We start from the raw sequence: 72,089 nt of genomic DNA, 5'->3' as shown, positions 1-72,089 counted from the left end.
TCAAGTCCATTGTACCCTGAAGGTGACAACACAGGTCGATAGAGTGGTCAAGAAGGCATACGGCATGCTTTCATTCATCGGACGGGGTATTGAGTACAAGAGTTGGCAAGTCATGTTGCAGTTGTATAGGACTTTGGTTCGACCACATTTGGCATATTACGTACAGTTCTGGTCGCCACATTACCAAAAGGATGTGGATGCTTTGGAGAGGGTGCAGAGGAGGTTCACCAGGATGTTGCCGTACATGGAGGACGCTAGCTATGAAGAGAGGTTGAGTAGATTAGGATTATTTACATTAGAAAGACGGAGGTTGAGGGGTGACCTGATTGAGGTCTACAAAATCATGAGAGGTATAGACAGGGTGGATAGCAAGAAGCTTTTTCCCAGAGTGGGGGACTCAATTACTAGGGGTCACAATTTCAAGGTGAGAGGGGAAAAGTTTAAGGGAGATATGCGTGGAAAGTTCTTCATGTAGAAGGTGGTGGGTGCCTGGAACGCGTTGCCAGCGGAGGTGGTAGAGGTGGGCACGATAGCGTCATTTAAGATGTATCTAGACAGATACATGAACGGGCAGGGAGCAGAGGGATACAGATCCCTGGAAAATAGGCGACAGGTTTAGACAAAGGATCTGGATCGGCGCAGGCTTGGAGGGCCGAAGGGCCTATTCCTGTGCTGTAATTTTCTTTGTTCTTTGTAAGACACGAAAAACCTGAACGGCCTTTGCTGCCTCAGTCAAGATTGAAAATATTCTGCCAGGATGGAGTCTCATACATGGAACGATACCAGTCTGCAGGTATTCCAGCACGTTTCTGTTAGAGTCAGCAGCAATTCTCTTAGCTGGGTCATGTGATCCAAATGGATGAAAGCTACATTCTCGAAGACATGCTGTATAGGGAGCTTAGTATCAGCACAAGACCAACCGATCCTACATGTCAGTGATACAAGGATACCTGTAAGCAAGGTCTCAAGTTGACCAGTATTGGAACTAATGCTAAGTGCTTGCTGCTATCCGGAGTGCCTGAAGACAAGAGAAACAGCAGCTATAATGAACAGCAGGGGGAAAGACTGCTCTCTCTCTACTATCAGACAGGATATGGAGATTTAAGAACACTGGAAGATTTACCCTGAACCAGCAAGAACAACTTACTGGAGAGGGCATCACTGCTGGAAGTCTGTTTAGGGATTCAATGAGGGTTGGGAAGAACATTTTGATGATTATTGAATTTAGACTCGGTGAAATGGGGAGAACTGAGCCTGTTGGACGGGGTCAGTAACTTTGGACTAGTCCTCTAAAATATGAATTCTGTGCAGAATACAGTATAATGTATTGGAGAGTGTCTTAGGTCATGTTAGGAAGTCAAAGTGGGCAGAGATATTTTTTCTGTCGCTTACTGTATTAGTTGCTGACTGAATGATGTTTAAACAATATTGAATTAGTGTCTTCTTTACAATCAGAGTACAAAATTTCGACAAAGCTTGGCAGTTAACTGTCAATCATCTAATTACTACGTTCCCTGTGGCAATGCCTCCACTATCAGAGTCCACTCGCCACCAATCAACACGGTCTTCTCATACAACATAAATGTTTTCCCTTTACTTTGGTACTTTTTACATAATCAGTTAAAAAGTTCATTCAGAATGTTACAAGCTTGGCGGATTATAAGGCAATGAACCAGTAGATGTAATATACTCGTACTTTCAAAAGGTATTTGATAAGGCATCACCTAAAGGATAATTGCATGGGACAGGAGCTCATTGAGTCAGTAAAAAAAAATCATGGTTTTCTTGTATGTGAATCTCAAAACTTTAGCATGCAAATGCAGCAAATAATAATGAATGCAAATGGAATCTTCAAAGTAATGGAGTACAAAAATAGGCAAGTCTTGCTCCAATTGTACAGGGCTTGGCTAAGACCACATCTGGAGTACTGTGTATAGATTGGTCTCGTTGTTTAAGAACAGATTATATTGGATACTGGAATCAGTACAAAGCAGGTTCTCTAGGCTGCTCTGTGGAGTGATGGACTTGACTTATAAAGAAAAGATGAGAAGTTTAGAAGAATAAGAGATTTTATTGAAACATTAAATTCTGAGAGGGCTGGGCAGGTGAAATGAGGAAATTGTGAATACTTTGAACAAGTACTTAATCCTTTTTTCACAGTAAAAGACCCAAAAGCACCGCAAAAATATTATAATATCAAGAGGCCAGAGGGATCAGTGAACTCAAAACAATCACAAGAGAAAAAATACTGGGAAAACTAATGGGACTAAAGACTGACAGTACTCTGTACTTCATGACTTGTAATTCCTGTGCCTTAACAGAATTACTGCAGAGATAACTGTTGAGTGAGTTGCAATTGTCTAAAATTGCAAAGATTCAGGATACATTGCAGCATACTAGAATAGAACAAACGCAACACCTTCATCCAATAGATCAGAGGGGAGAAGAGGAGGAGGACAGACGAAAATCACAAGACCCGCTGGGAACTATTGTTAAGATAACAGGAGTACATTTAGAAATCATAAAATATTCATGCAGAGTCAACCTGCTTCTATTGAACAGAAAAGGCATTTAACACATTGATCAGAATCTTTGACAATGGAAAAAGCAGGGTGGATAAGGGACAACCAATAGATATGGCGTATTTGGATTTCTAAAATGCATTTGATGACATGCCACACAAAAGGTTGCAAAACAAAACAAGAATGCATGGTTCTAGGGTTAATATGTTACTTGAGCAATCCTTCACCTACACTAATAAATGGATTGTTTTCAGGTTAGCAAACTGAAACCGATGTAGCACACAACGATCAGTGCTGGGGTCTTAACTATTTACAATCTATGTTATTTACTGAAACAAACAGGAAGTGCTGGAGAAACTCAGCAGGTCAGCATCAGCATCAACAGAGATAGAAGCCGAGTTAAGGTTTCAAATCCAATGATCCTTCAGCAGAACTGCAATGTGCCCAAATTTGCTGATGGTACAAAGGGGAGGCAATGGCCTAGTGGTATTAACGCTAGACTACTAATCTAGAAACTCAGCTAATGTTCTGGGGACTCAGATTCAAATCTTGCCACAGCAGATGGTGGAATTTGAATTCAATAAAACAAAATCTCCAATTAAGAATCTACTGATGACCATGAAACCATCGTCAATTGTCAGGAAAGGCCCATCTGGCCCACTACTGTCCTTCAGGGAAGGAAATCTGCCTTCCTGGTCTGGCCTACATGTGACTCCAGACACCATAATGTAGCTGACTCTTAAACTGCCCTAGCAAGTCATTCAGATCGAAAGGACAGCTAGGGATGGGCAATAATTGCTGACTAGCTAGCAACGCCAACATCCCACGACTGAATTTTTTTAAAAAAAGCTAGTTGAAATGTAAGTTGAGAGGATATGGTAAGTGTGTGTGCACAAAACTAACAGATTTCTTTTTAATTTTGTTCACATTATGTGGCTATGGCTGGCTAAGGCACCAGTTATTGTTCAGAGGGTGGTTAAGAGGCAACCACATTGCTGTGGGTCTGGAATCCCATTAGGCCAGACCAGGTAAGCAGTTTCCTTCCCGAAATGGGCATTAGACAACCAGAGGAGTTTTTAAGAATGATCTACAGTGGTTATACTGACACAATCAGAGCAGCTCTTTATTCCAAAATTGTAACGAAATCTGTCATGGTGGGATTGAAATCCACGCATTCAGACTGAGGTTCTGAATTGCCAGCCAGTTGCATTACCACCGCCACCTGCCCCAACATATCATAATGTGGGAAGTGAGAGGTTATTTACTTTGGGATGGGTGAGATAAGGACATGGGACAAAATAGTTTTACTTTCCTTTCACAGGATGCAAGTGACACTGACTGGGTCAGCCCTGTTTACTGCCCATCCCTAAATGTCCAGAAGGTGGTGGAGAGCTGTCTTCTTGAACCACTGCAGTACAGACAGGAATTCCAAGACTTTGACCCAGTGACGGGTTTCTAAATCAGCACAATGTGTAAAGGTGCTGGTGTTCTCACATATCTGTTGCCCTTATCCTCCTAGATGGAAGTAGTCACGGGTTTGGAAGATGCTAATCATGGATCTTCGGTGAATTATCTGCAGTGCATCTTGCAGATGGGTCACACTGCTGCTACTGAGTGTCAGTGAAGGAGTAAACATTGAAGGTTGCAAACTGGGTGCCAGTCAGTCAGACAGCCTGGTAATTCCTAGGTAGTGTCAGATTTGACTGTTGTTGGGACTGCATTTAGCCAGGCAAGTGGGGAGTATTCCATCAAACTCCTGGCATGTGCCTTATATATGACAGGTGAACACCCCACTTCTGACCTTATAATGGAGAAATACTGATGAAGCAACTCAAAATAGTTCAGCTCAGACAACTACCTGGTCACTTTCAGGCAGTTTTCATCTGACTATATACCACTGTATCACCACCTCTGCTGGTGGGACAGAACATGCCGAAGGATGATGATAGTGGTGTTTGGACAAGGTCTGCAAAGAAACAGTATGAATAAATAGGTCTTTTTCTCAATGGCAGGCTGTGATTAGTGGGGTGCCACAGAGGCCACTGCTAGCATCTCTTGCTATTCACAACATATATTGATTTGGATGTGGGAAATAAATGTAAAATTCCAAAATTTGGTATGGGGGGGGGTCCAGAATCAGGGGTCACAGTTTAAGGATACAGGGTAAACTATCTGGGTCTGAAATTTGGTGAAATTTTATTGCCCAGAGAATAGCAAGCAGGTTAAATTCTCCACCACAGAAAGCAGTCAAAGCCAAAATATTGTATGGTTTCAAGGAAGAAGTAACACTTGGGACAAAAGGGATCAGGGGACATGGGGAAAAATTAGAAACAGGCTGCTGAATGGATGATCACCCATGACCATAATAAATGGTTAGAGTAGGTTCAAAGGGCAGAAGAGTCTACTCCGGTTTTGTATATGACTGTATGATCAATTAACCACATTCCTGTAGGTCTGGAGTCACAAACAGACAAGACCAGGTCAAGTCAGCAGCTTTCCCTCACTCAAAACCACTAGTGAACCCGATGAGTTTTTACAAAATCGAGAAATGGTTTCAGGGGCAGCATGAGCTTCGAATTCCAGAATTTTTATTGAATTGAAATGTCAGCATCTTCCATGGGCAGGAATCGAACCTTTGCCTCCAGAACAGAAGCTGGTGCCTCCGTGATAGGAGCAGGACACCAGCGCCCTCCCGGTGGTGGCTCGCGGGAGGCTGGGCCCTGGGAGGAGGCGGCGGCGGCCGCCGGTGAGAGGCCGAGGCCCGGTCCCGGTTTCCCAGTGACCCTCCCCCGCCTCCCGGGGCCAACACTAAGCCCCCACCTTCCCCCAGTATCGGAGTGATTCGGGCCCCCGGGATTAAGGCCCAGTCACCGGCCTGGCCTAGCACACGCATCCCCCCCACGGCCCCGGTACCTCGACATCACGGCCCTTGTTTTTGAAGTTCCGGATGCGGTGGTTCTCCAGCCGCTCCGGCTCCGACATGGCGCCGCTTCCCTGGCGCTGAGCGGAATGCGGGCGCGGCCCCGCGGCTGCCACTACCCCGGGGCGCGCGCACGGCCCCGCCCCACCCTCAGCGGGAGCGCGCCAGCCAGTGGGCGGGGCCGTGACCTTTGGGGGCGGGGCTGTGGTTAGGAAGAGCAGGAAGAAGCCAGGCAGCATGTTGCGGGTGGGAATGTTCCAGCTATTACCCTTCTTCAGGACTAGGTGCTGGGTCATTGATAGGGAGAGGCCTATCGATGCAGAGGGGGCTTTGAATTACAATGCCACGTTCAGTTCTTGTCGCCCTGCTTAAGGAAAGATGTTGCGAAACTTGAAAAGGTTCAGAAAAGATTTACGAGGATGTTGCCAGGCTTGGAGGGTTTGAGCTATAGGCTGGGGCTATTTTCCCTGGAGCATCAGAGGCTGAGGGGGTGACCTTATTAGAGGTTTATAAAGTCATTAGGGGCATGGATAGGGTGAATAACCAATGTCTTTTTCCCAAGGTAGGGGTATCCAAAACTAGAAGGGCATAGATTTAAGGTGAGAGGGAAAGATTTAAAAGGGTTGAGGGGTAACCTTATTGAGGTTCATAAAATCATGAGGGGCGTAGATAAGGTGAATAGCAAAGGTCTTTTCCCTAAAGTGGTGAGTTCAAAGCTAGGGGGCATATTTTTAAAGTGAGAGAAGAAAGTTTTAAAAGGAACCTGAGGGGCAACTTTTTCACACAGAGGGCCATTTGTGTGTGGAATAAACTGCCAGAGGAAGTGGTAGATGCAGGTACAATTACAACATTTGAAAGACATTTGGATATGTACATGAATAGGAAAGGTTTAGAGGGATATGGTCCAAACACCGGTGTTATGGACCAGACCAAACCCTTTTAAAATATATTAAGAATATAGCCTAGATATTAACTTTTTCTTATTGTAAAGGTAAGTATAAAGCATTGTGTTCAAAATGCAATTTGATTGGTCAAACTACTCGACTTTAAGTAAAACATGCTTTATTTTTACACGAGTTAAAATATAGACAAAATACAAACAAAAGAATATGCTGAACTGTAACTCTATCGAAGTGCTTAACAAAATAATATATGTATTAACCACTACTAATGAACTGTTCTAATATCATAACATCCCATAAACACACCCTTAGCAAAGGCAAATTCAGTAAAATAGATTGTCTCATGTGCAATTCTAGCAGCAGGAAGAGAACCCCAGCTTTTAGCTGTAACAGAAAGGAATAAGAGCTTCCACATCCAGCTTCAAGATCCTAGCAACTGCTGAAAGCTAAAACTAAAAATCCTGCTTCTGTGGGAGCTAGACTCCACCCATTCAGGCTGCTTCTATTGTTCCAACTTTTAAAAAACGCAAGGCCTCACAAGCTGTTTTCTCTGTTGGCTTTGAGCAGACTGCTTGACATCTCTGTCTCAATCTCTCTTCATGAAAAAAAAGGACAAAATACACCTCTTAAAGTTGCAGTATCATTACCTAGCCCCTTAAAAATGAACTATCTATATATGGAGATAGTAGGAACTGCCGATGCCAGAGAATCTGAGATAACAAGGTGTAGAGCTGGATGAACACAGCAGGCGAAGCAGCATCAGAAGAGCAGGAAGACTGACGTTTTGGGTCTGGACCCTTCTTCAGAAATTTTCTCAAGAAGGGTCCAGACCCGAAATGTTAGCTTTCCTGCTCCTCTGATGCTGCTTGGCCTGCTGTGTGCATCCAGCCCTACACCTTGTTATCTATATACAAAGATTGCTTCATTTTGAAAATCCTTTAGTCTTACAGTATTAGTATACTACAATACATGTACATTACATTGACACTAAGCATGCAAACATTCACTACTACAGTCCATTTCACTCCAGTTTTCCCCACCACCTCTTCCTTTATCAAAATCACCACAACACATCAGCAATTACATTCTCTCATCCTGCCACGTGTATAATTCAGAAATTAAATAGCTGCAACAATAAGCTCCATCTAAACAGTCTGGAATTTTTATCATTAATTTCTTTTCCAAAAATATTAATAGGTTATGATCAGCATATATAATTGTCTCAGACACATTACTGGCAATATAAATGCTGAAATGTTGCAATGCCAGCTCCAAACTTGAGGTCTTCTTCTCAATTAGGGAGTATTTCTGTTGATAATTATTTAATTTTCTGGGAAAAAACACCCAATAGTAGGGTGGAGATAGTAGGAACTGCAATGCTGGAGAATCTGAGATAACAAGGTGTAGAGCTGGATGAACACAGCAGGCCAAGCAGCATCATAGGAGCAGGAAGGCTGACATTTCGGGCCTCACCCCCATCCCAGGCCCCAAGAAGACTTTCCACATCAAGCAGATGTTCACCTGCACATCTGCTAATGTGGTATACTGTATCCGCTGTTCCCGTTGTGGCCTCCTCTACATCGGGGAAACCAAGCGGAGGCTTGGGGACTGTTTTGCAGAACACCTACGCTCGGTTCGCACTAAACAACTACACCTCCCAGTCACGAACTATTTCAACTCCCCTCCCGTTCCTCAGACGACATGTCCATCCTGGGCCTCCTGCAGTGCCACAACGATGCCACCCGAAGGTTGCAGGAACAACAACTCATATTCCGCTTGGGAACCCTGCAGCCCAATGGTATCAATGTGGATTTCACAAGCTTCAAAATCTCCCCTCCCCCTACCGCATCCCAAAACCAGCCCAGTTTGTCCCCGCCTCCCTAACCTGTCCTTCCTCCCATCTATCCCCTCCTCCCACCTCAAGCCCCACCCCCATCTCCTGCCTACTAACCTCATCCCGCCCCCTTGACCTGTCCGTCCTCCCTGCACTGACCTATCTCCTCCCTACCTCCCCACCTACACTCACCTTTACTGGCTCCATCCCCGCCTCTTCGACCTGTCTGTTTCCTCTCCACCTATCTTTTCCTCTATCCATCTTCTATCCGCCTCCCCCTCTTTCCCTATTTATTTCAGAACGCCCTTCCCCTCCCCCATTTCTGAAGAAGGGTCTAGGCCCGAAATGTCAGCCTTCCTGCTCCTATGATGCTGCTTGGCCTGCTGTGTTCATCCAGCTCTACACTGTGTTATCCCAATAGGTCTTTCTATCTTATTGTCCCCTTGCGAGAGTACAGCATGGACACCCACATCACTCCTATTGATAGCCACCTTGAATGGCTTTGTGTAATTAGGTGTGGCTAACACTAGCACAGTAATTACCACAGCTTTCAGGCTGTCAAATGCCTTCTTACATTCCTCTGTCCACTTCTTCAACAAGTCTGTCAATGGAGCAACCACACTGTTAACATTCAGAACAAACTTCCAATAAAAACCACACAATCCCAGGAATCATAATACTTCCCTCTTCATTGATGGTAATGGGAATCTCTCTAATAACTTTTGTTTTCACATCCCATGGGGCCATCTGTCCATGTTCAATAACTTGGGCTTTTGTAAACTCACTCTTAGCCAGGATTATCACCAAGCCAGCCCCGCAAAGTCCATCAAACAATTCTGATAAATGCTCCAAATGTTTCTTCCACGTGTAACTAAAAATTACCAGATTGTCGATGTACCCCACACAATTAGGTAATCCTGAAATGATTTTATTGGTTAGTCTTTCAAATGTGGCTGGTGCATTTTTCTACCAAATGGCATGAACTTAAACTGGTACAGTCCATACAGCTTCATGAAAGCCAAAATTCCCTTGACTCTTTCAGATAAACGTACCTAGCAGTATCCTCTGAGTAAATCTAACTTAGAAATATAAGTTGCTTGTCCCACCTTCTCAATGCAGTCTTCCAAACAAATAGACTTTTTAACTACATTGACTTTTGTGATAATCCACACATAATTGTTGGGTACCATCTGGTTTTTTCACCATTACCGTGGGTGAGCTCCATTCACTGCAACTCATTTCAATTACATTATCTTTAAGCATGCGTTCAATCTCTTTTGAACCTGTGCCAACTTTAGAGGGTTAATACTATAAGGATGTTGCTTAATGGAACAGATTTCCTATATCTACATCATGCATTATCAGATTAGTACATCCAAGCTTATTCCCACACATCTCCCTGTATGATTGTAATAATTCTTGCAGGTCATTTTGATATTCTTCTGGAAGGAAACTCAATAATTTATTCCAATTTTTGAAACTTCCTTATTGTCCAATTTAATTTGAGGAACTTGGTTCTTCACTCTGTGTTGTAACAGTCTCCTTTTGCTTTCCTTCCCTATCAAAATGTCTTTTGAACATATTCACAGGATACACTGTGAGAGTTCTTTCTACCTGGCATTCTTATCAAATAATTCATCTCACTCAATTTCCTTTTGATTGAATAATGCCCACTAAACCTTGTTTTTAAAAGTTCACCTATCACTGGGAATAGCACTAACACTTTATCTCCATGAGCAAAATTGCGAATTTTTGATTTCTTCTCTGCTTCCTGTTTCATCACATGCTGTGTTACTTTTAAATGCTGTCTAGCCAACTCACCCGCTCCATTTAATCCTTCCCTAAAATTTGACACATAGTCCAAATATGCAGTCTCTGAACTCTTACTCACCGATTTCTCCTTAATTAATTCCAGTGGTCCTCTCACCTCATGCCCAAAACCTAATTCAAATGGACTGAATTTAGTTGATTGATCAAGTGCATTCCCAATTGCAAAATGTACAAATGGATTCCTTTATTCCAATCCTCTGGATAATCTTGACTATAAACCCTCAACATGTTTGATGCCACTATTCTAATGCTCCCTGTAATTCTGGATGGTACACAGTAGATTTGAATTGTTTTATTCTTAAGCTATCCATTAACTTTCTTGAGTAATTTTGATGTTAAATTTGACCCTTCTGTGGGTAGTCCATATCTAGTTAAAAAAATGAGTAACTCTTCAAGAAAAGATAGTAGGAACTGCCGATGCTAGAGAATCTGAGATAACAAGGTGTAGAGCTGGATGAACACAGCAGGCCAAGCAGCATCAGAGGAGCAGGAAAGCTGACATTTTGGGTCTGGACCCTTCTTCAGAAATGCTTTTTTGAAGCATGTTTCTTGTCGAATTTGGCCTCATCTGAACATATGCGACAGAGACAGAGGAACTGAGAGAATGGGATGGAGTCTTTACAGGAAGTGGGGTGTGAGGATGTATAGTCCAGGTAGCTGTGGGAGTCAGTGGGTTTATAGTGGATATTAGCGGCCAGTCTATCCCCAGAAATGGAAACAGAAATATCGAGGAAGGAAAGGGGGAGTCAGAGATGGACGAGGTGAAAGTGAGGGCAGGGTGGAAATTGGAGGCGAAATTGATGAAGTTTTCCAATTCCAGATGAGAGAGAGAAGCAGCACCAATGATACCATCGATATATCGGAGAAAGAGTTGTGGGTGGGGGCCGGAATAGGACTGGAACAAGGAATGTTCCACGTACCCCACGAAGAGACAGGCATAACTAGGGCCCATGCGGGTACCCATGGCAACCCCTCTTACCTGAAGAAAATGAGAGGAGTCTGCATATAAACTGACGTTTTCCCAGCCACTATCAGTTCTGAGGAAGGTCACCGGACCCGAACCGTTAACTCTGTTTTTTCCTTCACAGATGCTGCCAGACCTGCTGAACTTTACCAGCAACTTTGGTTTTGTTTAACTCCAACCTCAACTTGTTTTCCAATTCTGAAAGCTTTGCCTTGCTCACTTTCTATAAAACACCTGAAGTGACATCTTCCACCTCCAGGAAACTCTTAGTGACTGAAACAGCCATTACTACACAAAGCACATCCTGTTTAAACCAATCAAATGCAAAACACCACTCACTGCCTTTGAGTCTAATAATCCTAAACCTAACCTGGAACTAGAGATTTTAATCCAGACAAGAGCCCCAATTTGTTATGAACCAGACCAAACTCCCTCAAAATATGTTAAGAGGATAGTCTAGACCCTAATTTTTTCTTATTGTAAAGGTAAGTGTAAGGCATTGCATTCCAGTTGCAATTCAATTGGTCAAACTATTTGACTTTAAACAAAACACACTTTATTGTTACACTATATTTGTAATACAGACAAAATACAAATAAAAGAATTGTCTTAATTGTAATGCAATCAAAATACTTAACATATATATTGACTGCTACTAATTAATTGTTGAAATATAGTAGCCCATAAACACACCTTTGGCAAAGGCAAATTCAGTAAAATAGATTGCCTCATGTGCAATTCTAGCAGCAAGAAGAGAACCCCAGCTTTTAGTTGTCTCAACCTTTCTTCATTACAAAACCAGGACAAATACATCTCTTAAAGTCATTGTATCATCATATAGGCAATTGGGTCTAGTTTAGTTTGGGAAACTTGGTCGGCATTGGCGATTTGGACCAAGGGGTCTGTTTCCGTGCTGTATGACTCTATAAGTACAGGAGCAGGAATGTCTTGCTGCAATTGCACCTGGAGTATTGTGTGCAGTTCTGGTCTCCTTATCTGAGGAAAGATATTCTAGCTAATGAGGGAATGTAGCGAAGATTTACCAGACTAATTCCTGTGATGGCAGACTGATGGATGAAGGCAGACTGGATCGGTTAGGATTATATTCACTGGAGTTTAGAAGAATGAGGAGGGGATCTCACAGGACTAAACAGGGTAAACACAGGAAAGATGTTACCAATGACCAGACAGTCTAGAACCAAAGGTCATAATCCAAGGATAAGGGGGAGGCAATTTAGGACTTAGATGAGGTGAAATTTCTTCACCCAGAGAGTGGTGAACATGTGGAATTCTCTGTCATAGAAAGCAGTTGAGGCCAAAACATTGAACGGTTTCAAGGAGTTAGATACAGTTGTTAGGGCTAAAGAGGTCAAAGGGTATGGGGAAAAAGCAAGAACAGGGTCCTGAGTTGGATGATCAGCCATGACCATATTGAATGGTAAGGCAAGCTTGATAGGCCAGATGGCCTATCCCACTCATATATACTGTTTCTATGACTCTTTCTCTCATGAATGTGATTGTTTCAAGTTCCTGAAGTTTCTACTACTATTGAAGTCATAGAAACATAGACACAGGATATGAGTAGACCATTTTGGCCCTTCAAGCCTGATCCATTGTTCAGTAAGATCATGGCTGATCGAGTTCTGGTCTCAGCTCCATTTTCCTCTCTGCCACCATAATCTTCAAAACCCATATCCATCTGGAATCTAATTCAGCCCTGAATAAGTTTGCTGCCCCAATAAATTTGTTCACCGGGGAAAAAATTCCCATAAAGTAACAGCACTTCAAGAAAAAAAATCTTCCTCTTCTAAACTGTTATCTTAACTGTTCCCCACAAGAGGAAACATCCTCCTAGTATCCACCCTGTCAATACCCTCAAGATCTTGTATGTTTCCAAAAAATTACATTTCATTCAATACTGGTACATATCAGCTATACCTGTGCAATTTTTCTTCATAAGATAATTCCCTTCTTCCCAGGAGTGAGTTGTGTGAATATCCTCTGAACTGTTTCTAACGTAGTTGCATTATTTTTAAAATAACTAAACTGAAACTGCACAGTTTTCCAAGTGGGACCTCACTGATATTGCAGTAAAGTTTCCTGACCTATTCCCTTGAGATTTCATTTACCAGGACACACAGATTCCTCTTTTTTCTCGACTCTCTCTGCCGAAGATGACAAGTTCACACTTTCCCACAGTGTGCCAGAAGTTTGCCAGCTCACTTAAACCTACCCATATCCTTTTATGGACTCAGTTCCTCTTGACAACTAATTTTCATACCTATCTTGGTGTTATCAGCAAGATGAGTTAGAATACATTTGTTTCCTTTATCAACACATTGCCATAAAAAGTAAATAGTTGGGGCCTCAGGACTGACTCCTGTGGCCTTCCAATTGTTTCAGTTTGTCAATTCAAAAATGATGACTCATTTATCCCCATGCTCTGCTTCCTGTTAGTTAGCCAATCTTTTCTCTTTGCTGATATATCGCTCTCTATACCATTCAGTGTGGCAACTTATCAAATGCCTCCATCCAGATGTACATCTTTATTCAGCTTGATTGTTACTGCATTAAAATAATTCTCATGAATTAGTCAAATATGATTTTTCTTCATAAATCTACAAATACACTTCCTGATCACATTATGATTTTCTAAATATCCTGCTATAACCTCCTTAATGGATTCCAGCAAATTCCATGGTACAGCTGTTAGATTAATGAGCCTATATTTTCCTACATTCTGTCTCCCTCCTTTCTGAATAAAGATTGTTATATTGGCTATTTACCAATCCCCTGGGACCCTATCAGAATCGAAGAGGTTTGGCAAAATTATAACCAATACCTCTCTTAACTCAGTAGCCACTTCCTTTAGAACCCTGAGATGCAGACCATCTGGTCCTGGGGCTTTGGCAACTTTTAAGTATTTTCCCAGTATCTTTTCCCCACTGCTGGTTATTGTTTCCAGATTTTAATTTTCTTCTTTGGGAAGTTTCCTAATTCTTCTACCATGAAGACAAACAAAAAATTATTGTTCAACACTTCTGGCAGTCTTGCTCTCTAAAAGACCAGAAAGTGTGCTCAAAACTCAGGGGAGGCAATGACATGGTGGTATTGTCACTGATCTAGTAATCAAGAGATCCAAGTAGGGTTTTGGGAGCCTAGGTTCAAATCCCACTGTGGCACCATGAAATAATTAATGTTAAAAACCCAGCTGGCTCTCTAATGCATTTAGGGAAAGAAAACTGCCATCTTTACCTGATCTGGCCAACATATGACTCCAGACCTACAGTGAAATGGTTGACTTGTAACTCTCTTTGAAATGACCTAAAAGTGCTGTCAGTTCAAGGGCATCTAGACATAAGCAACAAATGCTGCCACAACCAGTCATACCCACATCCCATGAATAAATAGAAGAAGCCCACAAGAATGTATCCAGAGGTGGGGAATTCCAATGGAAGGTGTCATCAACAATGCTATCAAGCAACATCTGCTCAGTGATGCCCAGTTTGGGTTCCTGTAGGGCCATTTGGTTCCAGACCTCATTACAGTTTTGGTTCAAACATGTGGTGAGAGGTCAGGTGAGAATTGACAGCCCTTGACATCAAGGCTACATTTGACCAAGTATGGCATCAAGAAGCCCAAGCAAAATAGGAATCGGGGAAAACTCTCTGCAGATTGGAGTCATACCTGGCACATAGGAAGATGGTTTTCATTTGTTGGATGTCTGCAATCTCAGCTCTGGGACATGTCTGCAGGAGTTCCTCAGGGTAGTGTCCTAGGCACAACAACCTTCAGCTGCTTTATTAATGATCTTTCCTCCATCATAGGCTCAGAAGTGTGGATGTTCTGCTTTGTTCACAATTCCTCAGATACTGAAGCAGTCCATGTCCAAAACCAACAAGATCTGGGCAATATCCAGACTTTAGCTGAAAAGTAGGAAGTAACACTTGCACCACACAAATGCCAGGCTATGAACATCTCCAATAAGAGGCAATCTAACCATCACCCCATGACAATCAATGGCATTACCATCACTGAATCCCCCATTATCAATATCCCTGGGATTACCATTGACAAGAAACTCAACTGGACCAGCTATATAAATACAGTGGCTAAAGGAGCAGGTCAGAGGCTAGGAATACTGTGGTGAGTAACACACCTCCTGACTCCCCAAAGCCTGTCCACCATCTACAAGGCACAAGTCAGGAGTGTGATGGAATACACCCCACTTGCCTGGATGAGTGCAGCTACAATGACACTCAAGAAACTTGAAACCATTCAGGACGAAGCAACCAACTTGACTGACACCACATCCACAAATATTCACGCTCTCCATCATTGATGCTAAGTACCAGCAGTGTGTACTATCTACAAGATGCACTGCAGAAATTCACCAAGTTCCTCAGACAGTGCCTTCCAAAACCACAACCACATCCATCTAGATGGACAAGGGTAGCAGTTACAAGAGGACACCCCAACCTGAAGCCACGCACCATCCCGACTTGGAAATATTTCGCTGTTCATTCACTGAAGCTGGGTCAAAATTATGAAATTCCCTCTCTATATTATGGGTTAACCTACAGCACATGGACTGCAGCAGTTCAAGAAGGCAGCTCACAACCAGCTTCTCAAGGTCAACTAGGGACAGGCAATAAATACTGCCCATGTCCAACGAATGAATAAATAAAAAGACCAATTGAGGGCACAGTTTTAGGGTGAAAGGCAGGAGGTTTAAAGAGGATTTGAGGAAATACTTTTTCACCCAGAGGGCAGTAGGAACCTGGAAGGCATCGCCTGCAAGGGCAGTTAAGTTGGGAAATGTCACAACTTATAAAATGTACTTGGATGAGCATTTGAAATATCGGAACATTCAAGGCTATGGGCCAAGTGCTGACAAATAGTTTTTTTTAATCAGTGTACACTCGAAAGGCTGAAGGGCCTCTAGAGTACCGTATGATGTTAGAACAGCCTTTTTTTAAAAGAAGAGAAAGGAACAGAGAGGCCAAAATGAATGCAGACCCTTTAGCAAATGGGGCTGGGGAAATAATATTGGGGAATCAGGAAATGGCAGAGGAGTTGAGTAAATACTTTGCATCAGTCTTCATGGTAGAAGACACTAATAGCATTCCACAATTACAAAATATTCAAGCAGTAAAAGGAGGAGAGGAAGTAAATGCATAACCATCACGAGAGAAAAAGTACTAGAGAAACTCATGGGTCTAAAGACCGAGATGTCCCCCAGACCTGATGGGATGTATCAAAGAAGAACAAAGAACAAAGAAAATTACAGTACAGGAACAGGCCCTTTGGCCCTCCAAGCCTGCGCTGATCCAGATCCTCTATCTAAACCTGTTGCCTATTTTCCAAGGATCTGTATCCCTCTGCTCCCTGCCCGTTCATGTATCTGTCTAGATACATCTTAAATGACGCTATCGTGCCCACCTCTACCACCTCCGCTGGCAACGTGTTCCAGGCACCCTCCACCCTCTGCGTAAAGAACTTTCCACGCATATCTCCCTTAAACTTTTCCCGTCTCACCTTGAAATTGTGACCCCTAGTCCCCCACTCTGGGAAAAAGGTTCTTGCTATCCACCTTGTCTATACCTCTCATGATTTTGTAGACCTCAATCAGGTCCCCCCTCAACCTCCGTCTTTCTAATGTAAATAATCCTCATCTACTCAACCTCTCTTCATAGCTAGCGTCCTCCATACCAGGCAACATCCTGGTGAATCTCCCCTGCACCCTCTCCAAAGTATCCACATGTGGCAACCAGAACTGTTCACAGTATTCCAAATGTGGTTGAACCAAAGTCCTATACAACTACAACATGACCTGCCAACTCTTGTACTGAATACCCCGTCCGATGAATGAAAGCATGCCGTATGCCTTCTTGACCACTCTATCCACCTGCGTTGCCACCTTCAGGGTACAATGGACCTGAACACCCACATTCTCTCTGTGCATCAATTTTCCCCAAGGTTTTTCCATTTACCGAATAGTTCACTCTTGAATTGGATCTTCCAAAATGCATCACCTCGCGTTTGCCTGGATTGAATTCCATCTGCCATTTCTCCACCCAACTCTCCAATTTATCTATATTCTACTGCATTCTCCGACAGTCCCCTTCACTATCTGCTACTCCACCAATCTTAGTGTCATCTGCAAACTTGCTAATCAGACCATCTATACCTTCCTCCAGATCCTTTATGTATATCACAAACAATAGTGGTCCCAATACGGATCCCTGTGGAACACCACTGGTCACAGTTCTCAATTTTGAGAAACTCCCTTCCACTACAACTCTCTGTCTCCTGTTGCCCAGCCAGTTCTCTATCCATCTAGCTAGTACACCCTGGACCCCATGCGACTTCACTTTCTCCATCAGCCTACCATGGGGAACCTTATCAAACGCCTTACTGAAGTCCATGTATATGACATCTACAGCCCTTCCCTCGTCTATCAACTTTGTCACTTCCTCAAAGAATTCTATTAAGTTGGTAAGACATCACTTCCTCAAAGAATTCTTAGGATGTTAAAGAATGTAATGACAGAGATAGTGGATGCACTCATTGCAACCTTTGAGGGATCCTTAGATTCTGGAAAAGTTCCAGAGGTTTGGAAAATTGTCAATGGTTGCTTACTAAGAGCCCATGGTGTTGAGGGTAGTATATTATGATGCATGGAGGAATGGCTAACTCATTGAAGGCAAAGTTGGGATATGGGGGACATTTTCAGCATGGCAACCTGTAATAAGTGAAGTGTTAGAGAGATCAGTGCTGGGGCCACAATTATTTATTTGCAGTATTATACAATTCTACACAAAGTAGCTATGCCCCAACACAGATGAAGGATGACGCTGCCAAATCGAGATCCCCAGTGATTAACCAGAAGCATACAGGTACAAAAAAACAGAAAAATGTTTCAAAAACAAATGCGACATTAGAAAGGATTTCAGAGATAGTAAGAACTGCAGATGCTGCAGAATCTGAGATAACAAGGTGTAGAGGTGTAGACCTTCTTGGTCTAGGCCCGAAACATCAGCCTTCCTGCTCCTCTGATGCTGCTTGGCCTGCTGTGTTCATCCAGCTCTACACCTTGTTATGCCACATTAGAAAGCTTAGTACGAATACAGGACAAAGTGAAAAAAGGGAGAAATTAGAAAAATAAACAGAATACAAAACAACATTGACTGGTAAAATCAATACATAGTAAAGTACCATAGTCCCAACAGAGCACAAGGCTACTCTCTCATCAGAGAGAGACAATTGGTGGTTGTTTAATCTGAGGGTCACCATGCCTCGGGCAAGGAGAGGTTGAGAAGGCAACCTCAGCCAGGTTGGGAATTGAACCCACATTGTGGGCATCAACTCTGCATTACAAACCCACCACCTAGCCAACGGAGCTAACCAACTCCCTATCAGTACATTAAGACCAGGAGAATGACTAAGGGTCGGGCCTATCATTGATGCACAATGTAACTTGTGCTTGGTGCAGATGTGAGCAGGGATTTTATTGTGTATTTTGTCTGTCTTCACACAGCATAGGGATGAAGATGACATTCTAGTTAAAGGAGGGTGAAATATTAAAAATATGCGTTTGGGAAGGAAAGTACTGGAGGATCTGACCTTCCAGAAGGGGGATAAATCATCAGGGCCAGATTCATTGTATCTTAGGCTATTAACACCAACAGAAGCTCAGAAGAAAATAGCAGATGCTCTGAGGATCATTTTCCAATTTGCACAAGATACAGGTGAGGTACCAAAGGACTGGAGATCGACAAATATTGTTTCATTATTCACAAAGGCTGTGAGGTATAAGCCAAATAATTACAAGCCAGTCAGTCTGAACCATGGTGAAGTATGAATGTGGTGTTCCAATTCTGAGGAAGGGTCACTCAACCTGAAATGTTAACTCTAATTTCTCTACCCAGATGCTGCCAGACCTGCTGAGCTTTTCCAGCAACTTCCGATCTTGTTTACAGATTCATCAATGATTGCCAGCATGGTTTTAGGGGAAAGTTGAATCAAGTTTAATTGAATTTCTAAGGAATTAAAAGGATGATCGATGATGATTGTAGAGCAGGTTTATCTCTATGGATTTCAGTAAGGCATTCAACAAGGTCCCACTTAGCAGATAGGTCAGAAAAATTAAACAAAATGAGATACAGGGCGATATAGTGAGTTGGATCCAAAACTGGTTCAGTGACAGGAAACAAAGGGTGATGTGGAAAGGTTGTTTCACCTTATGGGAAAGTCTAGGATGAGAGGGCATAATCTCAGAATAAGAGGTCACCTATTTAAGCTGAAGGAAGAATTTCTTATAAGGAACCGAACCTGTGGAATTCTTTATCACAGAGGGCTATGGAGGCTGAATCATTAAGTGTATTCAAGGCCGAGATGGACAGATTTTTAATCAGTAAAGGAATTAAGTGTTATGTGGAAAAGGCAGGAAAGTGGAGTCAAGGAACGATCTCACAGCAGACTCGATGAACTGAATGGCTTACTTTTTTTGTGGGTCAGCCTGCTCCCCCATCTCATGGGCGATAGTTGACAAATGTTTTCTGTGAATGGAATGGGACTTCCAGTTGTGTTCCAAAGGCATGATTAGAAAGTTCACAGATGACACAAAATTGGCCAGGAAGTCAATAGTGAAGAAGTTGCTGCCCACTGCAGGATGATATCAAAGGTTAGGTTGAGTGGATGGAAAAGTGGTAAATAGGATTCAATCCAGAGAAGTGGGAGGTCGTGCATTTGGGGGGAGGCAAACAGAACAAAGGAACAATCTTGAGGAGAAAGCAGAGCTAACATCGAGTCTGAACTCAAAACATTAACTCTGCTTTCTCCCCACAAATGCTACCAGACCTGCTGAGTTTTGCCAGCAATTTCTGTTATTGTTTCAGATCTCCAGCAACCGCAGTTCTTTGTTTTATATTATTATAATAATAAATGGATGTTGAGAGGGGTAGAGAAAGTGAGAGACCTTGGAGTGAATTTCCACAGGTCCCTGAAGGCGGCAGGATGATAGAGAAGGTGGTTAAAAATGGGTTCTATTCCAGAATCCATTTGTAAGTCAGAATACAATGCAGGACAACATAAAGTAGTCGTTCATAAGTGACAGGAAATGTTTATATGTCGGAGAATTGAAATTACACTCTTGTACGAGATCGCATTTGTAAGTACATATTTGTAAGTTGAATATTCGTAAGTTGGGGACTCTCTGGGAGAACACAATTGCTCTAGGGACAGTAAAAAGGGAATTTATAAGAATATCGTCAGAGCTTGAACATTGCAGTGATCAGGAAAGATTGGATAGGTTAACATTATTATCCATAGAACAGAGCGGCTAAGGGATAACTCAATTGAGATATACAAAATAATGAGGGCCTTGGGGTAGAAAAGGCAGTGAAGACCTGTTTCCTCTGGTGGGGACACAGATTTAGGGTGATTGGTAGAAGGATTAGAGCAGACATGAGGAAGATATTTCACCCGGGGGTGATGACCAAGCTGCCTGGTTACATGTAGTTGCTCGTACCATCTTTTTTTTTGAAAGGTTCATTGGATGAGGGCATCGCTGGTTGGGCCAACATTTATGGTCCATCCCTAATTGCCCAGAGGACAGTTAAGAGTCAACCACATTGCTGTGGGTCCGGAGTCACATTGAGGCCAGTTTCCTTCCCTAAAGGACATTAGTGAGCCAGATGGGGTTTTACAACAATTGACAATAGATTCACGATCATCATTTAGATTTTTATTGAATTCAAATTCCACTAACTGCTGTGGCAGGATTTGAATCCAGATCCTCAGAATATTACCCAAGTTTCTGGATTTACAATCCACTGATAATACCACTAGGCTGTTGGATGTTGCCAACATCGTATACAGTTTTGACTTGTTTCCAGAGGATTTGCGAAGAAGAAATAAAACTAATGGGAACATTGGATGATGGGTGCCTGGAATTCACTGCTCAGTTTGGTGGGCAAGGCAGAAACTGCCATCACACTTAAAAGGATGTACCTGACATGCTGTAACCTGCAAAGCTAGGGACAACATTCTGAAAAACAGGATTAGAATGCGTGGCTAGTCTATTACAGCTTGCTTGAATGCCCTCTTTCTGTGATTTGTCTTTTTCTATGGCGTGTCTTTTCTTTCAACTTGATACAATCCTTAACTTCCTTAGTTACAGATTGATGACGCATCACAGCGTCTCTATCAATGGAGCATATCTTTGTGAGAATTACGAAATATCTTCTTACCGCTTCCCTAATCTCTTACCTTGTAGCTTGTTTGTTCAGTCCACCTGAGCCAATGTTTAATAAGGTAAAGTTTTGGTACCAATTCAGAAGGGAAATACAGACAGGATTACTCTCAGCTCATTGCTGAACAACAAACAGAACTTCATGTTGAAACATGGGCACCAACTGTAGTAAACTAGAGGTGCAAGAGTGCTACTGGAAATACTGACATGGGGGAAAGAGGGGGAAGGAAAAGGTACTTTATTCTTATCCCCGAGGTACTATTCAGCTCTCCTACGGCTAGGAAATGTTGGTCCATCAGACGTACCTCTCTTGGTCTTACTGTCCAGTGAGGGGCAATACCCCAATCCTATACATCACACAGCTCTGTCCAGTAGAATTTTAATTGGGGGACCACCATTAGTCCCCGATTTCTGTGCCACTACCTTGATAGCTCCTTCAGCTGTAATGAATTTTCAGAGAGTGGAAGAATCTCTTTGATAGCATCCCTTTGACAGAAAGACCAGCTCCAGTATCAGGAGTTAAGTCATAGGATATTGTAAACAATCATTATTCAAGCCACCATGGTGGAAACATTTGGTTTATCATGATTACTGCTATTTCAGGTTCTCTTACTGTTTCTCACTAATCATATGAAGTTTGCCAAAGCTTGCCAAATATTTTTTCAAGCAAACTTAATTCAAGCAATAACTGCAGAATGAAATGGATATACCAAAAGGTGATGATAGATTGGAACTTTATGTTTTACAGTACAAAAATAAAATACTTAAGCACATTCATGATGGGCCCTTAAATATCTAATTCACTGACAGTAACAAATACACAGCCCTAGAGATTATCTTCTAGACTGAATGTCTTCAGCTGATTTCAACCATCGCAATCCGACAGTCCATCGAAGTGTCACGCACCTCATGCCTTGTACTTCTCTCTTCCCTTTTCACTGATTACACAAATATGCTGAAAGAGAAAATAAGTCATGTCAATGCAGCAAGGAGTAAATGCTGAGCCTGTTCCAGTGTCCCGTTTATATCCACAACCTGAATTCAGATGTAAATGTAGTCAAGTGGAACAAACTTCTACAGGAGTAAAAGCATACAGGCTCCACAAATGGAAACATAAAGCAAGCAGCTATTAGAGTCAGAGATAACAACGTGTAGAGCTGGATGAACACAGCAGGCCAAGCAGCATCAGAGGAGCAGGAAAGCTGATGTTTCGGGCCTAGACCCTTCTTCATTTCTGAAGTTCATCCAGCTCTACACCTTGTTATCTCAGATTCTCCAGCATCTGCAGTTCCTACTATCTCTGAAACAGCTATCAGAGTCAGCATGGGTTTATGAAGGGTAAATTGTTTTTGACTAATTTGTTAGAGATTTCTTTGAAGATGTAGCAAGCAAAGTGGATAATGGGGGTACCATAGATATTGTATGTCTGGACTTCCAGAAAGCATTTGATAAAGAGCAGCACAAAAGATTAATTTTCTTTTTCTTTATTCATTCATGGCATGAGGGTGTATCTGGCTAGGCAGCATTTATGGCCCATCCCTATTTGCTCAGAGGACAGTTGAGAGTCAACCACATTGCTGTGGGTCTGGAGTCTCATGTAGGCCAGACCAGGTAAAGATGGCTGTTTCCTTCCCTAAAGGACATTAGTGAACCAGATGGGTTTTTCCGACAATCAACAATGGATTCACAGTCATCATTAGATTCTTAAGTCCACTATCTGCTGTGGCAGGATTTGAACCCGGGTCCCCAGAACATTAGTTGGGACTCTGGATTAACAGTCCAGCGATAATACCACTAGGCCATTGCCTCCCCTGTGAGGTGAGGCGAGGTGAGGCAAGGCAAGGCAAGGCAACACAAGGCAAGATGACATGGGGTTTGGGGGGTGATTTATTAGCATGGATAGAGGATTGGATAACCAACAGAAAGTGGAAGGTTCGGATGAACAGGTCTTTTTCTGGTTGACAAGATGCAGCTAGTGGGGGTGCCACAGGGTTTGCCCACTGCCCCAACTACTTGCAATCAATGTTAATTACTTGAGTGCAGGGTTAGAAATATGACAGCCAAATTTGCAGATGACACTCAACTGGGAAGGGAGTCGGGTGAAGTACGTTGCAATGAAAAATATAGAAATTTACAAATAGATATGCATAGGTTAGGTGAATAGGCCAAAATTTAGCAAATGAAATTTAATGTGAATAAATGTGAAGTTATCCATTTTGGTTGGAGGAAGAGAAGGCGACTTATTATCTAAATGGAGAGAAACTCCAAAGTGCTTCCCTGCAGAGGGATCTGGGTGTTCTCATGCATGAATCACAGAAAATTAGTATAGAGGTACAGCAGGTAATAAGCAAGACAATTGGAATTTTGGTATTTATTGCTAAAAGATCACAGTATACAACTGTGTTGCTGCAATTTTACAAGACTGTAGAAACCACACCCAGAGTACTGTGCACAGTTTTGGTCCCTTTACTTAAGAGATGTAGTTGTATTAGGTGCAGTTCAGAGGACGTTAAATCCTTCATCTCTGGAAGTAATCTATCTTATGAAGAGAGATTGAACAGTTTAGGCCTTTATTTACTAGAAGAATGAAAGGAATTCTAATTAAGGTAAATAAGATGATAAAGGGGATTGGTAAGGTAGGTGTAGAGAGAACGGTTCCTTTTGTGGGACAATCTAGAATAACAGGCGATTGTTTTAGCATAAGTGGTAACAGATTTAAAACAGAGATAAAGGAGAAATTACTTCTTTCAAAGGGTCACAAACCTGTGGAATTCACTTCCCCATAGTGCAGTGGATGCTGGGATATTGAGCAAATTTAAAAGGAGGATATATGCAGATTTTTAATTAGTAATGGGTTGCAGGTTTGCAGACTTGAGGTCGCCACAAGATCACCCATGACAGTATTAGGTGACAGAACAGGTTCGAGGGGCTGAGTGGCCTACTCCCGCTTCTAGTATTTTAACTGCACAGTCAGCATAATGCAATACAAGCCTGAGAAAGCTTTGATCAAACTGTACAGGGTTTCACTCACACCCACCTTGAGTACAAGGTCCCGTCCTGGTCACTGAAATGTGGGGGAGATTACAAAGCTAAAACAGAGCAGTGAGGAGCTACATGGCTGGTTCCTTATATCAGAGTCTGAGTTACGAATAACATTTAAAAGGCATCTGAACGGGTAATTGAATAGGAAGGGTTTAGATGGATATGGGCTAGATGCTGGCAAACGGGGCTAGGTCAGACTGTAATGTCTGGTTGGTGTGGACGAGTTGGACTGAAGGATCTGTTTCCCTGCTGTACGAATATGATTAGAAAAAGTTTCTTCACAAAGACAGGGGAGAACACTTGGTATTCCAAAATTCCAGGAAGGCAAATACAAATCCAGGATTCTTTTAAACAATTCATTATGATACAATGGGGGTAAGCAGGGATCCCTGGAAGGATGGATAAAGACAGGTCGAATGGTCATACTCAGCACTGACTAATTTAGGATTTGTGAGATGAATTAATGGAGATTTCCTTCTGTAAGTAGGAAAAGGTCAGAAGATGGTAATTCTGATCTCAATGGAGTGCAGCTAAATCAGGTTTAGAATCGCTGATATGTTCCCAAACAGGTGAAAACCAGAAAGAAACAGAAGCTACCTGGATTAGCCCAGTATACTGCAACAAAGGTATAGCCTTGAATATTCTTCACCGAAGAACATTAGCACAAGGAGACACTCAGCCAAAGACATCTCAGGACAGAGTAGAGTACCAGCTTCCGTCAAACTGATTCCTGAATGAGTCACTCGAAAGAGGTTGGATTAGTGCAGGACAACCAGCACCCTGTTCCTCACCCAGAGATTAAGCCAACTAGCAACATGTCTGGGTCGCTGCTTAGGACACAATGCAAGAATTTAGCAATGGTAATTGGTGGGTGGTGGATGGGACATATGCAATATTCAAATACAAACTTCAGTTTGAAAACCAATATTTAGTCAGACAAGAAAAAATGATTAGAATTAGGTGCACAAGGTCACAATTTCAAAATTAGCAGATTATATAACGTGGAGCACTGTGAGGTTGATAATAATAGACTACAGGAAGATCCAGATTATCCAGCAGAATGGACAGAGGAAACATGGTTGATGATATTCAATGCAGAGAAACGTGAAGTGATTCATTTCAGTAGGAGGAACAAGGAAAGGCAATATCAAACAAAGGGGATTCAAAAGGGGATACAGAAGCAGAAGGACCTAGTGGTGCACAGGAACACGAGAGTAAGCCATTCAGCCCATCGAGCTTGCTCCACCATTCAATGCAATCATGGCTGATCATCCACTTCTGTGCTTTTCCCCTTGCACAATTCCCATATCTCTTTACACCACTGGCATTTAGAAATCTGTGAATCTCTAAACATGCTCACAGCCCAAATTCACCGACAGCAGGACAGGTAGAGAAAGTGGTTAAAGTATGAAGCCTTATAAACAGAGACATAGGATGCTAAAGCAAGAACATGATGATAAACCTGGATAAGGTTCAGCCTCACTGGAATAATTTGTTCAGATCTGGAAAGACATGAAGGAATTAGAGACTATGTTAAAAAAAAATCACAAGAATATTTCGTGGGATGAGGGATTCTTGTCGCATGGATGGACTACAGCAGCTGGGTTTGTCCTCCTTGAGAAAGCACAGGTTAGGGAGAGATCTAGGATCAGATTTTCCAAGGATTGGCAATCTCACATAGACTCTCCTTTCATAACAAAAGGACAGAGCCCTGCATTTCTGACAGAAGATATTTCTCTCAGAAATATGAAGCTGTACTTCCACTCTGACAGTTCTGTTGTAAACAGGAGCTGTGAGGGGAAGGTGAACCAAGCCCCCTTTTCATGGCAGTTATCTGCTATATTCTGCAAGTTAAAGGTCCAGAATCACAGACAGCCACATTGATGCAAGGTTAGGGTGCAGGGAAAGTAGTGTGATTGGGGGTAGGGTGCCAGTTGGGTAAAGGGTAGAGTGCCAAGGAGTCAAGTGAGTGATGCAGTGTTTGAGGTGGATGGAGAAAAAAGGGTCTGGCAAAAGGGGTTGGGCAGGCAAAAGCAGATCTGCTCAAGAGGGAGGGAGGATGGGGATGAGCTCCTGGGGTTTGAAGGGGCTGTTGGTGTTGGTGCAGAGGGAGGAGATCGGGGGGCAGAATGGGGCAAGATCAGGTCCACAGGGAGTGTTCAGTCAGGGTCTGGGAAGAGCAAGGGGTCAGAGAGAGGTGTAGTTGGCTGTGTGCTAGGTTTGTACATGGTCAGTTGAATAGCTACTCAGAAGTTAGACCATATATTTAACAGACTAATTTTTTGGGACATTCTGAATTAAATGGAGACTTCTTGAGGGCTCCAAGCCCAGGAAAATTGTCCAGTGGAGTTGTCAATTTTCCTGGCAATTCCTTCACAGAGTGCTGCAATGGCGATTCCCCATGCACAGCCCCCATCTATGCTGGCATAGTGACTGGCTGGCCAATGGAAAATCCAGATCTTGCTGTTTGAGGGCACCCAAGTGTTCTGTCTCATAAGTCATTAAAAAGCTAATAAGCAAGTGCTGCAAGCAATTAGCAAGGCAGATGGTATGTTGGCCTTTACTGCAACAGGATTTGAGAACAGGCTGCACAGAGCTTTGGGAAGATCACACCTGGAATACTGCCTACAGTTTTGGTCTTCTCACCCAACGAAGAATATACTTGCAATAGATGGAGTGCCTCAGAAGTTCACGAGACTGATCCCTGGGATGGCATGATTGTCTTATGAAGAGAGATGGAGGGCAGTGGGCCTGTATTCTCTGATATGAGTTCCTTCACTCAGGATAATGAATCTTTTCAATTCTCTACTCCAACAGAAATGGAGGCTCAGTTGTTAAGGTTCAAGTCAGAAATGGATAGATTTCTAAATACTAGAGGTATTAGCAGATCTGGGGATAGAGAGGAAAAGGTACATTGAGGTAGAAAACCAGCCATGAACAATGGAAAATGCTCAAGGAGCTAAATAGCCTAGACCTCCTTCTACTTTTATAGTTCATATGGCAGATATATTCAAAATGCTAAAGGGTCAGACAGAGTAGATAGGGAGAAACAGTCTCCAGTGGCAGTTGAAAACCAGAGGCCACAGATTTAAAGTGACTTGCACAGTAGTAAGTGACATGGGGAAAAACTAACTGTTGCATGCAGTAAGTGGTCAGGATCTAGAAAACACTGGCTGAGAGTGTAGTAGAGGCAAATTCAGATGTAGTTTTCAATTAGCATTTGAAGGGAAAAATATTGCAGATTCAACAGCTCAAAAGGCCTCTCTCTGGACCATAGCAATTCTGAGTATATATACATTGAAACACGGACGCAGAGTAGACCATTCAGCCCTTTGAGCCTGGTCTGTCTTTCATTATGGCCATACAGTTCCAAATTATAAATTGTGAAACACTTACATTTAAGTCTCTAAAGTATTCGTTATAATCAAGTGCGTATCCAACCACAAACTTGTCAGGAACTTCAAAACCAACGACTGTAAGTAAAGTTCATCAAGATGAGTAAAATATTTGCAAAATAACAATTGATGCAAAGTTTAACCTGACAGTGTTGAACAACCAGCACAGCTTGGACCCTGTATTATGGGTGCCGATTCCCCAGTACCAATCTTTAACCACATTCACTGTCAACAATGTAGTATTTGAACAATCAGGAATAATTTCTTAATGCTTCATATTCAATCTAAGATTCAAGTAAGTACACAGAACAAAACTGACTCAAATGTTAAACTCCTGAGTCTTGGCTCTTTTGTAAACTAACCCAGGTTTGAACTGAAGTACAGTTTATTGAAGGAAATTCACCAATAGCTTAGAAAGTAGGATGTTAAAAAGGTCTGGAGCATGGCAGAGAGTTGGATATTAAAGGCTACAGGTGGTGAACAGGAAAGTGGATTTAGAAGTTAGGTATTACAGGGTACGAGGAGTTGGGCCAGTAGGTCTCTAATTAAGAGACATCAGAATTTTTGCCCTATTTTGTGGCCCTTTTCTACAGAAAGAGGATTTATTTAATGGATTTTACTTGAAACTGGAGCAATGATCAGTGATTGGATGAATTAATGCCAGCGCTTGGAGCTTAATTCAGGAAGGTATTTGGATAAATGGGCTGTGTTCTGAGCAACACTGCCTCTACAGTCATACAGCTCGGAAACAAACCCTTCAGTCCGACCAGTCCATGCTGACCATAATTCCCAATGAAACTAGTCCCATCTGCCAGCTCTGGGCCCATATCCCTCCAAACCTTTCCTATTCATATATCCATCCAAATATCTTTTAAATGTTGTAATTGTACCCGCATCCACCACTTCATCAGGAAGTTCATTCCACACGTGAACCACCCACTGCGTAAAAAATTTGCCTCATGTCTTTTTTAAATCTCTCTCCTCTCACCTTAAAAATGTGCCCCCTAGTCTTGAAATTCCCCATCTTAGGGAAAAGATAACTGCCACCACGTCCATCTATACCTCTCATCATTTTATAAACTTCTATCAGGTTATTTTATAATCTTCTAATTTGTTATTTGAAGTACACGAGCAACATATTTAAGTGTGTGACCCCTTTCTCACTCAGTAACCTAATGGGACTGATGTATCAGTGGTCTGTGTGGGGACTTTTGGCTTACTGCATTGCTTAGAGGTAATAATGATTCTGAGGCAATTACAGATTAACAGACGTCCTAATTCCAAATGCAATACTTACAATCTGGCCGATAGCCCACACTTCGAGGAGTTCGTTTAACCAGCAGACTATTAAGAAAGATGAGAGCATTTAGTGAAATGAAATGACAATTTCAGACACTTGACTGACCAGTAGAATCACAGAGTCAAGCAGAAGAATTTAAAAATAAGAACAATGGTAAATAAGAGTTCAATGGTTCCAACTTGCATGTAACTCTGAACCATTTGAGAAACACACAAGATTAGTCATTTCAGATTATATTAAATCCTGTTTCTCCAAATTCAACCCCCCCCCCCCCCCGATAGAGTATTAACAAAGGAAAATAATTAATAAATTAAACAAATTACTGGAAACATCCACACAAGGAAGTGTGATTTTGGGTATAAATGTGAGAGAAAAATAAGATTTGATGCAAATAGCTGAAGTAGAATTATATTTCTGTGACAGCAGGAGCAGTCCCCCTGAAGGTTTGGTGCCCCAAGCATTGGGACATGATCAGTTCAGCTCCAGGTTCAAGGCAGCTGTGGTGTCAGGGTTCATGGGATGTGAACTGAAATTAACAACAACACATGTAGTTTTGGAGATTCTGGAGCTGACAATAACACAAGGACATATGGTATTTAGGCAATGTACTACCCACTGTTTAAAATCAATCACTGGATAGGTTTCACACGATGCTTACCTCACCACTTTCACCATGTTGGGTTTGTAATCTTGCAACATGCTCAGCAGAGTCTGCATTGTTTTACCCGTATCGATTATATCCTGTGAAAAAGGGAGTAAGTTGACTCACAGAAAGCTGTGAGCCCAATACAATAATGCTCCCCAGACACATCCCCACTATATGTATATCAGTGCTACCCACTCCCCAGTGGCACCGTTTCCCCACCAGCCGACTGAACCCCTACAAGTGCCAGCATTGTCTCCCGCATACCCATTTGTCAGCATCAGTGCTCACCCCATGGCCCACCCCCATCCTTCTGTTAAACCTTTATTATCTACAGACTCAACTATTCCAACACGCGCTGAGACCACCGCCCATATTCCACGCCCCATAAATTTGAGCCGAACCAAAATCTTGTTGCAATTCCATAACTTGCAACAAGTACCATTCGCCTACATGTTACATTAGCTCCCTATAGCTCAAATTTAAGATTGGCATTCTCATGTTTCAATTTCTTTGTGAAATCACACTCCCTAATTATGTAACCTCCTCCAGCCATAGAGAACCCTGGTGCTCAGAATGACCCCTCACACAACCACCACCCTTCTCCATCAACAGTAGTCACGCCATCAGCAGCCTTTAGCTTAGTTGGTGGATGGCTGGTTTGCAATGCAGAGTGATGTCAATATTGTGGGTTCAATTCCTATTCTGGCTGAGGTTACCAGGAAGGATTCTTAAGTTCTGCCTTCTCCTGAGGCATTGTGATCCTCAGGTTAAAACGCTGACAATCATCTTTCTCTAATGAGAAACTGGTCCTATGGTCCTCTGGGGTCATGGCAACTTCATCTTTAATCCCTGGAATTTCTTTGGGAAAACTCTCCACCTCTTTCTCCAATGAAAAGATGCTCCTTAAAACTAACTCTTTGACTAAGCTTTTGGCCATCTGTCTTAATATATCATGTGGTTTAGCATCTATGATTGCTTTACTACATTTCAAGGTGACATACTTTGAGAGGACACGACAAGCTGGTGATGAAAGTATGTTTCTCCTTGTGGGAGACAGAATGAAAGGAGATAGTTTAAAACTAAGGGGTCTTAAACTTAAGACGATGAGGAGAATTCTTTCCTTCCAGAGGTTGAGTCATATTTTTAAGATAGAGGTTGGTAGAATTTTGACCAAGAGTCCAAGATTTGGGGACAGGCAGAATTGTGGAGTTTAGGCCTCAAATCAAATCAGCCATGGTCTCACTTTAAAAGTGTGAGGTGATTCATTTTGGAAGGACAAACTTGAAAGCAGAATACAGGGTTAACGGAAAGATTCTTGGCAGTGTGGAGGAGCAGAGGGATCTTGGGGTTCATGTTCACAGCTCCCTGAAAGCTGCCACCCAGGTGGATAGAGTTGTTAAGAAGGCGTATGGTGTGTTAGCTTTCATTAATGGAGGGAGCGAGTTCAAGAGCCGTGAAGTTATGCTCCAGCTATACAAAAGCCTGGTTCAGCCACATCTGGAGTATTGTGTCCAGTTCTGGTCGCCTCATTACAGGAAAGATGTGGAAGCGTTGGAAAAGGTGCAGAGGAGATTTACCAGGATGTTGCCTGGAACGAAGGGAAGGTCTTACGAGGAAAGGTTGAGAGAGCTACGGCTTTTCTCTTTAGAACGACGAAGGATGAGAGGTGACTTGATAGAGGTGTATAAAATGATCAGAGGTATAGATAGAGTGGACAGCCAGAGACTTTTTCCTAGGGTGGGGGTTGCTTTTACGAGGGGACTCAGAGTGGTAGGGGCATGGAATGCATTGCCGGAGAGGGTAGTGGAGTCGGCCTCATTAGGGGCATTTAAGCGGCTATTAGATAGGCATATGGATGATAGTATAAGGTAGCGGTGGAGGTTAGATAGACCTAAGGTTTTGGGTAAAAGTTCGGCACAACATTGTGGGCCGAAGGGCCTGTACGGTGCTGTACTGTTCTATATTCTATGTTCTATGAATGAAGGAGAAGGCTCAAGCAGCCATGGGGTGTACTCCTGTCCCTACTTCACATAGACACCCATATACAAATTGGGTTTTTTTGAAGGGCGCTGTATTTTGATCAAGGTTTTGCTGTTGAACCACTATCTAAACATTATATTTTAAAACGTCTGGTAGGACTCAGCATCAGGAATTGCTGTCCAAGCTTGCTCCACCATTCAATAAGATTGTGCTGATTTGATTATGGTTTCAGCTCCACCACTTAATACTTGACTGTCTTATAAAATACAGAACTGAACATCAAGGATAACACTAACACTTCTTTGAAACAGTGCAATGGGATCTTATACAACCTCCTGAAACAGCAGATCTCATTTAATGCCTCATGTAAAAGACAGCACCCCCAGTAGTGAAGCACTCCCACAGTACTGCACTGGAGCAACAGCAAAGATTATTCTGCTCATGTCTCTAGAGTAAGACGTGAACTACAACCTCCTGACTCAAAGGTTAGAGCATGGCCTACTGTGCACAGCAGAGAAAAATCTGTCAATTCAGAGATAAATCTGATCTTACCCTCCTCTCCTCCACTGTAAGTAGCCCCTACATTTTAGACTTTTCCCTCAATTCTTATATCATCCCTGGAATCATTCTGGTAAATCTCCAGTATATGCTCTCCATGGTTTTAATGTACATGTGGTAATGCAGCTTAATTCAGGAAACTATAGCTCACTATCACATATCTGTACAGTTACTCTGATCAAATTTTGGAAAACAGCTTTCTGCGAGAGGAGAAAAGAAAAGCCAAATACCACAAGGGAGATTCCAAGGTCAGACTATTTTGTCTCATTATCTTGAAAAGCAGAGTGGGACAGAATTCGAAAAATGAATGGTGTAAAAGCAGAAGTCAGCTCCCTGGAGAAGGGATTAAAAAATAGGCAGAAATGCCAGACCAGGTGGAGTTGTTAACACAAAGTAATCAGCAGTGCAATGCATAACATTAACACAAGCTTAAAATAAAAATACTGACCTCAACAATTAAAACATTCTGTCTCCCAGGGTTCCAAGATGGGAAAGAGAAAAAGAATTGTTAAACATTTTATTGTATCACAGATAAAACACCAACAATCCTCCACTACAAAACAAGCAAAAGCTTTTCTTGCTAAGTGCACATTATTACACTTTAAATTCTAATTTTTTTATGACATGGCAACATTCTGCGTACAAGTTTAACAAGTTGCTTTCTATTAAAAGAAAGTTTAATTCATGCAGGCTCTTTGGATTTCTTCATCAAGCTGTGAACTGAATGAATGTCATCTGATGGTTAAAAAGACTATTGGACTCTGAACACAAACACACACACACACACACACACACACAGAGTACATTCCACCCCACCTTGCCCCCTCCCTTGGCAACATACACATCCACAGCACTGACCATCAACCCCACTCTACCCTTGCCTGCACTCTGCTTGCTCGCTCCCTCTCTGGCTTAACAATATAACTGCATCCTTTCCCCTTGCGTCATTGCTTTCTGTGCAATTAGTGTTATTGATACAGTTGTACCTTTCCCGTTAGGGTTGAGAGGTTGTCTCCACCGATCACCTTTATCTCTCCAGTTGACTGATCATTCTGCGATTTAAAAACAAAACTGATTTACCTTACTTTACATTCAGAATGTGCAGTTTAATACAAATATTAAAGGCCAGTATTTATCATCTATCCTTGTTTCAAAGTTTTTTTGCAGAGGACAACTAAGAATCAAACACATTGCTGCAGGCTTAAAGTCACATGTAGGGCAGACCAGGCAAGGACAACAAATTTTCTTCCTTAAAGAGCATCGGTGAACTAGGCAGGGTTTTACAACAGTGTATTAGTTCAACAGCAACACAACATAACTTAGAAAAGGAACCAAGGTAGAGCAAGTTCAGCCATGTTGTGCCTAAAGGGATTAAGGTAAGGCTGAATAGCCTCTACTTTAAGGCCAAGTGTATTAGAGGTAAGACAGGCGGGTTAAGGGTGTAGATTGTAACATGTAACTGCAATGTTGTTAATCGCAGACATGCGTTCCAGGGCTTAGGATATTCAGGCATGACAGGGAAATATGCGAAAGTGGAGGTTGTGTCGATTATTAGTTAGGGAGTCAGTTACTGTACTAAGGAGGGATGATATCTTGGAAGAGTCATCAAATGAGGCTTTGTGAGTAGAATTTAGGAACAAAATGGGGCAGTCACACTGTTAGGAGTGTATTATAGGCCCCCAAGCAGTCAGCAGGCAATACAGGTGCAGATATTTAGTCAATTTGCTATGTAATTCTCTAAGGCGTGTAAAAACAATAATAGGATAAGTGCATTAGGGGATTTCAACCCCCTCAATATTAATTGGAATAATCATCACATAAAAGGTCTAGAGGGGGCAGATTTCAGAAATATACACAAGACACCTTTCTATATCAACATGTAGATGGTCTTACAAGGGTTGATGCAGTGTTGGGCTTAACTCTCAGGAATGAAGCTGGACAGGTGTTTGAGGTGACAGTGGGGAGTAATTTACTGATAGTGATACAACACTACGCATTTTAAATTTGTTATGGAAGAGGAAAAAGATGAGGGAGGGCAGATTTTATTAAACGGTGGCAGGATCTGGGAACAGCTTATTGAGCATGAATCGACAGAACGGTGGGAGGCTATCAGACAGTACTACACAGAGTATAAGCCTAACATGTTCTCTTCAGGATCAAATTTAGGAGCAATAAACCCACAGAGCCCTGGATGCCTAGGCATATTTAGGGCTGAATAAAAAGGAAAAGAGGTCTAACAGGTACAAGGGAGCAAATCAACAGAGGCCCTAGTGGAGTAGTGTGTGTGGGTGCAACACAAGAAAGCAATTAGGACAGCAATGAGGGGGCATGACAATACACTGGCTAGCAAGATAAGGGAGAATCCCAAGATATTCTGTAGGTATACCTGGAGAAGAGAATAGCCAGGGAGAGGAGAAAGCCTATTTGGGACCAAGGGGGAATTCTGCGCATAAAACCAGAGGACACTGGGAGAGTATTAAATGAGTTCTTCAAATCTCTCTTTACTCAGAAAGAGGATACAAGGATAGAATTTGAGAAGATGGATTGTGAAGTTCTTGAGCAGACTGATATAACAAGCGAGGAGGTACTGGAGGATCTAAAAGTGGACAAATCCCCAGGGTCTGGATGAGTTGTATCCCAAGCTGCTGTGGGAGGAAAGGGTGCAAATTACAAAGGCCTTGACCCAAATTGTTACTGGCCCTAGGAGAGGTACCAGAGGACTGGAGAACATTTAATGTGGTTCAACTTTACAAGAAGGGTGGCAGAGATAGATAGTGAACTACAAACCAGCAAGTGTCACATCAGTGGTAGAGAAACTAGTGAGAAAATAGGGAAGGAGAAAGTTAATCTCCACTTAGTAAGGCATGGTTAGATCAGGGATAGGCAGCAGGAGGCTTTGTCAGAAGGTGGTCATGGCTAACAAATCTGGTGGAATTTTTTTGAGGAGGTGACCAGGTGTATGGATGAGGGTAGTGCAGTTAATGTAGTTTATATGGATTTCAGTGAAGCCTTTTGACAAGGCTTCTTTGACAAGAAACTGATAAGATGATCTAGAGTAGAGATAGTAAGACTGCCAATGCTGGAGTCAGAGATAACACAGTAGGCCAAGCAGCATCAGAGGAGCAGGAAAGTTGACGTTTCATGTCAGAACCCTTCCTCAGAAAAAAAGTTCCTTTCTGCTGTGTTCCTCCTGCTCCACATTGTGTTATCTAGGATCTACAGTAACTTGGGAAGATAGACCGAAAAACAGCTTAGTGACAGCAGACAGAAGGTGGTGGTAGAAGGCTGCCTGACTGGAGCCCAGTGTGCAATCGCATACCACTGGGATCTGTGCTGGGCTCCTTATTGTTTCCGATATGCATAAATGATGTCAACAAGAATGTGGGAGGGATCATAAGTTTGCTGATAACAGCATAAGACCATAAAATGCAGGAGCAAATTTGGCCATTCGGCCCATCAAGTCTGCTCTACCATTCAATCATGGCTGAAATGTCAACACCATTCTCCCACCTTCTCCCTGTAACCTCTCATCCCGTTATTAAATCGAGAACCTATCTATTTCTGTATTTAAATATGCTCAATGACTAAACCCCCACAGCCTTCTGCAATGAGTTCCACAGATTCACCACCCTCCAAATGAAGAAATTCCCCCCATCTCAGTTCTGAAGGCTCGTCCCTTCACTCTAAAGCTGTGCCCTTGGGTCCAAGTCTCTCCTACTAATGGAAACATCTTCTCCACATCCACTCTATCCAGGCCTCTCAGTATCCTGCAAGTTTCAACCAGATCCCCCCCATCCTCGTCTTTCTAAATTTCATGAAGTACAGACCCAGAATCCTCAACTGCTCCTCATATGACAAGGCCCTCATCCCCAGGATCATTCTTGTAAACCCCCTCTGGAGCCCCCTCCAACACCAACACATCCTTCTTTAGATACGAGACCCGAAACCACTCAAAATATTCCAAATGTAGTCTGACCAGAGCCTTATACAGCCTCTGCAGTACATCTCTGCTCTTGTTTTCTAGCCCTCTCAAAATGAATGCTAACATTGCAAATGCCTTCCTAACTACTAACTGAACCTGCCTGTTAAGGTTAACAGAATCTTTTCCCCCTTTAGAAAATTGTCTATATCTGCATTCTTTCTACCAAAGTGCATAACCTCTCAATTATCCATATTTTATTCCATCTACCACTTCTCTGCCCACTTTCTTAGCCCAAGTCCTTCTGCAGCCTCCCTTCTTCCTCAACACCACCTGTCCCTCCATTTTCTTGGTGTCATCTGCAAACTTAGTAAAGCCTTCAGTTCCTTTATCCACGTATAACAAGAATAGTTGTGCTGCCAAAGATTGGCTGGGTGGTTGACAATGAGGAGGAATGCCTTAGGTTAGAGGAGGATATAAACGGATTGGTCAGATGGCATTCAACCTTGAGAAATATGAGGTGATGCACTTTGGAAGAAGGAACAAGGCAAAGGAATACTCAATGTATGGCAAAACACAAGGAAGCTCACAAGAACAGAGGGATCTTGGGATGATGTCTACAGGACAGGTTAATGGGGTAAGTAAGGCAACGTATGAGACATTTGCTTTTATCAGTTGTGGCATAGATCGTGTGATCTGGGAGGTCATGGTGGAGCTGTACAGCTAGAGTACTGTCTGCAGTTTTGGTCACAATGCTATGGGAAGGATGTGATTCAGTGGAGTGGGTGCAGCAGAGATTCACCAGGATGCTGCTTGGGATGCAGTATTTCAGCTATGAGGAGAGGCTGGATAAGCTCAGGTTGTTTTCTTTGGAGCAGAGAAGGTTCATGGGGGTACCTGTTGAAGATGTATAAGATTATGAGGGGGATGCACAGGTGAATAGAAAGCAGCTGTTCCCCTTAGCTGAAGGGTCAACAACAAGGGGGCATCATTTTAAAATGAAAGGCAGGTAGTTTAGAGGGGATTTGAGGAAAACCATTTTCACACAGAGGGTGGTTGGGGTCTGAAATGCATTGCCTGGGAGTTCTGGACTGAATAGTTCTGAAGGAGGACTGGAAGCAACAGGTTGGCTTTCTCTCCACAGATGCTGCTAGATCGATTTTGAGTGTTTTCAGCAAGTTCCGCCTTTGTTCTGATGTCTATCTTAATGTCAGGTCTGTCTGCAGTACTTCACAGCCAATTGAGTGCAGTCACTTCTGTAATGCAAGAAACATGGTGGCCAGACTGTACAACACCAGGTGTGAATTGTAGAAATTAAAACTTAGTGGGGAGCAGTCATTGGATAACAATGTGAGCATATGTAAACAGACACCTGTGTTCCAATTTTTGTTTCAGTTACTGACTGACAGCCTACAAACACCAGTTAATTATTGACATTTTAGTTTATTCAAAAGAATAAATAGAGGCACTTACGCCTCTGCTACCAACATTCCTCCTTCCATTTATAACATGCTTATAAAAACCATGCCACAGCAACTCCGAGTGAACTACAAAAAGTCATTTATTGACATTGACAGTTGGATTGTAGGGTGGATTGTGTTAGGAGTTATACATTTGAGAATAATTCTCAAACCGAGTACAGTTTGACTTCTAGTCTGACACCAACTGGCTGTCAGACAAGGTTCCATAAACACCAAATGAGAATTCAGAAATTAGGTGAAGTTATACTAAAATTATAATTCTTTAAAATGATTACCAAGATTTCCTTTACAAGTCAAATAATTGGAACTATCAGGCTGCCTGGGAGGTTCCATGATTCAATTCTGTGTTTTTTTTTAAATTCATTCATGGGATGAGCATGTCACTGGCTAAGCCAGCATTTATTACCCATCCCTAATTACCCATAGGGCAGTTAAGAGTTGACCACATTGCTTTGGGTCAGGAGTCACATGTAGGCCAGATCAAGTAAGGATGGCAGTTTCCTGCCCTGAAGGGCATTAGTGAACATGACAGGTTTTTCCAACAATTGACAATGGATTCACAGTCATCATGTGACTCTAATTTAAGGACTTTTCTTAAAACTGAATTTAAATTCCACCACCTGTGTGGCAGGATTCGGAACCCAGGTTCCCAGAATATTATCTGGTTCTTAGGATTAACAGCTCAGCGATAATACCACGAGGCATCATCACCCTTTTCGGCACCAGAAAGACTGTGCCTGTCCCATTTTCTTGCAGATCCATTCAACATTGAGGCCAAATGGGATCAGAGTGATTTTAGACAGTTTGATACGAATTAAACTATATTGGACGTTCAAAGTGTAATCTAGCAGCACCTACAGTTCTGCTAATCAACAGCAGTGGAAGTATCAATCAAGATAAGGCTAGGAGATTATTCCTTCCATTTATAACACGCTCATAAAAACCATGCCACAGCAGCTCCAAGTGAACTACAAAAAGACATTTATTGACACTGATGGTTGGATTGTAGGGTGGATAGTGTTAGGAGTTGTACATTTGTGAATAATTACAGCAGAACGATGACTGGGAATGTCATTTCCTGGACACGTTTGTAGTGTTAAATTTACATTAGGTATCAGGTACCATTTCAGACAGAGCTCCAAACATAGCCTCACCAATAAATGTAGTCTCAAAACTCTTCCCAAAAAACCTGTGACGTACAGACTTAGGGTTTCCATTCAACTTTACAAAACTGAACTGGAAACACTAGACTTGGAGTCATTGATAGGTGAAAGCTCATTAACTTTCATACAGTGCGCGCCCCAAGGCCCAATGCACACTGCGTGACCTATCACATACCCAAGTGCACGCTGCCTTAGCTATAAAACAATACAAACCCAAGACAAACAGAGCGCAATGTGACTCCCTCCCCCACCCCCCCAAGACAGTCACAGGGTGCAATGTGACCACCACCGCTTCCCCCCCTGCCCCAAGACAGACCCAGGGTGCAGTGTACTGTTTAAAAGCCAAAAATAATGAGGGAGTAAACAAACTGAGAATAAACTATCAAGTAATATAAAAATGGCATGGTGGCTCAGTGGTTAGCACTGCTGCCTCACATTGCCAGGGACCCACGTTTGAGTCCAGCCTCGGGTGACTTTGTGGATTTTGCACATTCTCCCAGCGTCTGTGTGGGTTTCCTTTGGGACCTTTGGTTTCCTCCCATGGTCCAAAGATGTGCAAGATTGGCCATGCTAAATGCAGTGTTTTGGGGATAGGGCGAGGGCTGGGTCTGGGTGGAATGGTCTTTGTAGCATCAGTGCAGTTTCATTGAACCAAATGGCCTTCTTCTGCACATAAGGAATTCTATGATTCTACTCTAAAACAGCAAGAGCTTCTGAACGTAAGCGCCTTCGCGAATGATGCTGGGAAAGTAATACTGGGGAAGTTGAAGTGGGAGAGCAGGAATCCAGTTGGCTTTGTTCACATTGGTACCAATGCATTCATAGGACTAGAGACAAGATTTTGCTGGAAGATTTTGAACAGTTAGGAGCTAAACTGAAAAGCCGAACCTCCAAGGTAAGATTTTTGGGATTACTAAATGAGCCATGAGCAAACTAGCTCAAGGTAAATAAAGTCAGAGTTTATTGCATGGCTCAAAGAACAGTGTGTGGGGAGTGCATTTCTTGGGGCACTGGCACTGGTACTGGGGTAGAAATGTTCTGGTTCTACAGGTTTCATAAGGTCCCACGAGGGAGATTGATAGCAAAGCTAAGAGTTCATAGATCCAAGGAAATTTAGTTAACCAGATCAAGAACTGGCTGAGTGGTAGGAAGCAAACGGTGATGGTCAAGAGTGTTTCTGTGACTGGAAGACTGTCTCCTGTGGGGCTCCGCACGGATCAGTGTTGGAACCTTGTTGCTTATGGTATATGTAAACAACTTAGACTTGAATGTAGGAGGGTTACCATTAAGTTTGCAGATGATATGAAAATTGATGGGTTGGTAAATAGTGTGGAGGACAGCCTTAGATTATAGGAAGGATAAAGACATGTTGATCAGATGGGCAGAACAGTGGCAAATGGAATTCAATACGGATAAGCATGAAATGATGCACTTGGAGAAAATAAACAAGGCAAGAAAATACATGATGAACAGTAGGGACCTTGGGAAGCACCGAGGAAGCAAGGAGGACTTTCCAGGGTCAACAAGTTTGGGTGTGTTGTACCGGTGCCTAGGTCATCCTACTTCACTCCATTCTTTGGATTTTTTTACTGGTTTTGATTCAATGGTGTGGCCTTTACAGAGGTTAAATAAGAATCAACCACATTACTGTGGGCTTGGAATCACCTGTAGGCCAGACTAGGGAAGAATGACAGATTTCCTTCGTTAAAGGATTTTAGTGAAACAGATGGCACTTGTTTTTAAAACAATTGACAATAGTTACATGGTCATCATTCAACTCATTTATGATTCCAAATTTTTTAAAGAAAGCAACGATCACCATCTGCTCTGGTGGAATTTGAAACCATGTCCCCAGAACATTAGCCAAGGATTCTGCATCACTAGTCCTGTCACATCACTACTATACCACCATTTCCCTTTCCTTGGTGTACTGCCCATGGCAACGTTTTGACCCCGAGTTGACTTGCTAAGCAAGTACAACCCTTCTTTCGTTCAGTGTTGCTCACTCTGAAGTTCGGTGTTCTTGCAGATCTCCTGATGAGTGCAAGATGAAAAGCTTTGAAAGCATTCATGTTTTTACAGCATCACTCAGGTCGGCACTATCAAGCAAGAATTCAAAATTTGGTTAAAAATCCTTACACAGTAACTCTTCAAGCGGATGAAGTCTACCGTCATTGGAATTGATTGGTCACTGTTCCGATTCAATGCTTTGATGTAGTCTAAAAGGTCAGCAAAAAATTTATAGCCACCCTTGAGTACACAAAGGGCAACAATATGGTGATTTCCCATGGCTTTCATTATATCCCTTGCCAAACGTTCAGTCCTGTGGATAAAGAAAGAGATTTGTGCTCACACCTCTTTGAAATGGTCTAAAATGGAGAAATCAGCACAAAAATATTGAAATATTTAAAACTGTACGACACAGGAATGGACCCTTCGCCCCACAATCTGATTTGCATCCTTGAACCAAATTCTTCCAAAGAGTCAGTTGAATTTTACTTACAAATGATTCCTCTCCTCACAATCAAAACCAACACCTCCAAACTAATTCAGGCACAAAACTAAAGTCTATGTAAAATTAACTCCTACTTCAAGGGGCAAATAGAGCACGAGTCCCCTGTGGTCATTCCTCTCTCAAGCAGGTATACTGTTTTGGGTACTATTGGGGGCAAGGTCTGTCAGAGGAAAGCAAAGCAGCAGCCAGATCAGTGGCATCACGACTGGCACTGTTGTACAGCAGGGAGGGTCAAAGTGTAGGCATGTGGTAGTGATCAGGGACTCTATAGTCAGGGGCACAGATAGGAGTTTCTGTGGTCATGAACAAGACTCTAGGATGGTATACTGCCTCTCTGATGCCAGGGTCAAGAATGATTCTGTGAAAGCACAGGATATTCTGAAGGGGGAGGGTGAGCAGCCAGAGGTTGTGGTCCATGTTAGTACTAACAACCTAGGCAGGAAGAATGAAGCCCTGCCTAAGGGAACTTCAGGAGTTAGAAAGTTGAAAAGCAGGGCCTCTAGGGTTGTAGTCTTGGGATTATTTCCTGCGACATGTGCTAGGGAAGCCAGAAATAGGAAGATAGGGGGAGGCGATGGCCTAGCGGTATTAAAGCTGGACTGTTAATCCGGAGACCCAGATAATGATTTCTGAAGAAGGGTCTAGGCCCGAAACGTCAGCATTCCTGCTCCTATGATGCTGCTTGGCCTGCTGTGTTCATCCAGCTCTACACCGTGTTATCTGTAATGATTTGGGGACCTGGGTTTGAATCCTGCCACGGCAGATGGTGAAATCTGAATCCAATAAATATCTGGAATTAGCAGTCTAACGATGACCATGAATCCATTGTCGATTGTTAGAACATAGAACATTACAGCACAGTACAGGCCCTTCGGCCCTCGATGTTGCGCCGACCTGTGAAACCAATCTGAAGCCCATCTAACCTAAACTATTCCATTATCATCCATACGTTTATCCAATGACCATTTAAATGCCCTTAAAGTTGGCGAGTCTACTACTTTTGCAGGCAGGGCATTCCACGCCCTTACTACTCTGAGTAAAGAACCTACCTCTGACATCTGTCCTATATCTATCACCCCTCAATTTAAAGCTATGTCCCCTCGTGCTAGCCATCACCATCCGAGGAAAAAGGCTCCCACTGTCCACCCACCTGGTTCACTAATGTCCTTCAGGGAAGGAAACTGCCATCCTTACCTGGTCTGGCCTACATGTGACACCAGACCCACAGCAATGTGGTTAACTCTGAACTGCCCTCTGGGCAATTAGGGATGGGCAATAAATGCTGCCTAGCCAGCTATGTCCCTCATCCAGTGAATGAATAAAGGAAGAAAAATATTACAGTTGAATGTGTAGCTGAAAAGTTAGTGTGGAAGGGAGGGCTTCAGATATCTGGATCATTGGGATCTCTTCCAGTGCAGGAGGGATCTTTTCAAGAAGGATGGGTTACACTTAAACTGTAAGGGCACCAATATGCTTGCACATGGGACTTGCTAGTGCCAAATTAGTGTTGTGGGGATGGAAACAAAAGCAGTAAGTCAGCATTTGGAGTGACTGAGAAGATGACAGACGTCAAGTCAAGTTAGTCGAACAGGAAGAACAGGCAGGACCAAGCAAATTAGCACGACTCTAGTGGTCTGAAATGTATTTATTTTAATGCAAGAAGGTTAACAGATAAGGCAGAAGAACTTAGAGCCTGGATTGGCACATGGAACTATAATGTTGCAACCACTATAGAAACTTGGTTGATACAAGGACTGGACTGACAGCTCAATGTTCCAGGTGAGATAGAGAGGGATGTAAAAGGGATGGGGGAGTTGCATTACTGATTAAGGAGAATGTCATAGCTGTACTAAGAGAGGACATCTTGGAGGGCTCATCCAGAGAGGCCATATGGGTACAACTCACAAATTGGAAAGGTGCACTCACTATGATGGTGTTACACTATAGATAGCAGTTGGGAGCTAGAGGAACAGATATGTAAGCTGATAATGGAAAAATGCACCAACAACAGGGTTATTCGTAGTGGGTGATTTTAACTTCCCCAACATTGATTGGCAGACATAAAACAGGGACTTGGATGGGGCAGAATTTATTTGGTGCATCCAAGAGAGTTTCTTGAAATAATATGTAGATTGTCCAATGAGGGAAGGGGCCATACTACACCTTGTATTGGGAAATGAGCCTGGCCAAGTGATCGAAGTTTTAGTGGGGGACCATTTTGGGAACAGTGATCATAATTCCATAAGTTTTAAGATAGTTATGGATAAGGATAAGACTGGTCCTTGAGTGAAAATGCTAAATTGGGGGAAGGTTAATTATACCAGTATCAGGCAGGAACTGGAGAAATTAGACTGGGGGCTGCTTTGAGGATAAATCCACGTCTGACATGTGGGAGTCTTTTAAAGGTCAGTTAGTTAGAGTTCAGGACCAACATGTTCACATGACAATGAAAGTAAAGGATGACAAGATTCAGGAACTCTGGATGTCAAGAGATATTGAAAGTTTAGTCAAAAAAAAGGAAAAGGAAGCGTGTGTAAGGTTTAGGAAACTGAAAAATCAGACAATGCTCCTGAGGAGAATAAAGGAAGCAGGAAAATATTTAAACAAGGAATTAGGAGGGCTAAAAGCAGTCATGAAATGTCATTGGCAAGTAGGATGAAGTAGAAACCCAATGAATGTTATACATATATTAGGAGCAAGAGGCGAGCTAGGGAAAGGGTAGATCCACTCAAGGGCAAAGGAACCAATTTGTGTGGAGCCAGAGAAAGTCGGGGTGAGGTCCTTAATGAGTACTTGGCATGAGTGCTCACCAAGGAGGAGGACATGGATGATGGTAAGATTAAGGAAGGGTATGTTGATAGGACACGATGGGATCTGACGCAGGATACTAAGGGAAGCAGGGGAGGAGATTGCTGGGGCTTTGACAGAGTTCTTTGTATCCTCTTTAGCTACAGGCAAGGTCCAGCAGACTGGAGAATAGGTAAAATTGTTCCTTTGTTAAGAAGGGCAACAGGGAAAATCCAAGAAACTATAGGCTGGTGAGCAGTGCATTAGTGGTAGGGAAATTAGTGAAGATTCTTTGGGACAGATTTACTCACATTTGGAAAAAAATGGATTTATTAGGGATACTCCCTAATTAGGCTGCCCCCATTAGTTGAAGGGTCAATAATGACAGTAATATTTCAAACTTGTGCTCTCTCCTGCTTTTTGAAATCCCTGAAGTTCTTCCACTGTCACCAGTTTAAGTTGTTATATTGTTCATTATTAAATTGGGGTGAAGGGACTTCAAATACGAAGATAGATTAGAGAAAGTGGGTTTGCCCTTAGAAAAGGACAAACCCACTTCGGGCCAAAGGGCCTATACTGTGCTGTGCTGTTCTAGAAGAGAAGGGTGAGAGAAACATTAAAATAAAATAAAGAACTGCAGATGGTGGAAATCAGAAACAAGAACAGAAATTGTTGGAGAAGCTTAGCATATCAGGCAATATCTGTAGGGAGTGAGGCTCCTTGTAGAAGCTGGCAACATCAGAATAGATGTGACAGAGACAGAAAAACTGGGAGAATGGAATAGGGTTGTTACAGGAAGCAAGGCGTCCTCAAATGGAAATGTCCACCTTCTTCCTCAACCAAGGATTCCCCATCGCTGTGGTCGACAGGGCCCTCAGTAATGTCTGACCTATCTTCAGCCCGCTCTTCGCTCCCACGACAACGAGGGGGTCCCCCGGTGGTCCTCACTTACCACCTCACCCGCATCCACATCCACATCCACATCCAAGGGATCATTTCTGCCACTTCCAACAAGATGCCACCACCTGACACACATTCCCTTTCCCTCTTTTATCAGCATTCCGCAGGGACTATTCCATCCGGGACAGCCTGGTCCACTCCTCCTCCACTCTCAACACTTCCCCACACCCCCATGGCACCTTCCCATGCAATTGCAGATGGTGTAACACTTGACTGTTTACACCCCTCCTCAGTATCCAAGGCCTCATGACACACCTTCCAGGAGAAGTACACTTCACCTGCACTTTAGTTAATCTAGTCTACTGCATTTGCTGCTCACAACATGATCTCCTCTACACTGGGGAGACAAAATGCAAACTGGGCAAAAGCTTTGCAGAACACCTACGTTCTGTCCATAAAAAAGACCCCGAACTTCCAGTTGCCTGCGACTTCGACACACTACCATGTTCCTCAGGCTTGCTGCAATGGTCCAGTAAAGCTCAGTGCAAGCTGGAAGAACTGCACCTCATTTTCCACTTGGGAACTCTGCAGCCTTCAGGTCTCAATATCAAGTTCAATAATTTTAGGGCCTTAGCACCCTCTCCCTTGTCCCTAAGCAACCCCACACACCAGACCTTGTCATCACATGGACTGTTACCACAAGCAACCCATTGTCAGCTAATCACTCTCATTCCTTTGTCTGCCCAATTGCTTCTCTCTCTCTGGGCTCCATCTCCACCTAACCAATTACTCCTCCCCCATTTCCCCACCTCTCCATCGTAAATACTATCTTTCTCCTAGCTACAATCAGGTTCTGACCTGATCACTGGACCCAAAACGCTAACTCCGTTTTCTCCCCACAGATGCTCCCAGAACGGCTGAATTTTTCCAATTTCTACAGGAAATACTTTCACATAAGACAGGAGTTCACAATACTGGGGACAATCATGAATTCAGGATTGATTAATATAAAGAAGACAGAATAAGGATTAACTCATTTTTTCAGGTTGTAAAGATGTATCTAGTGCAGTTCCATAAGGATCAGTCTGAGGAAATGATGGAAACAGTGAGGTCTTACACTTTGATTGGAAAAGATTTAGAAAAAAAAGAGCTTTAAGTGGAGAGAGATTCCAAAAAAAAAAGTACAGCCCAGAAGGATCTGTGCATAAAACACAAAACGTTAAACATGTGGGTGCAACAATTAATTCAGGCAACCTGAATTTTGGCCTTTATTGCCAGAGGTTTGGAGTTTAAAAATAGGAAGTCTTGTTACACTGTTGGTGAGGCAGTACCTGGAATTGTGTGTTCAGTTTTGGACCAAAACAGAAATTGCTCGAAAAATTCAACATGTCTATGCAGAGAAAGCAAAGTCAATGTTTCGGGTCCAGTGACTCTTAGATCTCCAGCAACCATAGTTCTTTGTTTTATTTTAGTGTTTAATGTACTTCCACATCTCTTTCAAGTATTCCCACCTTGAAGAAGTTCCGTGCATCTCTACGGCAAGATTTCTGTTCTAACCTTTCTTCTTGTTCTCCATCTTTACTTTTGTTTTCTCTCCTTGTATGTGAAGCCTATTATCAAATTATATGGGCTCCATTCAGCGCAGCTCACCCATTCGTTCCTACTCTTACTTCAACATTTATTCAGCTTTTCTTTTGTCTAGGCCTGCTATCCATCATCACCTTGTTTACCCATCCCTTTCATAGCTCTCTCTCTCTCTGGGCTATATCTCCACCTGTGAGCTCACATCCAAACAACTCCACCCACACCATTCACTCCCCACACCCTGCAAGCTTTGTCTTCAGCATGAATATCATCTTTTTCTACTTGCTAACTGTTCTGATGAAGAGTCATCAGATACAAAACGTTAACTCTGCTTTCTTCCCACAAATGCTACCAGCCCTGCTGAGTTTCTCCAGCAATTTCGGTTTTTTATTTCACTTAACTGACTCTTGGAAAGGAGGTGTTACAATGAAAGATTGAACAGGCTATGTTCACTGGGGTTTAGAAGAATGAGAGGTGATCTTATCGAGACATGTAAGATCCTAAAGGGGCTGGATAGAGTGGATCCTGAAAACTGCTTTCTGTAGCGGGAACAGACTAGAATTTAGGGACAAAGTTAAGAAGTTCTAAATATGAAGTGAGAGAGATTTGACAGGACAATGTAATTAAGAAACTCAAGAGGGCAACAGAGCCACAATTCAAAATAATCAAAGAAAGCTGACAAGGCTTGTTTATTTTCTTGGAGCCAAGTTCTCATGCTGATGTCATTTGTAAGTTTCTTTCAAAAGGTAGGTTATTAGAAGGAATAGGCAGTGAATATAGAGATCAACATATGAGAGCCGAGCATAGGTACTGGTTCACGTAGTGTGATGTAGTCTCCTTAAAGACCCTATACTATTCTGGGTCACGTGTCTGCACTCTAACACCTAAAGCAGGAGACAAATTAGGAAAATAAACTAGTCACAACAGCTAGCACAGACATTTATTCCTGTATTCAACATCAGCCTAAATCTAAAAACAAAAATAGAAATTTGTGGAGGGAAAGCAGAGTTAATGTGTTCTGAAGGGGGCTGACTGGATCCGAAATGTTCACTCTGCTTTCTCTCCACAGATTTCTATTTTTGCCAGATCTGCTGAGTTTTTTCCCAAGCAATTTCCATTTCTGATTAACAGCATCTGTAGTTTGTTGGTTTTCCAGCCTAAAAGAGCTGAGAGACCCCAGATGGTTTGTATACAGTTTTTGAAGAAAATGCAGTCAGTGTTAAGCAAAGAAAGCAATGAAGCTGATCAGAAAGCAATTCTGGAACAGCTAAGTGTTAATGACTGACTTCCCCAAAGCTTTCTGTCAAAGGTGTTTGACAGTTCCAAAGATACACGGTCAGGTATCAGCGTATCAGAAACCACTAACCTATCCATGATTAAACCATGAGGAATATATACTCTCTCCAGATCATTTGAGTAATGCTTTGGGATGCAAAACAGATCGAGGTCATAGCCTTGTTCATCATCAGTGATCTGCAAAATACAATCATGCAAAATTATTTCATTCTTCTTCTGAACACATTCATTGGATTTACATTAAAAACTTTAAATTCTTCTGAAGCAGTTTGGTGGTAGAGATCAGCACTTGAAGTTTCTACGTATTAGCTTTAGGAGCTGAACAGATTCCGCCAATCCAGCATCACTGGCTGGAGTTAGGACTTCTTTTAAAAATTCAATCATCACAGGATGAGGCCAGTATTTATTGCCTATCCTTAAGTGTCCAGGGGGCAGTTAAGAGTCAAACACATTGGCCTACATGTGACTGCAGACCAACAGCAGACGAGGTAAGGATGGCAGTTTCCTTCTCTAAAAGACATTAGCGAACCAGATGGGATTTCCACCAATCGGCAATGGATTCATGGTTACCATTAAACTCTTCATTCCAGATTTTTATTGAATTCAAATTCCACCAGCTTTGGTGGTCTTCAGAACCGGGTCCCCAGAACAAGACGTGGGCCTCTGGATTAACATTGCCTCCTCTAATGGCTTCTGCCCAATCTAACAACACTGGCTTGAGAGACAAACGGACTTTTTCCCGATTCAGTGCCATAGATTCAAGAGAACCGAAATGAATTTTTAAAAAATATTACCTGGGGTATGTGGGCTACAGGGGCTGGGGTAGCATTTGCTGCCCAGCTGTAATTGCCCTTGATGGTGGTGGGCCACTCTCGATCGGATGCTGTCCGTGTAGGTAGACCTACATCGCTGCTAAGGAAGGGGTTCCAGCATCACTGAAGAAAGGTCACATACTCCAAGTCAGAATGGCATGGAAAATAGGAGAGTTGGGCCTTTCAGCCTATCAAGCCCACTCCACCATTCAACATGATCTGCTGAAGCCAGAGCATGCTAAATCTGTGAAACTTGACCACCACAACCCTCTGTGGCAGTGAAGTCATTGAGTGTCTTGAAGACAGATACATATAGGGTTGCGGCAGCATCTGTGAAGAAAAAAACATCAGAGTTAACGTTTCAGGTCCGGTAACCCTTCCTCAGACCCGAGAGTTAACTCTGATATTTTCTTCACAGTTGCTGCCAGACCTGCTGAGTTTTTCCAGCAACTTTGTTTTTGTTCCTGATTTACAGCATCCGCAGTCCTTTCAGTTTTTAGATAGGGGTGTTCTTGATTAGTAAAGGAATCAAAGGTTACAGGGTGAAGGCAGCAGAATGGGGTTGAGAAACATATCAGCCATGACTGAATGGCTCAATAGGCTAATGGCCTAATTCTACACCTACATCTTATGATTGTGACTTATCCTTTATCTCAACACCATGTTCCTGCTTTCTTCCAAGGAACTTTAACACCTTCAGCTTCTAGAAATCTATTTCTTTCTTGAATATATTCAGTGACCTCACCTCATCTCCACAACCATCTGCGGTAGGAAATTCCATAGATTCACCACCCCGAATGACAAAATCCCTCATGTCAGTCAGAAATGGCCTACTGCGTATTCCTGAGACTGTGACCCCTTATTCGGGAGACGCCAGGCACAAGAATCATCATTCCTGCATCCAATCCATCCCACCTCATCACTTTTTTACTCCCCCACTTGTGGGACATAGGCAATAAATACTGGCCCAGCCAGTGATGCCCATCTCTAGTAGCCCTTGAAATGTTGGTGGTGAGCTACCTTCGAACCACTATAGTTCATGTTCCGCAAGTGGACCCACAATGCCCTTAGGAAGGGAGTTCCAGGATTTTAACCCAGGGACACTAAAGGAACAGTGATATATTTTCAAGTTTCTTTTTATTCATTCACAGAATGAGCACATCGCTGACCAGGCCAGCATTTATTGCCTATCCCTAATTGCCCAGAGGACAGTTCAGAGTCAACCACATTGCTACGGGTCTGGAGTCACATGTAGGCCAGACGAGGTAAGGATGGCAGTTTCCTTCCCTAAAACACATTTGCAAAACAGATGGTTTGCAAAATCGACAATGGTTCCATGGTCATCATTAGACTCTTGATTCCAGACTTTTATTGAATTCAAATCCCACCATGTGCTGTAGCAGGATTCAAATCCAGGTCCCAAGAAAACTACCTGGGTCTCTGGATCAGCTGTCGAGAATAATACCACTAGGCCACTGCCTACATCAATGAATGGTCATAGGCTTGGAGGGGAACCTGCAGGTAGGGGTATTCCCACGTGTTTGCTGCCCTTGTCTTTCTAGATGGCAATTGTCACAGATTTGGAAGGTGCTCTCTAAAGATCTTTGGTGAATTTCTGCAGAGCATCTTGTAAAGGGAAGGTGATGGCTTAGTGGCTTTATCGTTAGACTGTTAAGTCTTACCTGGTCTGGCCTACATGTGACTCCATACCCACAGCAATGTGGTTGACTCTTAACTGCCTCTTGGTAAGTAAGGATGAGCAATAAATGCTGGCTTAGCCAGCGATGCCCACTTACTGTGAACAAATAAAACAAAAGGTACCACGCTGTTACTACTGAGCATTGGTGGTGGGGGGGGTCTGAAAATTTTTGGATCTGGTGCCCATCAAGTGGGCTGCTTTGTCCTGGATGATGTCAAGGTTCTTGATGTTGTTGGATCCGCACTCATCCAGGGAAGTGGGGAGTATTCCATTTTATTCCTGACTTGTGCCTTGTAGGTGGTGGACAGGCTTTGCGGAGTCAGGAGGTGAATTACTCACTGCAGTATTCCTAGCCTCTGACCTGGTCTTGTAGACATTGTGTTTATGTGGCGAGTCCTGTTCAGGTTCTGATGACACCTAATTCCAGAGAATGATTTTTAAACATGGTCGAATACACACTGTCATTTACTGTGGGGTCCAGTGCCAGCCAAGTTCAAGACCCTGTGTGCACTGCCTGAGCTAACGGTTCGAGTATACAAACTTTAGACTGCGCTAGCATGCAAAGCTAGCGGTCAAGAGAATTTTTAAAAGTAAGGATTAAAGGTAATCTATCCAAATAAAGACACTAGTTACAACAAAGTGAATGAATTGACAGTACATGTAGAAGTAAATGGGCTGGATCCAATTGCCAGAATGGAAAAAGGCAACAGGATGAGCAAGATTGGGAACTGAATACTCCAACAGTATTTGACATTTAGAAAGGCCAGGTTTGATCAGGGATAATCAGCAATGGCTTTGTTACAGGGTGGTCATGCCTAAAAAATTTGACTGAATTTTGAGGCGATCAGTCATGTAGATGAGGGCAGTGCAGCTGAATTAGTTTATACGGATTTAAGCAAGGCCTTTGTCAAGGTCCCACATGGGAGACTGATAAAGAACGTAAAACCATATTGGATCCAAGGTGATTTGACAAGTTGGATCCATGATTGGCTTAGTGATAGGAGACAGAGGGTGGTGGTAGTAGGCTGTTTGGGTGGCTGGAGGCCACTGTTCAACGGTGTGCCACAGGGATATCTCCCTTATTGTGAGAAATATAAAAAATTCAGAGGAGAATGTTGGCGAGGCAGAGGAGATGATCAGCAAGTTTGTGGATTACATGGAGATTGTTAGGTGGCTGACATTGAGGAATAAGGTCTTAAATTACAGGAGGATATAGATGGATTGGTCAAATGGACAGATTAGTGGTAAGGGTCAAGACAAGGATGTACTCAACAAATGGTACAACACTAGGAAGCTCATGGGGAGCTTGTCCACAGATCCTTGAAGGTGGCAGGACAGTTAACAGAATAGTTAAGCATAGGAGAATACTTGCCTTTATCTGTCGTGACATAGATTATAAGGGCAGGGAGGTTAGGTTGGAGCTGAATAAAACTTTGGTTAGGCCCCAGCTGAAGTCATGTGTGCAGTTCTGGTCCCCACACTATAGGAAGAATGTGACTGCACTAGAGGGGGTGCAGAGGACATAGCCTCTGATGGAGCAGATTAGCTAATGAAGAGAGGCTGGATAAGCTCGGGTTGTTTTCTTTAGAGCAGAGAAGGTTGAACCTGATAGAGGTGTATAAGATTATGAAGTGCATGGACAGGCTGGATAGGAAGGAGCTGTTCCCCTTAGTCAAAGGGTCAATAACTAGGGGGTATAATTTTAAAGTGAAAGGCAGGAGGTTTAGACAGGGTATGAGGAAACTTTTTTTTCCACTCACAGGGCAGAGGAGGTCCGGAATGCACTGCCTGGGAGAGCAGTTGAAGCAGGAAACTTCACAACCTCTGGACAGTACTTGAATGAGCATTTGAAATGTCACAACCTTCAAGGCTATCGGCCTAGTGCTGGAAATTAGGACGAGTGTAGATTTAGAGGTTTTTTTTTGGTCAATTAGCCAAATGGCCCCATTTGTACGATATAATTCTATAACAGGCAAAAAGGAATAGGTAGTTGGATAATGCTGTTAATAAAGGATCAGATAAGGAGATAAGCAACAGCGAGAGTCTTTGATAAAACATCAAGGTATAGAATCTTTCATGGAGCCATAATACAGCAAGGGGCAGCAAACATTCGCAGTACTTTGTAGACAAACAATGATGGTTATGTAGAGCACAATAGAAATCAGGTAATGAGGCCTGCATATAACATCAGTCATACAATAATCACATGGACTGGGTATATCTAATAAGCATTACAATCATAGAGTGAATTCCTGGAATCCATTCTAGATGGCTTTCTAGAACATTATGTTGAGGAAAAACCTAGACCACAGGTTATTTGAGATCTATCACAGACTGAGAATGAGATAATTAATGTAGTAAAAACATAGAAAATACAAAAAAAAAGGCCTTTTGCTCCTTTAAGTCTAGTTCACCCAGAGGCTAGTGAGTCAGTGGTATTCACTACTGCAGAAAGCAGCCAAGGCCAAAACACTGTATGGTTTCAAGAAGGAGTTGTATATAGCACTTGGGAGGAAAGGGATCAAAAACTTGGAGGGAGAAGAGCAGGAACAGGCTATTGAGTTACATATCAGCCATGACCATAAAGAATGGATGGCAGGATCAAAGGGTTGAATGGCCTACTCCCATGCCTACTGGGGTGGCACAGGGGCTCAGTGATTAGCACTGCTGCCTCTCAGTACCCAGGACGTGGGTTCGATTCCACCCTCGGGTGACTGTCTGTGTAGAGTTTCCACATTTTCCTGTGTCTGCGTTGGTTTCCTCCAGGTGCTCCGGTTTCCTCCCACAGTCCACAAGCAGACAAGGGTGGATTGGCTATGCTAAATTGTCCCACAGTGTCCAGGGATGTGCAGGTTAGGACGGATTGGCCATGCTAAATTGTCCCATAGTGTCCAGGGATGTGCAGGCTTAGGTGAGTTAGCTATGGGAAGTGCAGGGTTACAGGGATAGGGGTAGGGGAGTGGGTCTGGGTGGGATGCTGTTTTGGACTTAATTGTTTTTTTTGCAACAGAAAATTCCAAAGGCTCCCCACTCTCTAAATGAATAGATTTCTGATCTCAGTCCTAAATGGCCTACCCTGGTATCCTTAGACTGTGACCTCTGGTTCTGGACTCCTCATAATCAGAGCTGTCCTGCTTTATCCTGTCTAGTCCTGTTGTAATTTTATAGATATTTATATGAGATCCCTCCTCATTCTTCGAAACTCCTGAGAATATAATCTTAACCGATCCAGTCTCTCCTCTTATGCCCATCCTCCCCACCTAGGAATTAGTCTGGTAAACCTTCACTGCACTCCCTCCATCGCCAGAACATCTTTCTTCAGTTAGGGAGATCAAAACTGCACACAATACTCCAGGTGTGGTCTCACTAGCGTCCTGTACAATTGCAGCAAGACATCCCTGTCCCTGTACTCTAATCCTCTCACTATGAAGGCCAACAAACCTTTTACCTTCTTCAGTGCCTGCTGCAATTGATTGTTTATCTTCAGCGACTGGTGTCCAAACACATTCATGTCTCATTGAAAAGTGATAGATTCAATGAACAGACCATAATCTGCCTTCTGGTTTTTGTTGCCAAAGTAGCTAATGTCACATTATACTCTATCTTCCATACATGTGCCCACTCACGCAACTTATCCAAATCACACTGAAGGATCTCTGCTTCTTTCTCATAGTTCAATCTCCTGTCCAGCTCTGTGCTGTCAGCAAACGTGAAGAACTTACACTAAGATCTCTCAGCTAATTGTGAATAGCTGGGTTCAAGCAACGATCTGTTTGCCGGCCAGTTCTCAAGCAATGACAGTACTCTATGACTCTAACCTGCAACCCTTAAATTTTACATATGTGGGACGTTATTGGTGTGAAGCTACACTAAGATGTGTGGCAGCAGTTAGGTAATAGCTCTTAATATTAATTTATTGTTGTAAACAATCTACATTCCACTGAGGGACCAAAACACAGCAGAAAAGATAATACAATAATGACTAATAAGAGGAGTTCACTCCTGACTTGTGCCTTGTAGATGGTGGACAGGCTTTGTGGCGTCAGGAAGTGAGTTACTCACCACAGTATTCCTAGCTTCTGACCTGCTCTTGTAGTCATTGTGTCTATGTGGTGAGTCCAGCTGAGTTTCAGGTCAATGATAACCCCCAGGATGAATAGGGGACAGTGATGGTAACACTGTCGAAAGCCAAGGGGCAGTGGTTAGATTGTCTCTTATTGGTGATAGTCATGCCCTGGCATTTGTGTGGCACGAATGTTACTTGCCACTTGTCAGTCCAAGCCTGGATATTGTCCAGATCTTGTTGCATTTGAACACGGGCTGCTTCAGTATCTGAAGAGTCACAAGTGGTGCTGAACATTGTGCAATCATCAGCAAACATCACCACATCCCTTCATTATGATGGAAGAAAGGTCATTGATGAAGCAGCTGAGATGGTTGGGGCGAGGACACCACCCTGAGGAACTCCTGCTGAGATGTCCTGGAGCTGAGATGATTGACCTCCAAAAACCACGACCATCTTCCTATGTGTCAGGTATGACTCCAACCAATGGAGAGTTTGCCCCGATACCCATTGATTCCAATTTTGCTAGGGCTCCTTGATGCCACACTCAGTTGAACGGAGCCTTGATGTCAAGGACTGTCACTGTCACTCTCACCTCACCTCTGGAATTCAGCTCTTTTGTCCATGTTTGAACCAAGGCTGTAATGAGGTCAGGAGCTGAGTGACCCTGGCGGAACCCAAACTGGGTGTCACTGAGCAGGTGCTGCTTGATAGCACTGTTACTGACACCTTCCATCACTTTACTGATGATTGAAAGGAGACTGATGGGGCGGTAATTGGCCGGGTTGGATTTGTCCTTCTTTTTGTTTACAGGATATACTTGGGTAATTTTCCACATTGTCAAACATAGTGAATGGCCTCTTTGTGTGAAGTAATGTTTTACAGTTTTAAATAGCAGCATTTTAAGGATTCAACAAAGGAAGGACAAGGCACTGATAAGGAAGGATAATAAATTATGAAAGTAACTAGCGAAAGTAAACTAAATTTTATAGATAAGTATAAAGGAGAAGATGAGCAAAGTCAAATGCTGGTCCAGTAGAGAGAAGAGAATCTATAAACAAGGAAGAAGAAAATAGCAGAGAAATTAAACCAACATAACGTGCCACTTCCATTGAGGATACACAAGGAAACCTCCCAGATTTACAGGAGAACCAGGGGACTAATGAGAATGTGGAACTGAAAGAAATTAATAATAGTTTAATAAAGAACTGATAAAATTAAAAAGTGATTGAATTTTGATAAAACCCCTGGAACTGTTACTGTACATCTCCAGTTGATGAAACTGGATGAACTCCAGTGGCAGAGTTCCTAGATGCTTTGGTGCTAAAGTGGTTGGAGAGGCTTTAAACTAAAACGAGAGACAGAGATGGGAACCAATGCAAGGAGTCAGAGTAAGGGGAATCAAGGACAATGACAAAAGACGGAGAAGGAATAAGAAAAGTGATAGGCAAAGAAATCAAAGACCAGGATCAAACAGTAAAACAGCGAGAAGAAATGAACAGGACAGAAAATGCTAAAAAGACAAGCCCTGAGGTTCTGTGCCTAAATGCATAGAGCTTTCAAAGCAAAATGGATAAATTACTGTGATTAACTTGGTCTTAATTTCACATTTTTTTTTATTATGTATGACTTCTGTAACTGATGTAGGCACTGTGATGGGGAAACTTATAAAACTTTTCACTGTATTTTTCATGTAAAAGTACACATGACAATAAATTTCTATTCTAAGTAAATCATGGAAATAGATGCAAGGTGACCAGGGACGGGAATTCAATATCCAAGAGTATTCAATATTTATGAAGGACAGGCAAAAAGGAAAAGATGATGGACTTGCACTGCTGTTTAAAGAGGAAATTATCACAATAGTGAAGTAGAACTTGTTCTTTGTAGAATTGAGAAATGTCAAGGGTCAAAAAATAAAAACCAGTCGGGATATATACAGACACCCAAACTGTAGGGGAGATGTTGGAAATGGCATTAAACAGAAAATTAGAGATGCATGATTAAGTGAATGTCTGTAATTATGGGTGACATAATTTGCATACAGATTGAGAAAATCAAATTAGTAACAACACTGCAGAGGAGAAATTCCTTGAACATATATGGGATGGTTTTCTCGAATGATACACTAAGGAACATACTAGAAAACAGGCCATCCAAGACTAAGTATTGTGTAATGAGAAAAGCATTCTAGTTGTGTGTCACCCATACCTCTGGACCAGGGGACCCAGGTTCAAGTCCCACCTGCTCCAGAGGTATGTTACAATATCTCCGAACAAGTTGATTAGAAAATGTTTTGAGAGTGAGCAACCGCCACAGATTGAAAATTCTCCACACAGGAGCTGCTAAAATTCCTTGCACTGTCATAAATTTCCAGTCTGCAACTCTAGTCTGAGGATCCGTGTGTCACTGGTAGGAGTAGTCGAGAGGGCTCCCAACAGTAGCTATCTGGTAGGACAGGGAATAAATCAGGAGGTATGGAGGCAGTACATTAATCATGGGTGACTATTCTTCACATAGAAAGAGCAGTCAGATTGGCAGAAGAAAACATGAGGAAGAATTGAATGAGTGCATTCAGAAAACTTTCCTAGAACAACATGTTGTGGATCGAACCAAGGATTCCAAAATTAATAAGTATTTAAAGGGTAAAAACAGGACAGAAAATAAATGCAATAACTATCACAACAGAAAAACTGCTAGGGAAACTAATGGGGCTAAATATCAGTTCAGCCTCTGGACCTAGGATGTTAAAGAAAGTAGCTACTAGGATGCACTGGCAGTAATTTCATGCTTTTCCAGTATGCCTGTTACCTCCGAGACAGATCACAATAGGAAGACACAACACAACCAGACTCACTAATCACCCTACCATACATGAAGGACATTTCAGAGATGACCACAAGACTACTCAGACCCCTAGGTATCAGAGTAGCCCACAAACCAACAACCACCCTACAACAGCTACTGACGAACATAAAGGATCCCATACCCAAAACCAGCAAAACCGGGGTAACATACAAAATACCATGCAAGGACTGTGAGAAACATTACAAAGGCCAAACCGGAAGAAAACTGATAATACAGATACACGAACACCAACAAGCCACCAAGAGACACGACCAATTCTCACTCGTCTCACTACACACGGACAACGAGGGACACAAATTTGACTGGGACAACGCATCGATAATCGCACAAGCCAAACAGAGACGTGCCAAGGAATTCCTGGAGGCCTGGTATTCCAACCGGAACTTCATCAAAACATACATTGAATTAGACCCTGTGTACAAACCACTGAAAAACAGAACTGGAAGTATACCAACCACCCCAGCAAACCGAGGCATATAAATAACAAGCGGGACAGAACACTGACACTTCACTAGACGCACACAGACGATGTTACCTAGCAGGGTGACGAAACGTCTGCAACCAAACCCACCGGCTCGGCGAGCATGGCTACAACCTCATCCACAACCCGAGCTACAAATCTTCTCATAAACTATTGTATTGTTAAAATAAAATCCGCAAAATTCAGTGCTCATGCTTCAGCAAAAAACCATCTGCCATGTATTTGCCCACACTCAACTTGTCTAAATTACCTGACTTCTGATTGTAAAGGGCCTACATTTATTTTTAATCTTCATATCTTCACATATTTACAGATGCTTTTACAGTCAGTTTTTATGTTCACCACAAGTTTGCTGTCTGACTTTTTCTCATTTTAAGTCAACCTTTTGTCCTCTTTTGCTAAGTTCTAATATTTGATTGGCACCACACAGACAAACACTCACTTCCTCCACCACCAACATTGAGTACACACTGCTGCTACTATCTACAAGATGCACTGCAGGAATTCAAAGTTCCTCACACAAAACCTACCAACCAAAGCCATGACCACCACCACCTATAAGGATAAGGGCAGCATATATATCGGAACACGGCCTTCTGCAAGTTCCCTTCCAAGCCACTCACCATTCTGACTTGCAAATATATCACCTTTCCTTCAGTGTCACAGGGACAAAATCCTGGAATTCCTCAGTAAGGGAATTGTTGGGGTCAACCTAGAGTATAGACTGCAGCGGTTCAAGAAAGCAGCTCACCACCACCTTCTCAAGTGCAACGAGGGACAGGAATAAATGCAGCCCAGCCAGTGTTACCCACATCCCGCAAACGAATAAAATGTACAGAGAAAGTTCAGCCAACTGATCCTCGAAACTACGTGCATGCAAGGAGGACATGGGGTTTAAGGGGTGGGGGTGGTTGTTGTTTATCATGTGAAAAACGGTTGAACAGGCATGTCCTGTATCTGAGAGGTGATTTAATATAATACCACAGGTTTTCACAGGTTAGATGCTGAAAGTCTGGCTCTCCTTGTGGGTGGGACTAGAACTGAGGGTCACAGTTTAAAAATAAGAGGTCTCCCATTTCAAACAGAGGTGAAGACGAATTATTTCCCTGAAAGGCACAAACAGCTGTGGAGCTGGTCATTAATCTTACAGCAGAGCATGATTGACTCTTGACAACCAAGGGTGGAGTTGAGACAACCATCAGATCAGTCAGGAGCTTATTGTATAATAGAACAGGCCAACAGACTCCGAGTCATACAGCACGCAAAAGACCCTTTGGCCCATCAAGTCTGCACTGACGTAACTACCACTAAAGCACGCTCATCCCAATTTTTTGAACTCGTCCCATATCCTAGGATGTTATGATATTTCAAGTGCTCATCCAAATTTTTTTTAATGTTTGTTTCCGGCCTCCACTACTTTGCCAGGCAGTGCGTTCCAGATTCCTACTACACCGAGTGAAATTCTTTTCCCACCAAACTCCCTCCGAATCTCCTGCTCCTTACAAAGGACATAGAACAGTACAGGCCCTTCGGCCCACAATGTTGTGCAGAACTTTTACCCTAATCCTAAGGTCTATCTAACCTCCACCCCTACCTTACACTATCATCCATATGCCTATCTAATAGCCGCTTAAATGCCCCGAATGAGGCCGACTCCACTACCCTCTCCGGCAATGCATTCCACGCCCTGACCACTCTCTGAGCAAAGAACCTACCTCTGACGTCTCCCTTATATCTACCTTTAAAACTATGCCCCCTTGTAATAGTTACCTCCACCCTAGGAAAAAGTCTCTGGCTTTCTACGCTATCTATACCTCTGATCATTTTGTACACCTCTATCAAGTCACCTCTCTTCCTTCGTCGTTCTAAAGAGAAAAGCCCTAGCTCTCTCAACCTTTCCTCGTAAGACCTTCCCTTCGTTCCAGGCAACATCCTGGTAAATCTCCTCTGCACCTTTTCCAACGCTTCCACATCTTTCCTGTAATGAGGCGACCTGAACTGGACACAATACTCCAGATGTGGCTGAACCAGGCTTTTGTATAGCTGGAGCATAACTTCACGGCTCTTGAACTCAATCCCTCCATTAATGAAAGCTAACACACCATACGCCTTCTTAACAACTCTATCCACCTGGGTGGCAGCTCTCAGGGAACTGTGAACATGAACCCCAAGATCCCTCTGCTCCTCCACACTGCCAAGAATCTTTCCATTAACCCTGTATTCTGCTTTCAAGTTTGTCCTTCCAAAATGAATCACCTCACACTTTTCAGGGTTAAACTCCATCTGCCACTTCTCAGCCCAGCTCTGCATCCTATCAACGTCCCTTTGTAACCTAGAACAGCCCTCCGCACTATGCACAACTCGACCCACCTTCGTATCGTCTGTGAACTTACTAATCCACCCTTCCACTCCTACATCCAACTCATTTACAAAATCACAAATAGAAGAGGACCCAGAGCAGATCCTTGTGGTACACCACTCGTAACTGAGCACCATGTTGAATATTTTCCGTCCACTTTGTATTCCAAGGGTCAACAAGTTCTGAATCCAATCTGCCACATTTCCCCCTATCCATTGCCTCCTTACCTTCTGCATGAGTCTACCATGGGGAACCTTATCAAACGCCTTACTTAAATCCATGTATACCACATCCACTGCTCCACCTTCATCCACGTGTTTGGTCACCTCTTCAAAGAATTCAATAAGGTTTGTGAGGCATGATCTATTCCTCACAAATCCATGCTGACTATCACGAATCAAACTGTGCCTATCCAAGTGACAATAACTCCTATCTCTCAGAGCCCCTTCCAATAATTTGCCCACCACTGACATAAGACTAACTGGCCTGTAATTTCCAGGGTTATCGCTATTCCCTTTTTTGAACAAGGCAATGACATTTGCCTCTTTCCAATCTTCCGGCACTATACCCGTGGACAGTGAAGACGAAAAGATCATCGCCAAAGGCCCTGCGACCTCTTCGCTCGCTTCCCATAGAATCCTTAGATAAATCCCATCATGCCCGGGGGACTTATCTATCTTCAACTTCCTCGTACAGCTTCCTTACTAACATCAACCTCCTCTAGCCTACCAGCCTGTTTCACACGGTCCTCCTCTACAACTAGGTACCACTCAGTTGTGAATACTGAAGAAAAGTATTCATCAAGGACCTCTCCTATCTCTTTAGGCTCCGTGCACAAATTCCCTTTACAATCCTTGATTGGCCCTACCCTTTCTCTGGTCATTCTCTTATTCCTCACGTACTTGTAAAAAGCCTTGGAGTTTTCCTTGATCCTGTCTGCCAAGGTTCTCTCATGCCCCCTTATAGCTCTCCTAAGCCCTTTCTTCAGCTCCTTCCTGGCTAACTTGTATCCCGCTTGAGCCTTTTCCAATCTTTGTTTCCTAAACCTTACATAAGCATCCTTCTTCCTCTGAACCAGTCATTCGACCTCTCTCGAGAACTAAGGCTCCCTCGCTCGACTGCATCTTCCCTGCCTGCTAAGGACAAATATATCGAGCACACGCAGTATGCATTCCTTAAACGATCTCCACATTTCTATTGCGCTTTTCCCTGACAGCATCTGTTTCCATTTTATGTTACCTATTTCTTGCCTAACAGAATTATAATTACCCTTCCCCCCAATTATAAACCTTACCCTGCTGTATGGACCGATTCTTTTCCATGACTATTGTAAAAGTAACAGAGTTATGATCGCTACCGTCAAAATGCTCTCCTACCAACAGGTCTAACACTTGGCCTGGTTCATTGCCAAACACCAAATCCAAAGTGGCCTCTCCTCTTGTTGGTCCATTTACATACTGTGTCAGGAATCCTTCCTGAACGCACTGGACAAAATCCGCTCCATCTAAACTATTACAACTAAAAAGTTTCCAATCAATATCTGGAAAGTTGAAGTCACCCATGACTACAACCCTGTGACTTCTGCATCTTCCCAGTATCTGCCTTCCAATCCGCTCCTCCACTTCTCTGCAACTATTAGGGGGTCTGTAAAAAACCCCCAAAGTGACTGCTCCTTTCTTGTTCCTGACCTCAACCCAAACTGACTCTGCAGACATATAATTACCATAAAACTATGCTCTCACATGATTGATCCTTAAAACAAGGGGAACAGCTGCCCTCTAACCACCTGGTCCATACCCCTCATAACCTTATACATCTCAATCAACCCCCCCCACCTCAGCCTTCTCTGCTCCAAAGAAAACAATCTGAGCCAATCTAGTGTCTCCTTATAGCTCAATTTCTCCATCCCAGGTAACATCCTGGTGAACCTCCTCTGTACCCCCTCTAGTGCTATCACATCCTTCCTGTAGTGAGGTGACCAGAACTGTACTCCAGCTGCAGCCTGAATAACACACTGTACAACTCCAGCATTTACCTCCTTGCTCCTGATACCATTTCTATTGAAAACAAGTGTCCCATGTGCCTCTTTAACAATCTTATTCACGTGCTCTGCCAACTTCAGGGATTTGTGAATAATTACCCCAAGATTCCTGCGTTCCTCTGAGCTACTCAGTGTCCTGCCATTCATTAAAATACTCCCTCAGCTTGTTTCTTCTTCCAGAGTGCATCACCTTGGGTTAAATACCATGTGCTACTGGCCTACCCACCTGAACAACCCTTCCATAGTTTCCTGTAACCAACAACCTTCTCCTCTGGTATTCATCACTCTACCAATCTTACCATTGTCTGCAAATTACATAGAACATAACAGCGCAGTACAGGCCCTTCAGCCCTCGATATTGCGCCGACCTGTGAAACCAATCTGAAGCCCATCTAACCTAAACTATTCCATTATCATCCATATGTTTATCCAATGACCATTTAAATGCCCTTAAAGTGGGCGAGTCTACTATTTTTGCAGGCAGGGCATTCCACGCCCTTCCTACTCTCTGAGTAAAGAACCTACCTCTGACATCTGTCCTATATCTATCACCCCTCAATTTAAAGCTATGTCCCCTCGTGCTAGCCAGCACCATCCGAGGAAAAAGGCTCCCTCAGTCCACCCTATCTAATCCTCTGATCATCTTGTATGTCTCTATCAAGTCACCTCTTAACCTTCTTCTCTCTAACGGAAACAGCCTCAAGACCCTCAGCCTTTCCTCATAAGACCTTCCCTCCTTACCAGGCAACATCCTGGTAAATCTCCTCTGCACCCTTTCCAATGCTTCCACATCCTTCCTATAATGCGGTGACCAGAACTGTACGCAATACTCCAAGTGCGGCCGCACTAGAGTTTTGTACAGCTGCAACATGACCTCATGGCTCTGAAACTCAATCCCTCTACCAATAAAACCTAACATACTGTACACCTTCTTAACAATGCTATCAACCTGGGTGGCAACTTTCAGTGATCTATGCACATGGACACCGAGATCTTTCTGCTCATCCACACTACCAAGAATCTTACCATTAGCCCAGTACTCTGTATTCCTGTTATTCCTTCCAAAGTGAATCACCTCACACTTTTCCGCATTAAACTCCATTTGCCACCTCTCAGCCCAGCTCTGCAGCTTATCTATGTCCCTCTGTAACCTGCAACATCCTTCCGCACTATCCACAACTCCACCAACTTTGGTGTCATCCGCAAATTTACTAACCCATCCTTCTACGCCCTCATCCAGGTCATTTATAAGAATGACAAACAGCAGTGGCCCCAAAACAGATCCTTGCGGTACACCACTAGTAACTGAACTCCAGGATGAACATTTCCCATCAACCACCACCCTCTGTCTTCTTACAGCTAGCCAATTTCTGATACAAACCGCTAAATCACCCTCAATCCCATGCCTCCGTATTTTCTGCAATAGCCTACCATGGGGAACCTTATCAAACGCTTTACTGAAATCCAAATACACCACATCAACCGCTTTACCCTCATCCACCTGTTTGGTCACCTTCTCAAAGAACTCAATAAAGGTTTGTGAGGCACGACCTACCCTTCACAAAACCGTGTTGACTATTCCTAATCAAATTATTCCTTTCTAGATGATTATAAATCCTATCTCTTATAATCCTTTCCAACACTTTACCCACAACCGAAGTAAGGCTCACTGGTCTATAATTACCAGGGTTGTCTCTACTCCCCTTCTTGAAGAAGGGGACAACATTTGCTAGTCTCCAGTCTTCTGGCACTATTCCTGAAGACAATGATGACATAAAGATCAAAGCCAAAGGCTCTGCAATCTCCTCTCTAGCTTCCCAGAGAATCCTAGGATAAATCCCATCCGGCCCAGGGGACTTATCTATTTTCACACCTTCCAGAATTGCGAACACCTCCTCCTTATGAACCTCAATCCCGTCTAGTCTAATAGACTGTATCTCAGTATTCTCCTCGACTACATTGTCTTTTTCCTGTGTGAATACTGATGAAAAATATTCACTTAGCACCTCTCCTATCTCTTCAGACTCCACGCACAACTTCCCACTACTGTCCTTGACCGGCCCCAATCTTACTCTAGTCATTCTTTTATTCCTGACATACCTATAGAAAGCTTTAGGGTTTTCCTTGATCCTACCTGCTAAAGACTTCTCATGTCCCCTCCTGGCTCTTCTTAGCTCTCTCTTTAGGTCCTTCCTGGCTAACTTGTAACTCTCAAGTGCCCTAACTGAGCCTTCACGCCTCATCTCTACATAAGCCTCCTTCTTCCTCTTGACAAGAGATTCAACTTCTTTAGTAAACCACAGTTCCCTCGCTCGACCACTTCCTCCCTGCCTGACAGGAACATACTTCTCAAGGACACGCAGTAGCTGTCCCTTGAACAAGTTCCACATTTCAATTGTGCCCAGCCCCTGCAGTTTCCTTCTCCATCCTATGCATCCTAAATCTTGCCTCATCGCCTCATAATTGCCTTTCTCCCAGCTATAACTCTTGCCCTGCGGTATATACCGATCCCTTTCCGTCGCTAAATTTGCTTAACATTCCCATATTCTATATAATTTACATATATAACACCAGCCTGTCCCCTGCCGCTCCTCTGGTTTCAGGAGGAAACCCCGGTGTCAATGGGACAGGGTGGGGGAGGGGGATGATGGTGGATCACGCGGGATCCGGTCACGCTGGAGTACAGTGCCACCACAGAGAGGATGGGCCGAACGGTATCCTCATGTGGCAGTGCCCGCAGAGCCCCAGGCCTCAGTGAGTGTGTACTACCCCGCGGCACGATGCGGTAACATTAGGAACAGATTGAGCTGTGTCGCTGTGTCGCTGTGTCTGTGTCTCTCACTCACCACCACACAGTCAGACGCCGCCATGTCCTCTCCCTCTCTCTCCCCCAAAGGCCCCGCCTTCTCAGACCTGCTCCCACCCCATCAGCCAATCACAACCAATCACTGCCGGGCCACGCTGGCCAATCAAAGCCCGGATCTCTGGCGCTCTCTTTACCCGAAGCCACGATTGGTCCACTCATTAATCACGTGATACCACCGGTCCCAGCTTGGAGCCTATTGGATCGTGGCGACACCCCAAGCCCCGCCCTATCGCTGTGTAAGCCATTCAGCCCATCGTGCCTGTAGCTGACCTTTCGGTCCCACAGCCTATCCCCTGCCGTTGACCTGGAACCCTATTGAATGCTCTCATCTCCAGACTTTGCAAAGACCGACCATCCTGTGTCCTCCCCATCTCTAAAAATACAAAACAAATAACTGCAGATGAGCAAAATAAAAAGTACTGCACATACTCAGTAGGTCTGGCAGCATCTGAGTCAAATTGTGTCCAGTGCTCTTTGTTTCAACTACTTATCTCCAAACAGTACTGCATCCAATCAGAAACATCCTCTCAACAGCTGTTCTGTCAAACCCCCATCAATGACAAGAGAGAGCCAGGGTCTGCAATCATTAGTTCAATTATTTTAATTCACTCATGGGACGTGGGTGTCACTGGCTGGCCAGCATTTGTTACCCGTCCCTAGTTGCCCCTTGAGAAGGTGGTGGTGAGCTGCTTTCTTGAACCACTGCAGGTTCACACACAATGCCGTTAGGGAGGTAATTCCAGGATGTCAACACAGCAACAATAAATGAACAGCAATATATTTCCAAGTCAGGATGGTGAATGACTTGGAGGGGAACTTGCAGGGGGTGGTATTCCCATGTATCTGCTGCCCTTGTCCTTCTAGATGGAAGTGGTTGTGGGTTTGGAAGGTGCTGTCAGAGGATCTTTGATGAATTTCTGCAGTGCATCTTGTAGATAGTACACACCGCTGCTACTGAGCGTCAGTGGGGGAGAGAGTGGGATGTTTGTGGATGTGGTGCCAATCAATTGGGGCTGCTTTGTCCTGGATGGTGTTAAGCTTCTTGAGTGTTGTTGAGGCTGCACTCATCCAGGCAAGTGGGGAGTATTCCATCACACTCCTGACTTGTGCCTTGTAGATGGTGGACAGGCTTTGGGGAGTCAGGAGATGGCTAACTCGGTTCAAGATTCTTAGCCTCTGACTAACTCTTACAGTTAGTGTATTTTAACAGCAAGTCCAGTTCAGATTCTGTTCAATGGTAACCTTAGGTTGTCAATCGTGGTGGTGGTTGGGGTGGGGGGGGAGGTGGTGCCACTGAAAGTCAAGGGATAGTTAGATTCTCTCTTTTTGGAGATGGTCATTGCCTGGCATTTCTGTGGCACAATGTTACTTGCCACTGAAGATTCTTGCAAATGCTTCAGCCTTTTCTTTGCACTGATGGTTGGGCACTCCCATCATTGAGGATGAGGATATTTTTGGAGTCTCTTTCTCCAGTGAGTTGTTTGATTGTCCACCACTGTTCATGATTGGATGTGGCAGGACTGAAAAGCTTAGATCTGATCTATTGGTTGTGGAATCACTTAGCTCTGTCTAGCCCAAACAGGACGGGACAGGGTCAGCATTGGTTTATGAAGAGAATTCATGCTTAAAAAATACAGTGGAGTTTTTTGAGTGTGTAAACAGTAGATTGATATGGAAAAACCAGTGGAGGTGATGTATTTGAATTTTCAGAAGGCTTTTGATAAAGTCCTTCATAAGAGGTTAAATGGCAAAATTAATGCTGATGGGACAGGGGGTGATATATTCCTCGACCAGGTTATTGTCCCATCTACAATCCGAGCCCACCACCAAAGATATATTTCCCTTCTCACTCCTATGTGCCTTTCATAGGGACTGCTCACTCCGTGACAATCTTGTCTGTTCCACACTCCCCACTAACCCCACCACACCCAGCACCATTCCCTGCAACCGCAGGAAGTGCTACACATGCCCCTACGCCTGCCCCCTCACCTCTATACGAGGCCCTTGACAAACTTTCGGCATCTGACATGGGCTCACCTGTACATTCTCCAACCTGGTCTACAGTATCCATTGCGCCCAATGTGGCCTCCTCTACATCAGTGAGACCAAACATAGACTCAGTGACAGATTTGCGGAGCATCTGCGCTCTGTACACTATAATCAACAACACCTTCCAGTCACGAACCATTTTAACACCTCCCCTCCCATTCCCTGGGTGACATGTCCATCCTGGGCCTCCTCCAGTGCCACAATGATGCCACGTGTAAACTGGAGCAACAACTCCTCATATTCTGCCTCGGGAGCCTACAGCACAATGGCCTAAACATAGAATTCACCAGTTTCAAAATCTGCCCCACCCCCAGCCTCATCCCATGTCCAACACTCAAAAACATAAGAACATAAGAACTAGGAGCAGGAGTAGGCCGTCTGGCCCTTCGATCCTGCTCCGCCATTCAATAAGATCATGGCTGATCCTTTCGTGGACTCAGATCCACTTACCCGCATTCTCACCGTATCCCTTAATTCCTTTATTGTTCAAAAAAAATCTACCTTTTTTATAACAACGTTTACTGAAGTAGCGTCAACTACTTCACTGGGCAAGGAATTCCATAGATTAACAACCCTCTGGGTGAAGAAGTTCCTTCTCAGTTCAGTCCTAAATCTGCTCCTCCTAATCTTGAGGCTATGCCCTCTTGTCCTAGCTTCACCTACCAGTGGAAACATCCTCTCTAATTCTATCTTATCTATTCTCTTCATAATTTTATACGTTTCTATAAGATCCCCCCTCAATCTTCTAAATTCCAATGAATATAATCCCAATCTACTCAGTCTCTCCTCATAAGCCAACCCCCTCAACTCCGGAATCAACCTAGTGAACCTCCTTTGCACCCCCTCCAGTGCCAGTACATCCTTTCTCAAGTAAGGAGACCAAAACTGCACACAGTACTCCAGGTGTGGCCTCACCAGCGCCTTGTACAGCTGCAACATAACCTCTCTGCTTTTAATTTCAATCCCTTTAGCAATGAAGGACAAAATTCCATTTGCCTTCCTAATTACTTGTTGTACCTGCAGACCTACCTTCTGTGATTCATGCACAAGGACACCCAGGTCCCTCTGCATAGCAGGATGCTGCAACTTTTTACCATTCAAGTAATAATCCTTTTTACTATTACTCCTACCAAAATGTATGACTTCACATTTATTTACATTATATTCCATCTGCCAGACCTTTGCCCACTCCCTCTCATTCCCGCCTCCTTGACCCGTCCATCTCCTTCCCCACCTATCCGCCCCACCCTCTCCACTGACCAATCCCCACTACCCTACCTGCATCCACCTATCACCATTCCACCTACTTTCCCCCAGCCCCACCCCTCCTCCCTCTATTAATTTCCCAGCTCCCTTCAGCTCCCCCCAAGTCCTGATGAATGGTCTAGGCCCAAAACATCAACTCTCTGCTCCTCTAACGCTGCCTGATCTGGTGCGTTCCTCCAGCTCGACACTGTATCGACTATTGTCCAACAGGTTCATTTGAAAACACAAGCTTTTGGGGTCTCACTGCTTCTTCAGGTGTTAGTGAGAGAGGTGGCATCTGACATGGAATTTATAAGGAAAAGATCAAAGGGTCATAGAACTGATGTGAATATATTGAACAAACCTTAGATGGCTGTTAAATCTTTAAGCAGTTAGATCCAGGTTTCAACTGATTAATATGCAAATCCCATAATTTCTTTCAAGTCACTGCCCCAAGATAACTAAAGATTTTATCAGCATACCAGAGGTGACATCTCAAGTCAGACAATGCCTTTTAGGTGAGAGGCCTTGATATATTGACCTGGATGGACAGACCAACTGGAAACAGAATGGGAACAATTGGGTCTTTTTCCAAGTGGCAGGTAGTGAGAAGTGGGGTACCACAAGGATCAGCTATTCACGATATCTATAAATGACCTGGATGAAGGAACCAGATGTAGCATTTCCAAGTTTGCTGACAACATAAATCTAGGTGGGATTGTGAGTCGTGAAGAGGCTTCAAGGTGTTTACATAAGTTGAGTAAGTGCAGCTACATGTGAAATTAGACATACCGGTGTGAAAAACAGAAAGGACAAGTTTTTTTCTTTATTCATTCATGGGATGAGGGTGTCACTGGCTAAGCAGCATTTATGGTCCATCCCTAATTGCCCAGAGGGCAGTTAAGAGTCAACCACATTGCTGTGGGTCTGGAGTCACATGTAGGCCAGACCAGGTAAGGATGTCAGTTTCCTTCCCTAAAGGACATTAGTGAACCAGAAGGGTTTTTCTGACAATCAGCAATGGGTTCATGGTCATCATTTGATTCTTAATTCCAGATATTTAATGAGTTCAAATTCCACCATCTGCTGTGGTGGGATTCGAACCCAGATCCCCAGAAAATTACCTGGGTCTCTAGATTAACAGTCCCATGATAATACCAGTAGGCCATTGCCTCCCCTGTACTATTTAAGTACTATTTAAATGGTGATACATTAGGAAGCGTAGATATACAATGGAATCTGGGTGCCCTCATACACCAGTCAATGAGATAGTAGATGCAGCAAGCAATTAAGAAGGCAAATGGTATGTTGTAAAGGGTTTTGGTGAGGCCACACCTGGAGTATTGTGTGCAGTTTCAGTCTCCCTCCCTCAGAGAGGATAAATTCCCCACTTGAGGGAGTGTAGTGGAGGGTCGCTCAGCTGACACTGGGGGCGGCAGGACTGTCCAAGGGAGAGATTGGTTCGACTGGGCCTGTATTCACTGAAGTTTAGGAGGATGAGAGAGGATCGGATTGAAATGTATTAAATTCTAACAGGGCTGGACAGACTGGGTGCAGGGAGGATTTTGATTTTGAATTGATTTATTATTGTCACATACTAAGATTCAGTGAAAAGTATTGTTCTAACCAGACAAATCATACCTTACCTAAGTCCATCAGGGTTTTTTTTCTTTTGTTCATTCACGAGATGAGGGTGTCGCTGGCCAGGCAGCATTTATTGCCCAGAGGACAGTTAAGAGTCAACCACATTGCTGTAGGTCTGGAGTCACATGAAGGCCAGACCAGGTAAGGATGGCAGTTTCCTTCCCTAAAGGACATTAGTGAACCAGATGGGTTTTTCCCCAACAATCAACAATGGATTCACAGTCATCGTTAGATTCTTAATTCCAACTACTTAGTGAATTCAAATTCCACCATCTGCTGTGGCGGGATTCGAACCCGGGTACCCAGAACATTATCTGGGTCTCTGGATTAACAGTCCAGTGACAATACCACTAGGCCATCACTTCCCCAATAGTAGAACAGGTAACAGAACAGAATACAGAATGTACAGCTACAGAGAAAGTGCAGAGAAAGATCCACTCTAATATATGAGAAGTCTGTTCATAAACCTGATAACAGCAGGGAAGAAGCTGTTCTTCAATCTGTTGGTACGTGTTTTCAGACTTCTGTATCTTCAGCCCAATGGAAGAGGGTGGAAGAGAGCATAAGTGAGATGGGAGGGGTTGTTGATTACGTTAGCTGCTTTCCCGAGGCAGTGGGAAACGTAGACGGAGTCAATGGACGAAAGGCTGGTTTTCGTGATGGACTGGGCTGCACTCACAACTCGCTTATATCTCGCAGTCTTGAGCAGAGAGCAGTTGCCATACGGACTTGTGATGCATCCGGATAGGATGGTTTCTAATGGTGCATCTGTAAAAATTGGTAAGTTTCCTTGGGGATGCGCCGTATTTCCTTAGCCTTCTGTAGGAGTAGAGGCATTGGTGTGTTTTTTTGACTGTAGTGTCAGTGTGGATGGACCAGGTCAGACTGATGGAAGCATTTATTCTGAGGAACCTGAAGCTACTGACCACCACCACCTCAGCACCACTGATACAGACAGGGGTGTGTCCTCCACTCCGTTTCCTAAAGTTCACAACTAGCTCCTTCGCTTTGCTCACATTGGAGGAGAAATTGATGTCTTTACGGCATGCCACTAAGCTGTCTAGCTCTTTCCTGTACTCTTGTCTTGTCGTTGTTTGATATCCAATCCACTGAGATGATGCCGTCAGCAAATTTGTAAATGGAGTTAGAGTGGAGTTTGGCCACACTGTTGAGAGTGTATAGGAGCATAGCAAAGATTGAGTGTGCAGCCTTGCAGGGCACTGGTGTTGAGGATTATTGTGGAAGAGGCGTTGTCACCCATCCTTACTGATTGCAGTCTGCAGGTCAGGAAGTCGAGTTGCAGAGGTGGAAGCAGCATCCTAGGTTTCAGAGTTTCGAGGTGGGTTGGGTTGGAATTATGGTGTTGAAGGTGGAGCTCAAGGCAATAATTAGAGCCTGACATAAGTGTCCTCGTTAACCAGACGTTTCAGGGATGAGTGTAGGACCAGGGAGAGTAGGTGCCTGCTGTGAGCCTGTTGCACTGGATGCTGGAGCTGATGTGGGCCATGACTAACCTCTCAAAGCTTTTCATAACGATGGATGTCAGAGCCATCAGGCAGTAGTCATTAAGGCACATTGCCTGTTTTTTTTGGCACTGGGATGATAGTGGTCTTCTTGAAGCAGGTGGGAACCTTACATCAGAGTAAGGAGAGGTTAAAAATGTCTGCAAATACTCCCACCAGGTGATCCGCACAGGATCTGAGTCATCGGCCAGCAACTCCATCTGGGCGCATCACTTTCCACGGGTTAAATCTCAAGGAGGTTAATCTGCCGTCTGTAGTGGTGACTGTGGGTATAGGTGCTCCCGAGGCTGACAGGGCAAGTGACATCATTTCACTGACCTTCTGTTCAAAATGAGCATAGAATGTATTGAGCTCATCGGGGGAGGGATGTTTTATTATCAGCGATTCTACTCGACTTCACTTTGTAGCTTGTTATATTGTGTAAGCCTTGCCATAGTCAAGGTTAGTCTGGGACTCTATTTCCGTCTGGTATTGTCTTTTGACATCCCTAATGGTTTTGTGAAAATCATACCTAGATTTCCTGTACAGGTCAGGGTCATCCAAATTGAACACCTCAGACCCAGAGTGAATCTCCCAATTCATCCACAGTTTCCAGTGGGGAACACTGGGATTAACTGTTGAGGTTGGTTGGCTTGCCTCAACACTC

The 72,089-nt window shown here is 43.3% G+C and overlaps 2 protein-coding genes across 3 annotated transcripts in view; both read right to left on the bottom strand.

Annotated features, from left to right (window-relative positions):
- LOC125484847 (importin subunit alpha-4-like) overlaps positions 1 to 5,681 on the bottom strand; it is a 48,844-nt gene extending 43,163 nt beyond the window's left edge. The window contains exon 1 of the mRNA XM_048605245.1: positions 5,436 to 5,681. Within this exon, the coding sequence (XP_048461202.1) occupies positions 5,436 to 5,681 (246 nt within the window). The remainder of the gene's footprint in view (positions 1 to 5,435) is intronic.
- A 16,263-nt stretch (positions 5,682 to 21,944) lies between these two features.
- On the bottom strand, positions 21,945 to 65,431 carry hprt1 (hypoxanthine phosphoribosyltransferase 1). 2 transcript variants are annotated; one of them, XM_048605234.1, is made up of 9 exons: positions 65,412 to 65,431; positions 47,864 to 47,970; positions 40,851 to 41,034; positions 33,135 to 33,200; positions 32,597 to 32,614; positions 29,623 to 29,705; positions 28,962 to 29,008; positions 27,666 to 27,742; positions 21,945 to 22,182 (listed from the first exon to the last, which is right to left on the bottom strand). In XM_048605234.1, exons 2-9 carry the CDS (start codon positions 47,869 to 47,871, stop codon positions 22,135 to 22,137), a joined length of 531 nt encoding a protein of 176 aa, XP_048461191.1. In that variant the 5' UTR covers positions 47,872 to 47,970; positions 65,412 to 65,431; the 3' UTR covers positions 21,945 to 22,134. The 2 variants fall into 2 exon arrangements, with proteins under 2 accessions (XP_048461191.1, XP_048461190.1); XM_048605233.1 differs by lacking the exon at positions 65,412 to 65,431 and adding an exon at positions 64,963 to 65,067.
- Positions 65,432 to 72,089: the final 6,658 nt, after the last annotated feature.

Source organism: Rhincodon typus, chromosome 14 (assembly GCF_021869965.1).
Source record: "Rhincodon typus isolate 14 chromosome 14, sRhiTyp1.1, whole genome shotgun sequence".
NCBI classification, from domain to species: domain Eukaryota; kingdom Metazoa; phylum Chordata; class Chondrichthyes; order Orectolobiformes; family Rhincodontidae; genus Rhincodon; species Rhincodon typus.
This window is presented reverse-complemented; position numbering and strand designations above follow the sequence as displayed.

Coding starts and splice junctions, on each gene's coding strand:
- hprt1 (XM_048605233.1), bottom strand. CDS start 64,986: ATGGCGGCGTCTGACTGTGTGGTG. Junction 41,035..47,863: donor CATGGTTTAATCATGGATAG/GTTAGTGGTTTC, acceptor CTTTATCCACAG/GACTGAACGTTTGGCAAGGG. Junction 22,183..27,665: donor AATACTTTAGAGACTTAAAT/GTAAGTGTTTCA, acceptor TTTCTCTTTCAG/CATATTTGTGTAATCAGTGA.